The following is a 56,359-nucleotide window of genomic DNA, read 5'->3' on the forward strand; positions in this document are numbered from 1 at the left end:
ATGAACATAACTTCTTGCACCCCCATAACCAAAACAACACAATTCACACATAAACTAACAGCCCAATTTTAGAAAAACAACAATTGAATCATTACTTTAACATACTGTAAAGTATAAAAGAATAGAAGCAATTACCTTAGGAAATAATCAATAGAAGAAACAATCTCTTCGGTCCTTTAACAATGCGTAGGTCATTTGCACTTTGGTTTTGTTATAATTCTTAACTCAATTTGATGAAGAACCCTAAGTAATCTTTTGATTGGAGATAAACCACCTAATTGATCCTTTGATTGGAGACCAAACCACCTAAACTTTCTTATTAGAATTGATCGATCCCAAAATAGAATTACATCTTAGTTCTTTTATAAGCAACTAAATTAACAAAGTCTAATCAAAATAGAAGCATATTACTAACTAAAGTACTACTTAGTATAGGTTTCCTAACATTCCCTCGGCCTTCAACCACAGCTTGTCCTCAAGTTGGAAAATCTGGAAAACAAGCACGGAATTCAGTATACTCCTCCCATGTAGCCTCCTCTTTTGAGTGACCCTTCCATTGAATGAGTAGGTGAGTAATAGCACGATTATTCATCTTGAATACACCACGGTCCAATAGTCTGTCAGGTACCCAAGTGGTAGAATCATCAAGTGGTGGAAGATGTGAATCTGGTGTGATATGAATGCCTAACTTAATCTTTAAGGATGAGACATGGAAGACTGGATGGATTCGACAACCAGATGGAAGATCCAACGTGTATGCAACAGGACCAATGCATTCAAGAATTCTAAAAGGACCATAAAACCATGGTGAAAGCTTCGAAAAAGTTTGAGAAGTTGGTGTAACCTGACGGTAAGGTTGCAATCGGAGAAAGACCCAATCACCAACCACGAAAGAACGCTCTGTGCATTTCGAATCAGCATAAAACTTCATTCGACTTTGGGACTTTTGCAAATGATCTTTTAGATTTTTTAAAGTATGATCATGAGTATGTAATGCAATATCAATAGCATGGGCAGTTGTGGTATTAGGAAGATATGCGGACACTGAAGGCGGGGGACGACTATAAACAGCCTGAAAAGGAGTCATCCTTATAGCAGAGTGATAAGAAGTGTTATACCACCATTCAACCCATGGTAAACAATGTGTCCAAGTAAAAGGTTGGTCTCATGCAAAGCAACGCAGATAACATTCAAGAGTGCGATTGGTAACTTCGGTTTGGCCATTTGTCTGAGGGTGATAAGCAAAACTACGATAGAGTTGAGTGCCTTGTAAGGTGAAAAAGGCTTCCCAGAAATTGCTAATGAAAATTGGGTCTCTGTCACTCATTATAGAACGAGGCATCCCGTGCAATTTGACAATGTCACACACAAAAACTTCAGCAACAGTGGCAGCAGTATAAGGATGATAAATAGCGCTGAAATGAGCATATTTGGATAAATGATCCACCACAACAAAATCAAAGTTTTGCATTGAGAATTGGGCAATCCATCAATGAAATCCATAGATAAGTCCAACCAAACATCATCGGGAATAGGTAGTGGCTGAAGAAGACTTGGAAGAGCCATCGCTTCAGCTTTATTACGTTGACATGCATCACAATGTGCAATAAAATCCTTGACTGCAATTTTCATACCCGACCAATAAAAATTATGATGAAATCGTTTGTAAGTACACAAAAATCCAGAATGACCCCAAGCTGGAGTAGCATGAAATTCTTGTAAAAGTTTAGAACACTAAAGGGAATTAGGTACAACAACAATCCGTCCTTTATAACAAAGAACACCATTGGTATAAGTGTAATACTTGTCTGGAGTAGAACAATGTTGAAGACGGTTGATAATGGCATGGCGAGAATGGTGGTTATGACACTCACGAACAATGTCATCAATGTCGGTAAAAACTGGAGAAGAAATAATAGAGAGACTGCCATGTTCATGCAATCCAGAAAAGGCATCAGCAGCCTTGTTTTCTGACCCTTTGCGATAGATTATCTCATAATCATAGCCTATGAGTTTAGATAACCACTTTTGTTGCTCTAGAGACGAAAGTCGTTGTTCAAGAAAATATTTGAGACTTCGATGATCAGTAAAGATTTTGAAGTGTCGTCCTAGCAAATAAGGGCGCCAGTGCTGAACTGAGGATACAATGGCAAGCATCTCTTTGTCATAAACCGAAAGATTGAGATTCTTACCAGAAAGTGGCCTACTAAAATAAGTTAGAGGACGACCAACCTGCATGAGAACAGCTCCTAAACCCCCTCCTAAAGTATCATATTCAATATACAACGCATCGGAAAAATTAGGCAAAGCAAGCACGGGGATGGATGTCAAAGTTGCTTTGAGAAAAGTAAAAGCCTTAGTGGCTTCGTCAGTTCATACAAAAGAGTCTTTCTTGAGCAATTGGGTAAGTGGTTTAGCAAGTGTCCCATAGTCTTTGACAAATTTTCGATAGTAACCTGTTAAGCCTAAAAACCCACGCAGAGCCTTTAAAGAAGACGGTAAAGGCCAATAAGCAACACATTGAATCTTATCATTGTCGATGGCAACACCCTCAGTAGAAATAATATGCCTAGATAAGCAACTGAAGTGAGGTTGACCAAAAGAACACTTGGATTCCTTGACAAATAACTTGTGGCTCTGCAGGATACCAAGAACAACATAAAGATGTTGAATATGCTCGGATAGGGAAGAACTGTAAACTAGAATGTCGTCAAAGAAAACAAGGACAAATTTGTGCAAGTAGGGATGAAAAATATCATTCATCAAACTCTGGAACATAGCCAGTGCATTGGATAGGCCAAAAGGCATAACAAGAAATTCATAGTGACCACCATGAGTGTGAAATGCCATTTTAGGAATATTAAGTCCATGTACAAGAATTTGCCAAAACCCAGAACGAAGATCCAATTTAGTAAAAATTTTGGCACCATGCAATTCATCAAGTAACTCATCAACCACGGGAATTGGAAATCTGTCTTTAATCGTTTGTAGATTAAGGGCATGATAATCAATACACATGCGCCACGAGCCATCTTTTTTCCGAACCAACAAAACAGGAGATGAATATGGACTACAACTAGGGTGAATAAAACCAGCATCAAGTAGTTCGTTAACAGCGTGTTCAATCTTAGACTTTTGAACGTGTGGATAACGATAAGGCCGCACATTAACATTAACAGGGATGGAACCGGGCAATAGTGGAATATGATGATCATGACAACATTGCGGTGCAACCCAGTCGGTGAGCTACACAAATCCGTATAGTGAGAGAGAATTGTACCAATTGCCGACGGGATAGGAACTGTATAAGAATCGGATGGTAGAGATAGCTGAAAGAGGACACCATGATGCTCGCGTTCGATTAAACGATGCATTAAAGGACTGTCAAGAAGCATCAAAGAAGGAGAGTTATCTCCAACCAAAGTAAACTTGTGAGCATCTTTGGTAAACTTCATAATGAGATTAGTAAAATCCCAAGAAATCATCCCCAAGGAACTGAGCCATTGAACACCAAAAACCACATCACACCCACTCACAGCCAAAAGGAAAAAATCAACAAAGAAAGAACAACCTTGCAAAGTGATTAGAACATTATTACACTTGCCAGCACTAGTTAAAAATCCGCCGTCGGCAACCATAACACGAATAGAGTTATTATGTTCAATAGAGCAGCCACAATGTTTAACCAATGATGGGTGAACAAAATTGTGAGTAGAGCCAGAATCAATAAGAACAGTAATATGTCTATTTTTCAAAGTGCCAGTAATACGCATAGTTTGTGGCCGAGTTTGACCAGTAAGAGCATGTAAAGAAATCTCATAATTACACTCAATGGAATCATCAGTAGCCACATCAGCCACAAAAGGAGATTCATCAGCATCAATAAGCCAAACTTGATTAATCTTGCATTGATGTCCTGGCTTATAAAGTTCATCACAATTAAAACATAAGCCTTTAGAGCAGCGTTCCTGTAATTCAGCCTAAGAAAGACATTTAAAACCTGGAGGTGTTGTTTTTGATGAAGTGGATGCAGACTTCAAAGGTTGAAGGCGAGGAGGAGCACGGCGAATAGAAAATTCGCGGAGAGCAGCAAGTTCTTCCTCCTTGGCAAGAGCAAAGTCAAAAGCTTCGGTGAGCATTAAGGGCTGAAGTGTCCGCATACTAGCTCGAATGTCATCACGCAAACCATAAAAAAACATGCTAATCAGATGAGATTCGGGTAAACTAGGAACCAAATTAGACAATCGTTCATACTCTTGCTGAAACGTGCGAACAATACTTGTTTGGCAAAGTTTAGAAAGAGAGCCACCAGGGTCTAGATTTTTGCGATCCCCAAAACGAACACAAAGTGCATGAGAAAAATTCGACCAAGTCATAGGGCCAATAGAGTGTCACATCCACCGATACCAAGCCACCGCATCACCGGTTAAGTGAATGGAAGCAATTGGAACCAATTGAGTGGCAGGGAGGCCATGAACTTGTTGATATTGTTCCACGCGGAAAACCCAATCTTTCGGATTTTTACCGTCAAACTGAGGAAAATCGATCCGAAGTGTATGTCCTTGTAATTGAACACCTTGTACTTGAGTGACACCCTGAGGAAAAACAAAAGGAACTTGAGGAACTTCTTGGCGTAGTTCACCATCTTGACCAGTCGTTGGATTGGTAGGAATTGTGGTTGGTAGAATGGTAGGAATTTGAACGGTTGCTGGAGTGGTGAAAAGGGCCACAAGAGAGTTCACACTTTGGTTTAATTGAGTAAGTTGACTATTGTGTGTACCTATAGTATCAGTAATTGTCTTCTCCTCATTGCTTAGAGTATGCAAGCTGGTGTTGAATTCGGCATGTAGCTGATCCAATGTTCTTTCAATTGCATCAACACGTTCGTTAACCTCTTTAACAGAGTAACTTGCACCATTGTGTTGGAAGAGAGGGGAATTTGTACCCAAAAAAGAATAGCTATGATGTTATGATTCTTAACTCAATTTGATGAAGAACCCTAAGTAATCTTTTGATTGGAGATAAACCACCTAATTGATCCTTTGATTGGAGACCAAACCACCTAAACTTTCTTATTAGAATTAATCGATCCCAAAACAGAATTACATCTTAGTTCTTTTATAAGCAACTAAATTAACAAAGTCTAATACAAATAGAAGTCTATTACTAACTAAAGTACTACTTAGTATAGGTTTCCTAAATGGTTTTTTTTCACACTTCAATTAGGGTTTTTTTTTTAATTTTTATTATTATTATTATTATTATTATTATTATTATTTGGGTTTGGGTTGTAGATAGACGGTGGGTGTCACACCCCAAATTTCCAAAAAATTAAAATAGAGAATTTTTTTACAAGATATTAATATCTTAATTGCCACCCTATTCAATCGTCTGAAAACCCAGGGCGAAATGAAACCCTAATAACATATTATCAACCACAATATTAAAAATCTGATATCAAATTTAAAACCAAAGGGAACAATCCTTCAATCACATTATTAAACTACAAAGAAACTACCCAACTCTACTACATCTGTCTCAAAACAAAACCGTACACTTCAGAAAAACTTAAGCCAGAAAACTCCAAGAGCAAATCCAAATCACGTGTCCTCATCCACTGCACTCCATCATGGGTATATATAATATGGCATAATATATCGCCAATATTAATATTCATGTCACACCACTATATCAATTATATCATAATACATCACCAATATTAATTAACATTCATATCACACCACTATATCCATCATATCATAATATATCACTAATATTAACTAACATTCATATCACACCACCATATCCATCATATCACTCTAACCATATTCACATTCTTTCGTAAGAAATTATATGCATTATATCATAATATATCACCAATCATATCCAACAACTCGCTCATACGTAAAGCCAATATTTTTCTTTAAAACCACTCGTCTACATATGAGAACGAGGAAAAAGTCACAACCAGAGAGTACATTCATCCCTCGTGAGTATCAACTCACACAAACCACATAAACATTTCTTATAAGAAATCATAAACATCATATGAAATAACTCCATCACACGTAAAATCAATATTTTACTTTGCTTATTAATTATCTCATTGACTCATTTATTAAAAGACACAGCCCAACCTTTAGTTCCTACTCCACGATTTACACTACACACATTTGCCAAATCACACATATCTGTGTGCCTCACTCACACCGAGTACCACTACAAGACATATGTCCCAAGCGGGGATATCGCCTCCAAGAAACATATTTTCATCTTGTAAACTCGTAACTTGTGAGTCACAGCCATCTCTGGGCTTTCCATACACATACACAAATCCTCTTTTGGGCATAACAAAATATCAGGTCATTCATAGAACATTCAATGAATACCTTGGGTCATTCCCGCCACATTCAAGGAATGCCCATCATAACACTAACAGGTCATTCATGGTACATTCAATGAATACCTTAGGTCATTCCCGCCACATTCAAGAAATACCCATCATAACACTAACAGGTCATTCATGGCATATTCAATGAATATATTAGGTCATTCCCGCCACATTCAAGGAATACCCATCATAATACAAACAGGTCATTCATGGCACATTCAATGAATACCTTAGGTCATTCCCACCACATTCAAGGAATACAGCCCACCCGCAAGGTGAATGCCTTAGTTCCTCTCTAAGACAGCTTTTCACATGACATCATTAGTCATAAACATTTCCTTTCATTTCTTTTCATCAAAGAGGCGTGGAGAGATCTAAAGATGTGGGCGACACATTTAATTTTCACCGGACACTTTTATACCGGATTTTAACACTCAAGAGTTCTCATTTATTATAATATTTTTATTACAAACAAACATCGTCTCAAACAATAGAATCATTACTAAAGATTACAAACATAATAACTAATCAACTCATCTCATTATCAATTATATAAATCATAGATATCAAAAGATTCAATCAGGAATAACGTATTAGTTAAATGTCTCATGAATACATTTTAAACAACCACAATCACGTACACAATTAAGTACTAATATTGTATACATATAGTTATCACAATAACTAATAACTAATATATAATATATAATATAGTGGCTGTACTTTTGCTCAAAGCTGCCTACGTAACCAAATCTTTCAAGATTGGAATCAAGCATTCGTAGTTCTTATCAACCACATAGTCAAAATCAAAGAACAAGAAGAATTCATGTTTTAAGATTGCACACTTCATTTCTCTTCCATTCCTCAATTATATATATATTAAACACAAACTTTAATGTAGCATGTCACGTGAGATAACATAAATATATATTAGCATTTAGTGTATATGCAACAATTGTACTTGGAATATAATACAAATGTGAAATTAAACAATCAAGATTCAAGACACTCATATGTCTAAGTAAAATCATTTATCTCATTACAATAATAAAAATTAACTAGAGCTCCCCTAAAAAGAAAACATGGTAGGTTATCTAGTTAACTTGCCTAAACAATAACTTTTCCTATAGCCATCCAAATGATACCCCACTTGATTATTTGAAAACTATGATAGATATACTTACTTTTTCATGTAGAACTCGAAGTCCCAATGTCATTCTATCTCAGAGTAAAAATAGTTCAAAGTTGGTAAAAATCCAAATTTTTAGCAAACTAGATTTCTGACAGACTATCTTCTGAATGACACAACGCTTTCCACAGGTGTCCAAATGCATTGAGGCATTTTGCGTTGCAAATATAATACACAAAAATTACTTTCTTATGTTTTACAAAAATACTCAATCTCATTCTAAATCTTTGAAAACTAGGCTCGAACACAGTGCGCAAAAACTGATTTATGACGCACTGTTTTCTGCTAGTCAAACTTCCAAGAGTCTTTCTACGTGAACAAACTATTTTGAACAAACTCTAGAGAACAAACTGACGTGGCAAGCAGAGAGACCTTGATTACAGTACTTCTTGGAGCAATACACACGCACCCCTGCTTGATGAGTGCCACATCAGTTTGTTCAAGAGAGTTTGTTCAAAAGAGTTTGTTCATATAGAATTTTTGAACTTCCAAACACCATAATTAATTCTACAGACCTCGGAATGTAAAGAAGTCAATTGGAATAGAAAGCAGACTTCCAAATCTTACTTTTTCATGTTTTCATAAAAATCTAGTTCAAATTTTAACTAAATTAAAACTGGACTTAAACCCAGTGCGCAGAAACTGATTTCTGACGCACTATTTTCTGTCAACCAAACTTCTAGACATCATATCTACCACCACAGACCTCTGAATTCGATGAGGCCAATTGGGTTGGAAAGAAGATACATAAAACTCACTTTTTCATGTTTTGATGAGAGTTTGAATCTGACCCTAACTATGTGAAAACTCGATTCCAAACCAGACATAGACCGGATTTCTGCAGTCAGAAAATTCTGACATGCTAACTTCCGAACACCGTAACCATATCCACAGACTTCGAAATGCAACGAGGTCAATTGGGTTGGAAAGCAGACTTTCAGGCCTTACTTTTTTGTGTTTAGAGGAAAATCTAACTTAAACTCAAAGTATAAGAAAATCATCTCCAAAACAGGACATAAGTATAAGTGTTCCAGTTTTTAGTTTCACGAAATTAATATATGTATGAACCCAAACAATTAAATCAACTAAGCAATATTCATTGATTCAAATACCATCTCCACCTCAGTCCACGTTTCAGTACGACATTAACCATATATAGGTAAAGGCAAATGATATATGTAAACCCAAAATTTCAAATTTCAAAATTTACAGGAAATTGGTAGAATGATTACTCACGACTTCACCAGCGCCATTCTACCATATGGTGTGTCAAAATAAAAGAGACAACATTGAATAAATTCATGGAACGAGATAAAATGCATGTACATCAATAAATCATTTATACTCATGATCACATATCATTAATTGAAATAGTATTCGGTAAGGTTTGCACCTATAGCCATCTCATGCATAGCATTCATATCAATCATTACCACTTATACAATTCATTAATAGTTCCAATAGTAGCTATAGTCAAAGCCTTACAAAAGAAATCTAAACTTCTCACATATATAATGAAATACTTCAAAGCAACCAATAGCCTACAAAACACCCATGGCTACAACAACATACCCACGAATATCTAGATATAGTAGAAGTAAACCTTGAGTCTGTAACTCAGTACGCCATTTATCTCTTTTGATCAAATTAATAATTTTTCATCCCAAAATTCCAATTAATAAATTAAGTAAATAACTAAAAGAGGTTATTTGCTCATCAATCAAATAAGTTGTAAAGAAAAGATTTAGACAACTCACTATTTGTAAACCGGACACCTAGATTTTCGAAAGCGGAAGAATCAAAAAGACCGAAATCGACTGTCTCGACTGTCGCGCGAAGAAGATGGTCTTCCTCGTTCGAAACCTTTTCTTTTTACTCTCAAACAGCAACCACTCACTGGTGTTACTCTCTTTTTTTTTTTTTTTTTTTCCTGTGTAAAATAAACTCTACGTATGAATGAACTCCTTTTTTGTTTTAAAACCCCCCAAAAAATAGGAATGGGGTTTATCCTCTTTACCCTATCTCTTTCAAATCTTTATCCATTTTATTTTATATATTATTATTATTATTTATTGTACTAGGAAAATAGAAAAAAACGGGGTGTTATAATATACACACCTTAAATGAATCTCGTCCCGAGATTCTAGGAAATAATGTAGATCAACCAAGCAAACACTACGCCAAACAATAAATCTTCATAGACTCTAAAGTTAATGGATTATATCCCAACAACTAAGCTTCAAGAAATAATCTAAAACATGCCAGCAAAATTAATTAAACACGTTATTTATAGCTTGCATCCAAAGGTCATAGTAAACAAATATCAGAAATAAGATAAAAGTGTATACCCAAGTATACACACCTTAAAAGGAATATACATATACAATAATGTATAATCTTACATGTGGACATACGTAAATTAAAACCATGTAATGAGAAACACCACTTTATATGAAAATGCAGAATACCAAAATCCAAAACAGGAACAAACCAACTTGAAAACAACAAGAAATCTTAACACCACAAAAACACTGCTACTACCCATTACCATAATCTGAGGATCACCTAGACCTTCTCATTCTAGGCTAACCTAAGCTCCAATACCAAACTGTCACACCCCAAATTTCCAGAAAATTAAAATAGGAAATTTTTTTACAAGATATAAATATCTCAATTGCCACCCTATTCAATCGTCTGAAAACCAAGGGCGAAACAAAACCCTAATAACATATTATCAACCACGATATTAAAAATCTGAGATCAAATTTAAAACCAAAAACAACAATCCTTCAATCACATTATTAAACTATAAAGAAACTACTTGACTCTATTTCATCTGTCTCAAAACAAAACCGTACACTTCAGAAAAACTTAAGCCAGAAGATTCCAAGAGCAAATCCAAATCACGTGTCCTCATCCACTGCACTCCATCGTGGGTATATATAATTTGGCATAATATATCGTTAATATTAACATTCATGTCACACCACCATATCAATTATATCATAATATATCACCAATATTAATTAACATTCATATCACACCACCATATCCATCATATCATAATATATCACTAATATTAACTAACATTCATATCACACCACCATATCCATCATATCACTCTAACCATATTCACATTCCTTCGTAAGAAATTATATGCATCATATCATAATATATCACCAATCATATCCAACAACTCGCTCATACTTAAAGCCAATATTTTTTCTTAAAAATCACTTGTCTACATATGAGAACGAGGAAAAAGTCACAACCAGGGAGTACATTCATCTCTCGTGAGTATTAACTCAAACAAACCACATAAACATTTCTCATAAGAAATCATATACATCATATGCAATAACTCCATCACACGTAAAATCAATATTTTACTTTGCTTATTAATTATCTCATTGACTCATTTATTAAAAGACACAGCCCAACTTTTAGTTCCTACTCCACGATTTGCACTACACACATTTGCTAAATCACACATATTTGTGTGCCTCACTCACACCGAGTACCACTACAAGACATATGTCCCAAGCGGGGATATCGCCTCTAACAAACATATTTTCATCTTGTAAACTCGTAACTTGTGAGTCACAGCCATCTCTGGGCTCTCCATACACATACACAAAGCCTCTTTTGGGCATAACAAAATATCAGGTCATTTATGGCACATTCAATGAATACATTTGGTCATTCCCGCCACATTCAAGGAATACCCATCATTACACTAACAGGTCATTCATGACACATTCAATGAATACCTTAGGTCATTCCCGCCACATTCAAGGAATACTCATCATAACAATAATAGGTCATTTATGGCACATTCAATGAATATCTTAGGTCATTCCCGCCACATTCAAGGAATTTAGACCTACATTCCCGTACACTCAAGGAATACAGCCCACCCGCAAGACGAAAGCCTTAGTTTTTCTCTAAGGCGGCTTTTCACATGACATCATTAGACATAAATATTTCTTTTAATTTCTTTTCATCAAAGAAGCGTGGAGAGATCTAAATATATGGGCGACACATTAAATTTTCACTGGACACTTTTATACCGGATTTTAATAATCAAGAGTTCTCATTTATTATAATATTTTCATTACAATACAAACATCGTCTTAAACAATAGAATCATTACTAAAGATTACAAACACAATAACTAATCAACTTACCTCATTATCAATTATATAAATCATAGATATCAAAAGGTTCAATCAGGAATAACGTATTAGTTAAATGTCTCGTGAATACATTTTAAACAACCACAATCATGTACACAATTAAGTACTAACATTGTACACATATAGTTATCACAATAACTAATAACTAATAACTAATATATAATATAGTGACTGCACTTTTGCTTAAAGCTGCGTACGTATCCAAATCTTTCAAAATTGAAATCAAGCCTTCGTAGTTCTTATCAGCCACATATTCAAACTCAAAGAACAATAAGAATTCATGTTTTAAGGTTGCACACTTCATTTCCCTTTCATTCCTCAATTTTATATATATATATATATATATATTAAACACAAACTTTAATGTAACATGTCACGTGAGATAATATAAATCTATATTAACATTTAGTGTATATGCAACAATTGTACTTGGAATATAATACAAATGTGAAATTAAACAATCAAGATTCAAGACACTCGTATGTTTAAGTAAAATGATTTATCTCATTACAATAAGAAAAATTAACTAGAGCTCCCCTAAAAAGAAAACATGGTAGGTTATCTAGTTAACTTGTCAAAACAATAACTTTTCCTATAGCCATCCAAATGATACCACCCCACTTGATTATTTGAAAACTAGGATAGGTATACTTACTTTTTCATGTAGAGCTCGAAGTCCCAATATCATTCTATCTCAGAGTAAAAATAGTTCAAAGTTGGTAAAAATCCAAATTTTTAGCAAACTAGATTTCTGACGGACTATCTTCTGAATGACATAACGCTTTCCACAAGTATGCAAATGCATCGAGGCTTTCTGCATTGAAAATCTAACACACATAAATTACTTTCTTATGTTTTACAAAAATACTCAATCTCATTTTAAATGTTTGAAAACTAGGCTCGAATACAGTGCGCATAAACTGATTTCTGACGCCCTGTTTTCTGCCAGTCAAACTTCCAAATACCATAATTAATTCCACAGACCTTAGAATGCGATGAGGTCAATTGGAATAGAAAGCAGACATCCAAATATCACTTTTTCATGTTTTCATAAAAATCTAGTTCAAACTCTAACTAAATTAAAACTGGACTTGAACACAGTGCGTAGAAACTGATTTCTGACACACTGTTTTATGTCAACCAAACTTCCAGACATCATATCTACCACCACAAATCTCGGAATCTGACGAGACCAATTGGGTTGGAAAGAATACACAGAAAAATCACTTTTTCATGTTTTGATGAGATTTTTAATCTGACCCTAACCATGTGAAAACTCGATTCCAAACCAGACACAGACCGGATTTCTGCAGTCAGAAAAGTCTGACATGCTAACTTCCGAACAACGTAACCATATCCACAGACCTCGAAATGCAACGAGGTCAATTGGGTTGGAAAGCAGACTTTCAGACCTTATATATATATATATATATATATATATATATATATATATATATATATATATATATATGAACCCAAACAATTAAACCAACTAAGCAATATTCATTGATTCAAATACCATCTCCACCTCAGTCCACGTTTCAGTACGACATTAACCATATATAGGTAAAGGCAAATGATATATGTAAACCCAAAATTTCAAATTTCAAAATCCACAAGAAATTGGTAGAATGATTACTCACGACTTCACCAACGCCATTCTACCATATGGTGTGTCAAAACAAAAGAGACAACATTGAATAAATTCATGGAACGGGATAAAATGCATATACATCAGTAAATTATTTATACTCATGATCACATATCATTAATTGAAATAGTATTCGGTAAGGTTTGCACCTTTAGCCATCTCATGCATAGCATTCATATCAATCATTATCACTTATACAATTCATTAATAGTTTCAACAATAGCTATAGTCGAAGCCTTACAAAAGAAATCTAAACTTCTCACATATATAATAAAATACTTCAAAACAACCAATAGCCTACAGAACACCCATGGCTACAACAACATACCCACGAATATCTAGATATAGCAGAAGTAAACCTTGAGTCAGTAACTCAGTATGCCATTTATCTCTTTTGATCAAATTAATAATTTTTCATCCCAAAATTCCAATTAATAAATTAAGTAAATAACTAAACGAAGTTATATGCTCATCAATCAAATAAGTTGTAAATAAAAGATTTAGACTACTCACTGTTTGTAAACCGGACAACTAGATTTTCGAAAGCGGAAGAATCCGAAAGACCGAAGTCGACTGTCGCGCAAAGAATATGGTATTCCTCTTTTGAAACCTTTTATTTTTACTCTCAAACAGCAACCACTCACTGGTGTTACTTTCCTTTCCGTCTTTTTTTTTCTTCTTCTTTTCTTTTCTTCTTTGTGTAAAATAAACTATACATGTGAACTCCTTTTTGTTTTAAAACCCCCCGAAAAACAGGAATGGGGTTTATCCTCTTTACCCTATCTCTTTCAAATCTTTATCCCTTTTATTTTATCTATTATTATTATTATTATTATTATTATTATTATTATTATTATTATTATTATTATTATTATTTATTGTACTAGAAAAATAGAAAAAAAACGGGGTGTTATAGTGGGCCTAAGGTAGGATAGTAAGTTAGTAACACTACTATTTGTTTTTATCCAAAGTTTAGAGGGAAAGGGGGGCCAGGTTGGTCCATGAATAGATTCGCCCCTACATAATTGTATTGGTGCTTAACATATATAGCAATGGTATTATTTGGGAGACTGAAAAGCTGATGTGTCATTTTTTTTGGCAATGTGTTGATTATGCTCTTATACATTTGTCCCGATGAATTAATTGGTCGGACTCTACCATGCTGGTGTAAGATAATAAAGCTAGGTGCTTTGAAGGTTTTGATTTGGTATTAGTTTGGTGTGGATGTACATCAGACGCTCTATGTTTGCTGATGGCTAACAGAAGGAGAAGTTGTTGGGGTTTGTCTACATATATAGCTTGTTAGTTGGTTGTTGTAATCTTTGGTTCAGATCTTGAATACAAAAGAAATAAAATAAATAAATAAAAACAACTAAACTATAATTTTGGAAATTTGAATTATTAATTAGTTAGAAATTTGAATTATATTAGTTAGAAGTTTTATTGGTGCAAGTTTGGCAATGTATTGATGTCAAGTATGGCTAACCTATATCAAGAGACAATGAGTGTATGTAGTTTGTTTAATTAGTAGTTATTAAATTATTTCATCAAACAAGTTATCAATTATCTAAAATATTATTCTTAAATTCATAATAAAAATATATACTAATAATCTAAAATCCTAATTAATAAATCTTATTATGCGTTATTACCCTTTCCAGGCCACCTACCAATTGGAGATTAGAAGAATGATGAATTGATGGGATCCTGATCGGAAGATATATATATATAATAAAAAATTCAAAATTAGGTGAGGGTAACATTTTTTTTTTTACTTTGGAAACCTAGGTCAATTTGATGAGGAATGTTAGTTATGTAGCTAAATGTTCCGGTTTACCTTTTGAGATTTAGATGCCAATGCAAGCTCTAGAACTCTGATGTGAAGTTATTGTAAGAGCATCTTCAATGTAATAACTTGATTTAGAGTACGTACAAAATAACATCATCCACTTAAAAAATGATATTTGGAATATGAAAAATTATCTACACCAATGCATCACACTCTATAATATTGTTTAATATTAAAACTTATCAAATTGACACCATCATTGAATTTTAGAAATTATTCAAAAAAATAATTAAATTTGTTATTTGCATATGTGGCAAACATGGGTTGGATGGGTAGTATGAGCAACATGGGCAGTTGTATAAAGTGGCACTTCATAAGGCAAATCAAATTAAACTCTATATTTGACCACCAAAATAGAGTATAGTGAGTTGTCCACTTGATATAAAATATGGGTTGGTGTCGAACATTTGAATTACTTACTCAACACGCAAGATTATAAAGCACCATTGAAGATGCTCTAAGTCTGTAACATGTCTCGATAGAAAGGACAACCTTGGAATATGTAGATCATCTTATTATCTTTTACTATTTTAAAAATCCCGGGCTTGACCTACAATCACAACAATATTTTATATAACTCTTTTTCCATTTTTTTGGACAGTTTTATCCCTATTTAAAATTATTAAATTTCAGTAGTTGTTTTGTCAAAATATGGTAATATTTGTTGTATTGTACGAGTATAAAGGAAAATTGAAAAAAGACAATTGTTACTACACATTTCCTGCAAAAACGATTGTGGCATGGGCTCCATATCAAAAGATTTTGGCACTCTCACACGTGCATCTGCACTCTGCACGTGCATAATACTAGTGCATGACTGCAGGTAAAGGCATATTCTTGTTCCAATCAGCTAACGCTATGTTAATTTCATGGTGTACTAGTGGGCCGAGTGATTTTTTGCTCCCAACGATATTCCCTCTCCAATGGGCTCCAAGCCCAATCAAGAAGCAACACGTCTATAATATTTTGAAATCCAACTACAAATAACGTCTCTTTTCTTAGACTTACTAATTTGCCCTTGTCAAAATTTAAAGAGAAAATCTAAAATATTTGTTGAAAAAAAATAGGAAATGATATTTCAAACATGTTTTTTTCATCTTCTATGTCGACTCATGAATAGAGTGATTCCCCGTAAATTTCTTTTTTATTGGGGCTCAAATGATAATTATTGAATTTTTGGATTAAATAAAAGAGCTAAAGAAGAAATTGTTGACCAATATTTTAAGGGTAAAATCAAAAGTGTAAATCTAAAAAAATATATTGCTAGCTGAATCTCGGGTATAGTTGACAGGTGTTGCTTCTTGATTGGGCTTGGAGCCCTTGGAGCGAATGGCTGAGAAGTGAGAACCAAAAATCACTCTAGTGGGCCTTCCTACGCATTAACAAAACAAGCCATCTGAATCCTTGTTTGGGCCTGGAAGCTTCAAAAATCAATTGGGCCCACAATTAAAACCATATTGTGCCCAAGTAGGAGATAGTCAGATAGGTCAAGACTCAATGGTCGAGGTTAGTTTCAAAAACAAACTCAATTTGATAGCTGTTGGTAGGACGATGTCAAGCAAATGGCACAAATAACATATACATATTTTCATCGTACAGATTTGTGTCTAAGTGGACTCGAAAATCTTAAACTATGTGTCTATGTCCAAACTTTAAACTGGTGTGAAGGTGGCCAAGGTTCTAGCATCCACTCTTGAAAGTCTTGGATAAAGTTTTGCTGCAGCCGCAAACAGGCTGAATGTACCTCTTGGAGACCGTTTACCAGTTGAGCTACCCCTTGCTATTAGAAGTCCTAATATCAGTGATTCAGTGGTGGCTTTTAGGTTGGGGTCACTATTCCTAGGAAATCAACTAACGAGGAGAGGGTGCGCGATTGTTTATATACACAGACACACAGCACATCCAATAGGCAGGCAGACGAGGTGGTACTATTAGCAAATATATCATGGAGGCCTTGACACCCGCCACTAGAGAATTGTTTAGACAAATACATAGAAGTCGATCATTAACGTATTGAACTTGCCATCCCTTAGCTTTCAGTTCATATAATATGAAGTAAACTATCAATTTGAGATTGTTTTGTCATCAATGATTAGTTCTTTCATAATTTTACGTAACCAGCTCGATCTTTTCATGTTATTTTAAAGGTGTATGAAGAAAGTAATTTATACTGCCTGTCCTTCTCATTGCCCAATTCTTTCCTTCAGTGATACACCTAATGCTCTTACGTTTCTTCTTCAATCTTCCGTCCTTTCCTTTACTTCCATACTTTTTCTTCTCTGTTCTCCAACTTCCTTTTCCATAGCTAAGTTTTCAAGGTTAAGTATACGTTAATTCTATCTAAGATTTTCTATTTCTGATCAATAAACTGTAACGATATATCTGTTTCATTGTATACAGGTTAGAATTCAAAAGCCTAACATTCTAAAGTTAATAAGAGAGGATTGAAAATGTCATCACCAAGCAAAAGAAGAGATATGGATATCATGAAACTGTGATTTTCTGTAACATCTGTTTCGTTGTTGTATTTTACTATGTTTACTATTCTGTTATAATTCTATAATCTTTGATTGGATACTTTTTGGTGCCTGTAGGATGATGACAGACTATAAAGTTGAGACGATTAATGATTCGATTAGCGATTTTTCCGTAGAGTTCAATGGCCCTGCCAACAGTGAGTCTATCTCGAATTTCATCTTTTCTTTCTCGTTTATTCAAAATTTTCAAGTTCAGGGGGAGCATAATAAATCATAAAGCATGCGTCTAATTTCTAAATACTCTCCATTGCAATCTGACGCAGTATAAAACATTAATACCAAAACAGAAATGTTTACACCTTCTAACTCTTCTGTTCACGTTTAGTTCAATTATAATGCTCTGCATACAGGTCCATATAGCGAGGGAGTATGGCGAGTGAGGGTTGAACTGCCGGACGCTTACCCTTACAAATCTCCATCAATTTGCTTTGTCAACCGCATCTACCACCCTAACATCGACGAGATGTGAACACTTTACTCCCCTCTAAACTGTTTTACCTCTTTAGAATACTCAAATCACCTCCTATGTGTACACTGTAGGTCTGGATCGGTCTGCCTTGACGTTATCAAACAGACATGGAGCCCTATGTTTGGTAAATGCTTTCATAATACTTCACTATACAAACACATACAAATTAGGCAGCGTGATTGTTTTGACAGCAGCCTATAAAATATGCAGTATATGAACAATTTTTCCCCGTTATTTGTTTACTGCAGATCTTGTAAACATATTCGAAGTCTTTCTTCCTCAGCTCCTGCTATACCCAAATCCCTCAGATCCATTGAATGGTGAAGCTGCATTACTAATGATGAGGCAGCCAGAAGTTTATGAACAAAAGGTCAAAGGTAAAAACCAGTTTATTCTAACCTGCTAAAAATGTAGAAAATAGAAACATCTATGTAGATTGTTAGATACACTGGTTATGCACGGATAAAAGTAACACTGAAAAGTCGAGGCATAAGTTGAAGGCAACCTGAGAGGTTGTAAGCGTGGATGGTAGCAAAAGGCAAGGGGTATTTCGCAACAGAAGCAAACTCAATGAAAAAGAGTTAAAAACTTGATCGCATGACACACATTTCTAGACCAAAATTTCCTTGGCAACATGATGTAGTCACCCTCAAAGAGTAGTAGTCTATTATTAGGTCCTCACCATTGCTAAACTCACCCGTTTGCACTCTTCATCGCAATTTAACAGAATTGCATATATGCAAATGACGCACAATTATATTGTCAACAATCAGTTTCATTAACTGGTGAAGTTGGCGAGTCAATACTGCGACACAGACAGAACTTCAATCTGTTTCAACCACTAGTCCCATGACATTTACAAGAAACTCTTACTATTTGGTACCTATTGTACTACCTTCTTATGACACAGAGCATTGCACCAAGTATGCAAAGGCAAGTGACATACAAAGCGAACAAGAAGATGAATCAAGCAGTGGTGATGAAGAAGATTACAATGGGAGTGATGACGAAATGGAAATTGAAGACATCTGACATCTGACTCAATTAATGGATGCTGCACTATGTTAATGTAAATAACACTTGTAAACAATTGTTTCTATTTCCCTCCTACCAAAACAGTGTAGAGAAGTGTAAAATATTATCTCAATTCTCAGACAAGAAATTCTAACAGAATTGGATGGTCTACAGCTACTTGTTATACAGGTAGATGATAGAGAAAACAAAGAATCCTGCCATCTGCAATCAGAAAGGCAGTACTCAATTTAGAATTTTATCTTAATAGCATAGTACAAACAAACAGGAGGCCATGAGGGAAGGGGACGGGTACTTACTGTAGAAAATGACGCTCCATAATATGGAAAAGCTGCTGTTAAAAACCTCTCGTATTCATTGTGTCTGAAGGGCCGCACAGGAATCTGGAAAGTTCGAATATTTGAACAAAACAAGAATACCTCAGTGGTGAAAATTAATTAATGAAACTCGCAAAAGTCCTATACACCGTCTTCAACCCATACATATACTAGTCCTTATGACTGCCATAGAGGACAGTTAGGAAATCTAGCCCAGCTTGCGTATGAAGAATCCCTAGCGTCGATTTTATAAAGCGGTTTAAATATTTCTTATTCCTACAATCATACCCTGAGAACCAAAGATTTCGTTCAACATACCTGCTTTGCAAGAGACAAACTTGTGTAGCCAAGCTTATGGTACTCAACCTTGAATTGGAAGACACCATAAACATCCGGAACCTTGAATGATGTATAATATAGACCCTGCAAAGATAGGTGCATACGAAGATCAACTTTCATATAGACAAAGCTGGAAAACGTCCAAGTGAAACTAGGCTACAAACATCATACCTTCTTGTCAGTTGCTAAAGTTTTCAACACATAGGGGCTCATCATATAAAATTGGATTTGAACGTCATCAGAGACGTAAGGTTCCCAGCTTGTTCCAGACCACTCATAAATTTCGACAGAGTATTCCTTCAATCAAAATTCAAGTTGTAAGTACTTTTCTTTTGCAAATTTTGATATGTATTAAATGGTGGGCAGAAAAATTTACCAAGTCATCAGTGATCCTATACATTGAAGGTTCAACCGTTTCTCCAACTTTGTTGTGTCTAACATTAACCGCCTACAATGCCAAAGCACGTCTGTTATTTGGATCAATACTATATGATAACTAGACTAACTATAATCAGGTGTAATATTGAATTAGAACTTTAAGTAACTGATCATCAAAGCCTTTAACATCTCCTTTTTCTGGACAATGGACAGTATTCTTATCATTGACAGACAAACGTCAAAATAGAAAGTTATCCAACCAAAAACGGTTTTGATGCATCACCTTGAGATGGCCTCTTTCGTTGAAGACCCATCTACTGAGCTCAGTGGTGAACTGCTCATTCCCAGATCTCAGGTACCTGTCATCAAAAGTAGGTTTTCCCATCAATTCCTCGCTGCACAAAAATGACTTTCGACGGAATACCTTTCTTGGTTCCTCTTTTTTATGGAAACAGAGGTCTTTCTAGTGAATCAAGGGCTCACATGCATTAAGAGTATAAGCTAGAGACGTTATGGCTACCCAACTGATCAATACTGGACAGGTACTAAAACTAGTACATCGTGAATATAGGTTTACCTGCTTCAGTAATCGAATGGACAAAAAAAATCAAGAAATGAAGGTCTATATAACTATGTGAAAACTGTAATTCTAAACCAACAAAAAATAGAAAACAATCAGAAAGGCCTTCACCATGGAAATGTTGGTTGAAGTGTTTTTAAAACTCTATGTAGAAAAGTTTTTATTTGTTTGAACATAAAATATCTCTACTTTTACTTGTAAAATCTATGAAGAAAAGTTTTCAAAACAAAAGGTATGACGTGTTGTGCAGTTTGGAAATGAGAACAAACTACAAAGGGGAGGATAGTTCAGCTTGGAAGTACACATCTCAATCAGCCAAAAGTTAGATGATAATACCCACTCGGCTTCACAAATGGATTAGCACCCAAGCTACCCTAGAAGGCATTTGCAATATTCATCTGTGACATGGAACTATGAATTCTAAAGAGAGAACCACAATGCCCACTACATAACGCACAAACTAGCTGCTTCTTGTAAACAGAGTCTCCGGAATCCAGAAAAAAAGCTCTCTCCTCCAACCACTTACTTTCCCAACTTGACATTGTTGTCGGAATTTCAGTTTTTGGAGCACACAAATCTCGTTGACTCAAGATTTTGGCCATTAGATTAACTTTATGATAGGCCCTTCTAGGCAAACTATTTGGAGGTCCAGTGTAGATGCATTCTTTGGAAGTATATTTGGAGTCAAATGCATACAAGAGTTAAGCAATCTATCTAAAGATCTATACAGGCACAATGCTTTGAGAGTAGAGGGATGGTCACCAAATTCGAATGAAGATAAAATTTAAATTAGGGACAGTAGGTGGCTAAGGCAATAACTCTGTTAAATTTTAAAAATTTCTTTCATTCTAAAAGAGGGCAAGAGGCACTCATTACTGTAAGTGGGATGATAGCTACACCCAACAGTTTACTCTTCCAAGCAGTAAAAAACTGTAACTCTAAACCCACGAAAAATAGAAAACAAAACAAAAACATATGTGAAGATCCACTTACTTAGTTGAGCTCCCAGCCTTCTGCACACCTGATTTGAACAATCTGAATCACAAGATGAAAAAATTAATAAGGGAAATGGAACAAGCAAAGGTTACACTCTGAAACTGATTGTATCACATATAGACATACCTGTTGCTAAATAAATCTAGTGAACCAGATATCAATATACGAGCATTATTTCTTGCCTGCAATATTTTGAAATCATCAGGGCTGAAGAGTCTAAAGAAAGTACAGAGAGAGACATTTTTTATGCACAAGTTAAAAGAAAACTCTTCAAAAAATAATTTCTGAATATACCACCTATATGAAATATGAAATATGGAAGTTCTGTGCAATGAAATATGAACTTACGCTATCGCTTTGATCCGTCTAAAGCCTATGTTGTCGGGCAAGACGAGGCACAAGGTTTCGGAAGCCTTTGCTACCCTCGACAGCGTAGTCTAAACAACAATTATCCACAACAAACATAGCCGTTGACGGATCTGCCTAACCAATTTGTACAACCAACATTATATGCAGTAACAGGGGAGACTGCAATCAGTTTAGAGATAGGTAGCCTCATTCCACTCAGGTAGCACAATAAGCATACAAACACAATCCCCATGCAAGACAAAACAGAAAAGTACAAAGCAAGGGGCAGACACCTTAACAAGCACGTGGAGCACTTAAGAGCCCGTACAGTGCACCTACGTAAGGTGCTTGCACGTCATTTTGCGAAGAGATCATCGAAAACCAAATGCAACATAACCTTGCAATTTGCGAAGTGCCATTTCCCATCACAAATTTTGCAATGTCAAATGCAAATCGGCTGTTTTGAGGAAAGTATTTTTTTTTTTTCATGTTAGTATGGCATTGGCGACAAAACTGTGCCACTCGTGACTGCAACGGTCATCTTTCAGAAAAACAATGCAATGCAATGCAGCATATCCCTATGTGAAAGTACTTGCATATCTATCAGTATGGCACTGACGGTAGGAACCGTGTTGTTCATGCGTACAATTGTTAAATTGCCAGAATGTTTATCCTAAAAGTTACATACTGAATTCATTTATTATGTATGTAAAGTCGGTAAAACCTTTGGGTGATGATACCAGAGGTCTGGGGCTCGAACCCTGCCAGCATCAAAGAGTTACTGATCTCATTTAAAACAGGCTTGCCAACCAAAAAAAAAAAAAATCATACCATACCATACACATTTTCAATCTCTCAGTCTCTCCCGATCTCTATTCTTCTTCTACACGATATAGCCAATTGAAGGAAAATCCAGCAGAACGAAAAAAAATTACAATCAGCGGAAACGAGCATCATTGCAACGCGTGAACCATTTTAAGCACACCCTGATGACTTAGTTCGGTGTTTGGGACCATGAGTGTATGAAAGTTTTAATATATGTGTAGGATCCAAGCATAGACTCAAGGAGTAATATCCCGCCTTGAACAAATTCAGTAGCTTACTTTCTACTATTGATAGATTGCAAAATCTGAGAAACTTTTCAAGATCGGGCAAATTCTTTGCAAAGAGCACGTTCATGTAAGGAGGTTCATTCACTTCTGATCATCATTGGGGTAAAATAGGGGGACGCCTAATGCGTGTGCACCCTTGGGCTTGACTTGACCATGACTCAATGTCCACATCAGACTGACTAATTTACACATCAGACTGATGTAAAGAGGTTCATTCACTTCCAATCATTGTTGGGCTAAAATAAGGGGACGCCTAATGCATGTGCACCCTTGGGCTTGACTTGACTCAATGTCCACATCAGACTGACTAATTTTCCTCATGTGTAAGGCTGAGAAAATCACAGTAAAAATTCCTCGTGATCAACAAAACCATGTGAGCACAAGCACAAAACTACCAATATGATTATCTCTATCCATATATGATTACAATGGATGGAGCCCATTGTCCACTTAACTATGAGAGGTAATGTGTTATGGGCACCCATGTGTTATATAGAAATCTAACGAAAAAAAGGAGGAAAAAAAAATCATGTGAGGTATAATTATCTCTATTTCCTTATCTTACCATATAAGATTGTTGTGGATGGAGCCCATTGTCCACTTAACTATAGAAGATAGGTAAGTAGGTTCATGTACAATTTTACCAAAAAAAAAAAGCTATCTACTCACTACAAAATTACAAACAATGAATGTAAGGAAAGTGCCCATAGTAACCAAAACAACGGATCTTCTTAATCCCAATTATAACCAGAAGGGGTGCCACATTTTTATCCGAAATTCCAATTTTTCCAAAACCTAATCCGACATTTTTCCGAATTTGACACTGATATTTGTGTGCCAATATCCAAATTTTCCACAGAATTAATCAGGTCGGAATTGGAATCGGATGAGTTTTCATTATCTGATTCAATCCGATTTCCGATTTTTCATGATATCATGTGGACTTATAAATTGCAACATATACACATTGACTCTAAGTTTTTAACCTTCCATTTCATATATTAACACTAAATCATAACCCCTCTTGTTAAGCTTGTCCATCGTGAATTCTGTGAAAAGTGGAGTGTGGCAATCCAACAAATGAAAGCTCTATCGGAAGGAATGGAGGAAATCCACACCTTGTGGTGCACTGTCAGTTGATTCATCACCACATGAGGGTAAGTCCAAACAATGCTTGACTAATTTTCTCATATGTAAGCTGGGAAAATCACCACAAAAATTATTCGTAGTCAAAAAAACATCCAAGGACTAGTGCAAAACTAACAACGTGGTTATTTATATTCCCCTATCCTACCCCCTTTATTGGCTAGGTGTAACTTGTGCATACTTATTAGCAAATTTGATAAGAGTGTATTGAATACAACCGCTTTATAACTAAAAGAATGTATTCCATGTGTTTCATTAGCATATTGCTTAACAAATAACAAATTGTTTATACTCTTCCAATCCAAACCTTCTACCTTGAGATAGCACATTCAGGAAAAATACTTATTTAACGTTCTTGTACTTTCTCACACATAAACCAATTAATATTATATGAATAGTTGACATTATCCGACTGACCTAGGGAGGTATCTTGCGCTAGGTGGGGTAAATAAGAGTCCTGTTTGCCGTCTCATGTCCGCCTGCTCTCATTTTCATCTCAAATTACAGTGGCAATCTCCTCCCAGTTTTTCTTCATTTCAATTTACGCGTATCTCACTTAATCAATCTCCTCTCCACTAATCTCTTCCTTCTTCTCCCAAAACAACCTTATTTATGTTTTCGTATAATTTTATCTCCATTAATAATATTACCACGATGCCTAGCAATCGATTCTCGTCGCTGAACGCCGGAGTGCAATCCTTGAATTAGGTTCTTTCTTTCTCGTGTGTTCTGTGTTTCCACAATTTCCTTTGACTTTTTAGTTTTCCAGCTCTACTCTAATAACTGAAATTCCTTCTCCATGTAACTCCTATTGTTTTATTTTATTATTTTTTTTTTCTTTCAGGTTTTTCTTCTCTTACAACTGTAATTGATTTTTCCAATCTTTGCAGCAAAGCAAGACGTCCATCCATTGTGACAGATTGTGCATTCCTAAACGACCAACATTATTTTGGTCTGTATTTCCCTTTCTATTTGCAATTTCTGGGTGTTTCTGTGTTGATATGAAGAAAGTTTATTTAAAAAAATGGGTAGAAAGAATCTCGACTCGTAGATATTCTATGTTAGGGATTAACATCCTACTACACATCACGCAAAACTTGAGCAACCTTCGACGCTTCAAATTGAATATCAAATCAAATGAATACGACAACCTCTAGGGGTTGTTTAGTGAACTCGCATATTCAGGATCATAATATTGTACACTGATAATACTTTGTGTTGAACAGTAAACAATATGAAGAGGAAGTTTACTAGCACTGAAAAAAGAAAGTGGATATGAAGAACTTGAAATCATCCATCAGTCGAAAGAGACATTGACAGTTTCATAGTTAGTCAAGTAATGGAATTACTATTCTATTAGACAATGCAACACAGAACAGATAATGTTGAGATCTAAAATTAAAGAATCACAGACCCATTTTACACTTTGAACTAATTCATCCATAGTTTCTGTTAAGTTGTAGTGAGTTATGACGCAACGTGTTGTGTTAAAATTAGAAACTTGCTCTGCTATGAATGGTTTTAAACTCTTTTCAGCAGCAGCAATATAGTTCTGCTCCGTCATGGCATTTGATCATGAGCATGGTAATGGTAAGTATTAAGTTGTATCCCTAATCAATTGACAGTCACAAATCTTTGGACCATTTGTGCCATACGTAAATACCCTATCGTTACAGGTGGACTTTACTAGAGGTATCAAATTGCAATTGATATAGACCAAGTTTAATGAATTATTTCAGGTGATAATTATCATAGCCTTAGCTGATAATGCACTCTCAGACATATCAATTATTCGAGTAACAAATTAAGTTTGTCGATGGACCATAGTAGACTGCATACCAGAGCCAAGTTCAACATTCACCACACAAGCCACACAAAGAGGGGAAATTGTCAGATAGTGTACTGGTAGTTCCCAACTCCATTGACTTTCAAGTTTCTTAGAATCTTGAGGTAATAGAAACTTGAAGGTCTTTCAGTTAATAGTCACAAAACCACGAGCCGATAAATGGCATTCATAAAAAGGTTGGTGAAAAGATAATCACAGTTTTCAAAATATAACGCAGATTCAGAAGATAAATGTTGACAATTCAAACAATCAAAAAACATTGTATATATGAACCATAGAGAGATATGTACCTGCACAACTGAAACCAAAGAAATTCTAGATCCCGTGAGTGATGGAGGACTAGACAATTTGCTCTCTGGATTAGCAGAATATGCCCAAGGAGAAGCAGATAGAACTTTCAAAACCTACAAAAAAAAAAACCACATAAGAAATCAAAGCAAACAAAAGACTAGTTAAAAAAAACACTCGGTAATGACATCTTACTTGGCTATTGACAGGATTCAATGCATGACCAATCCCTTTAAATAATACAGGCGCCTCGATTTTTTCCTTCCCCAAAATGACATCAGAGTCAATAAAATCATCACTAGCAATCAACATATGATCTCCATCCGCAAAACTCCCGTGATCAATCACCACCGCCCCGGAATCCTCATCGAAATCCACACCACATTCAGTAGCAATCTCTTTAACCAAATCAGACGCTGACTCATCAACCGCAAGAATCAAATTCCTACCGGAATCAACAAACCCCAAAACAGAATTCAAATCTAGAGACCCACCAAATTTCTGAACAGTTGGAGAGAATAAAATTAAGCCGTCGTATAAATACTCTCCGTGTTGAGATAATTTGAGATTAGAATCAGTGGCGAGATGGAAATCGAGGTGGTAGTTACGGTTTTTGAGGGAGGTGAAGTATAGGGAGTGGGAGGATTTTAGGGAAAAGTCGTCTAGGAGGATTAGGACTTTTTTGGGAGAGAATGATTGGGTTAAGAATGGGAGGAGGATTAGGATTAGGAAAATAATTGAGAGGTGGTTAGACATTTTTTCTTTTTCTTTTTTTCGGTTTTAGGAAATGGTGGAGAGAAATGGATTGAAGGTTTTTTCGTTTATTAGATCACAGTGATGTGAGTCTATTGAGTATTGACTATTTCACTCTATGCTGCGTTTAATATCTGGCCGGATTGGGCCGGGCTAATACTTGAAATGCTAAGCCCAAACCCAGCCCTTAGTTCACGGAAAAATACTGCTGGTATCACCTCCAAATTTTCTTCCAAAACTTGGAATTTCATGAATAACCAACTCTAGGTGGAAGCAAATCCGGTAGTATCACCTGTCTAGCCGCATCTGTAGAAGTAAATCTGTGATTTCAGATGCGGATGCAGTGCGACAGTGGTAATGTCGTGCGCCACTACTAATGTCACCTCAATTTTTTTTTTTTGACTTTGACTAACACACCACGCCATTACTAATGTCGCACGCCATTCATACTATAGCGCAACACTATCACTATCGCGTGCTTCAACGAGAAAAAAAATGGACAAAAAATGGCCAGAATTCTACATCCATATATCTACACTCATTCCTTTTTTCATTTTACATGCACTCAACCCAAATATCCTAATCAAACAACTTAACCATTTCACATTAGTCTTCAACAAACAACATACACACATTGCCAAAAAATGGATCATGAAGTGTATGAGTTTTTTCTCCTTCAATCTTCATCTTTGTCTTCATCTTCATCTTCATCATCGTCTTCTTCTTCATCTTCTCCGGCGGAAGACTCGGTAGATAGTTGTAAAGGTGATAGTTCGGCGTACCTTACATGTGTAGAAAATTTAGAGAGAATGATGTTGTGACTGAGTTCGAATGATCGAACTGCCTACGTGTCCAGTTCTCCAGAGAACTATAATCAAGTCAGTTCGTAGTTCGTATTAGAATTTGGTGATCGAATGATCGATGGCGAATGGAGAAGATGGAGAGTGGAGAAGAAGCATCGAATCCTTCTCCCTTGTTTGAGAGTGGAAAGAAAATATATAGAATTCTCTCCCTCCTTTGGTGCTCCATTGGTTAATGACATTTAGTATTGCATTAATGCACGTATTAATGTTCATTTTGTAACCATTTGATAACTAATGACTCTTGAGATGACCAATTGTAATGATCCACTAAGTTAGTCTCAAGATATTATCAATGGTATTGACACGTGTCGCAAATATATTGATGACAATATATGTCCCTCACACAGCCCCCTCTCGTTAGGTCGTGCTTTCTTAAGAACGATCTAACGAGAGAAATAGTTTGACACGTGTCCAAGTGGAACAGTTGTGTTTTGGTTTTATATTTGTCTCGTCTCTTGGAAATGTCTAAATGGATTATTGCTCGAGAGAGCATTGGAGCTCGTGTGAGCGTTCTACTCTAGTGAGTATTTCACACTTAGTTGGTCCTAGAAGTATAAGTCCTCAACTTAGTGAAAATTTTAGCTCGAGAGAGCATTTTTGAGCTCGTGAGAGCATTCAGCTCCAGTAAGCATTCTGCTCGAGTGAGCATAGGTCAAGGGGCCACTTAGCGCTTATGTAAGTGTTTTGCTCGAGTGAGCGTAGGTCGAGGGACCTTTTATCGCTTATGTAAGTGTTCTGCTCCAGTAGGTCAAGGGACTTTTTAGCACTTATGGAAACGTTCTGCTCGAGTGAGCGTAGGTCAAGGGACCTTTTATCGCTTATGTAAGCATTCTACTCCAGTAGGTCAAAGGACATTTTAGCGCTTACGGAAGCGTTCTGCTCGAGTGAGCGTAGGTCAAGAGACCTTTTATCGCTTATGTAAACGATCTACTCCAGTAGGTAAAGGGACCTTTTAGCGCTTATATATAAAAGCGTTATGCTCGAGTGAGCGTAGGTCAAGGGACCTTTTGTGCTTAAGTAAGCATTATGCACTAAGTCAGCCCTAGAAGTATAGGTCTCCAACTAGTGAGAAGTGGTGACGCTATGTAGTGTTTGAGCTCGAGTGAGCGTTATACCCAGGTGGGCGTCGTGACCCAAGTGAGTCTGTCTGCTCTAGTGAGCATCCTGATTTGGAGATCGCAGTTGATAGCTAGCCTTGAATTGGCGTGACTGTAGCTAGCCCCAGTTTTGGAGCTTGATTGACTTGTTTAGATGACAATGACTAGCCCCAGTTCGGAGATGGCTATAGCTAGCCCCCAGCTTGATTGATCTGCACTAGATCGAACTAATGCCAAAAGGGAATTAGAACAAACTAAATAGTAATTTCGAAAAAATCGAGCCTTGAGCTCAAATTAAAGGCTGGGTTGTATATGCGCAGATGGTTGTAGCTAACCTGGCTCGGAGTGTAATCGACCTGTTATAGATCGAGCTGTACACATAGAATTTAGTAGTATAATCGAATCAAGGTCGATAATTTAACAGAACTCTTAAATTTAGACATCAATTGGACTTTGCATAGTACGGGGTGTAAGTAACACGCGAATGGGTGCTCTTCTGGAGCTTGTGGTTCCCTTACTGTAACTTGCCGTTACATTTGAGCCCCTGGAACAGATTTAGCTGATTCATCAATCGCGTCCTTTACAAGTTTTTGAAGTTCAAATGACCTTCCCATATACAACGAGCAACTTTTGCTCTTATCCCTGCTGTAAGACATCATATATTACAGTTTATTGAAACAAGAAATCGAAACCAGTCGCTCGGTGTGTGTCTGAAGCAAGTAGGACGTCTTGGTCCACTACCTATATACAAAGTTGATGACAACAATTTTTGATCGAGCAAGTTTGACTGTAAGAAATTAATTGTAATAGCTATGTTCCAATAGTCATGAGAAGTAAAATTTATTGTAACGTCTAAGGTTAATCACATACAGGATGTATAAATTTTGGCATGCAATAACTCCAAAGTATATAACTGATAACGTCATGGAATGCTCCTTCAATTCCTGCGAAAGACTGGTAACGATTCCCCAATTGTTCAAAACATCGTTGACAGCCAGCAGTAAGGGAACAAACATGCAAACCCATTATGTTCATTCAAGGAATGAGGTCGAGTAAGGAATGAGGATCAAGTAAGAAATGAGGTCGCTCAAATGCTCAAGGCCATGAGACTTGATGTCGTTGTATCTATTAGGTCCTAACTAAAAGCAAGGAATCCAATAACTTTCATGTGATGAACATATGGAGGTCGGACTTTTATCGAACTAACAAAGAACGCATGTGATGTTGACTTCTAAGCAATTGGCCATTGGCCAATCTTGAAACTCATAGCCATTGTAAACATGCAAGTCTGATGAGGTGTTTGTTGGAGTTATCCCTCACATGAGGAGAGAAACCGACGAAGCGGGCAAACTCGACATCCGAAGTCGAGGCCGCCGCTGAGCTCCAATAACATAGAGGCGACCTTCCAAAGTGTAGCCAGCCCTCGGTGTCAGTCTTGTAGCGACTTCGCCAGAGTGGCAGCGCCAGCGCTGCCAGTCTATTTTCGTGGGCCCTTGCTACAAGATTACGCGAATTTGGTTTTGGAGATAAAACCAAAATCAAGGTTTTGGAAAACCTAACCTATGAGAACCGGACAAGTCGGAAGGATTGGAATCCGGACTAAAACAAAAGAGAACCTTTACGAGAGATACAACCCCAGAAAGAGATAAGAGTGATCTAGTAAGGTGAGAGAGAAAGAAGAGAGATTGTAATCTTCCTTCCCATTTTATTAAGAACTGGCTCTTGTGGAAGTAGGCATCATTGGCCGAACCACGGTAAATCTTTGTGTTGTGGTTTGTTGTTTAACTGCTTTACATTATTATATGTTGTTGATAGTTGTTTAGCGAGTTGGGCATGTTAGTATAAGTAGTTTGTGATATTTAGAATTCATCTGGAGTTGAAGTGTGTTCATACAAGTTATCTGTGTAGTGGGGGAACCGATTGGTATTGGTGTAATCCCCAACAAGTGGTATCAGAGCCTTGGTTAGAATAGCCTAGGGTGTTATCCGAATCTTGGTCGAGGAAGGTGTTTTTGTGAAATTCACGAGAGAAGATTTGAGGTTAAATAACTTGTAGAGATGGACCATTCCGTGAACACTCGTATGATGAGTCTGAATAGGAAGAACTACACCATCTGGAAAGCCAAGATGGAAGACTTGCTTTATTGCAAGGACTTGGCACTTCCCATTGAGAATGAGGGAGTAAAACCAGAAAAGACTGATGAGGCTGAGTGGAAAAAGCTTGACAGTAAAGCTATTGGGTACATTCGACAATGGATAGACGACAGTGTCTTTCACCATGTGGCCCAAGAGACTACGACCTTCGGGCCTATGGAAGAAACTCGAAGACCTTTATGAGAGGAAGTCGGGTGGAAACAAAGTGCTAGTCGTTAAGAAGTTTGCAGACACGAAGTACCAAGAAGGTTCTTCAATGTCTGAGCATCTTAATGAAGTACAGAATATCATCAATCAGATGCATTTGATGAAGATCAATTTGGGAGGCGAAGTTGAGGCTTTGTTTCTATTAGGCTCTCTACCCGAAAGTTGGGAGACATTAGCGGTTTCTCTACATGGAGCGACCCAAGGATGGAATTGTTACCATGGAGATGGCTACCACGTCTTTGTTGAATGAGGAGACTAGAAGGAGTGCAAGAAGCGCTCTTCTAACTCGAGAGGTCCTTTTCACGAGAAACGGGGAGAGGTCGAAGCGAGAAAACCATCTCGTTCTAGGTGATGATGAAGTAAATCTAGGGGTGAAGCTAGAACTCCTAAAGGCGAGAGAGGCAATGTTACTATTGTGCCACCAAAGGCCACCGGATATGAGTCGCAAACAACGAAGAGGGATGAGAAGAATAACCGTGTACATGAAGACATGGTGCGAGGAAAAAACACAAAGAGGAGATACTACCGCACTAGTCGGCGACCTAGTGGGAATTGTGTCGGATTGTGGTGTGTCTTTGTCTTAGTACCTCATGTCGGGGATCTGAGTGGGTGATAGATACAGGAGCATCCTATCACGTCACACCGCACAGGGGATTCTTCACTACCTACAGCTGTGGTGAATATGGTGAAGTGAGGATGGGTAACAGTGGAGTCTCGAAGATTATAGGCATTGGAGATGTTCATATAGAAACCAATGTCGGCTACACCTTGACACTCAAGGATGTAAGACATGTCCCTGACATACGGTTAAGCCTAATTTCGGCTGGGAAATTAGATGACGATGGCTTTGTAAACTCGTTTGGTAACGGGGTATGGAAACTGACCAGAGGTTCCATTGTAGCAGCCAGAGGAAAGAAAACTTGCTCTCTTTACAAAACACAGGCTAGTTTGTGTAAAGCAGAAGCGAATGCGGCAGAAGAAGAAGCTTCATCTGAACTGTGGCACAAAGATCGCGGTCACATGGGCATAAAAGGGATGGAAGTTCTTGCTAAGCAAAAGGCCATGCCGGACATTAAAGGTACACATTTAAATACATGTACTCATTGTTTGGTAGGAAAGCAAACGGGGGTGTCTTTCCAAAGATTCCGTCTCACGAAAGGACACCGTCCCTTGAACTAGTGCACACTGCAGACTTATGTGGTCCTATGAGAGTGAAGTCCCACCGGGGAGCCGTACTTCTTGACATTCATTGATGATCGTCAAGAAAGATATGGGTCTATAGTCTGAAGACCAAGGATGAAGTACTTGGCGTGTTTGAGAAATTCCACAGCATGGTGGAAAGAGAGACTGGGAAGTTGTTGAAGTGTATTCGCTCAGATAATGGGGGTGAGTACATTGGGCCATTTGAAGAGTATTGCCAGAGTCATGGGATTCGTCATGAGCAGACCGTTCCCAAGACACCGCAACAGAATGGAATAGCAGAGAGAATGAACCGTACCATTGTAGAGAGGATAAGATGCATGCTATCTCACTCTAAGCTACCTAGAAGCTACTGGGTAGAAGCAATGCGTACAGCCGTGCATGTGATCAACCTGTCACCAGCAAAGCCTCTGAATAGTGATTATCCAGAGAGAGTATGGTCAGGCAGAGATGTTGATTATGGATACTTGAGGGTATTTGGGTGCAGGGCATTTGTGCATATTCCGAAGGATGAGAGATTCAAGCTTGATGACAAAGCCAAGCAGTGCATTTTTCTGGGTTATGGAGATGAAAAGTTTGGTTACAAACTCTATGATCCGATTAACAAGAAGGTAATCCGAAGTCGAGATGTTGTGTTCCTGGAAGACCAAACCATAGCAGACTTTGAGGAGGGTGAGAAGCTACAAGCTTTCACCAATGATCTTGTTGATTCAGAACCAGAAGTTCCTACTGTGGAACGTGCAGAAGGCATTGAGAATGCAGAGAACCATGAGTTTGAAGCTCATGATGAGAATCCTATTGCTCATGATGGGATAGAACCTATTGGTATAGAAGATGCAGATGAGATGCATGAACCACCACCAGAGCAAGCAGAAGTGTATCCTCCCCGAGGCACCCGCCAGATGGGGCAAGGAGGTCCGACGGAAGGAGAATAGCTTCAACGGTATCCACCACATAATGCGCGCTACTATCGGATGGTGGAGAACCTATGTACTATCAAGAGGCACTTGAAGGTACAGACAAAGAAAAGTGGTTGAAGGCCATGCATGACGAGATGGATTCTTTGCATAAGAATCACACTTATGAGTTAGTTGAGAAACCCACAGGGAGAAAAGTTCTCAAGAATAAGTGGATATACAAAGTCAAGCATGAGGAGAACAATCCTCACCCAAGGCACAAAGCTCGCCTTGTTGTGAAGGGATTCGGTCAAAGGAAAGGGATTGACTTTGATGAGATTTTCTCTCCTGTAGTGAAGATGACTTCTATCCGGGTGGTATTGGGTATGGCCGCAAGTATGAACCTAGAGGTTGAGCAACTAGATGTTAAGACAGCTTTTCTTCATGGAGACCTTGAAGAAGATGTCTACATGGACCGACCCGAGGGGTTTGAGGTCAAAGGCAAGGAGCACCTAGTATGCAAGCCGATAAAGAGCTTGTATGGGTTGAAAGCAAGCACCGAGACGGTGGTACATAAAGTTTGACTCCTTTATGGTGAAGCAAGGATACAAGAAGTCTTCTTCCGATCATTGTCGCGTTTGTTCGAGAGATTTCGGATGGAGATTTCATTGTCTTTATTCTTTGTATGTGGATGATATGTTGATAGTTGGCCCAAACATCAACAAGATATCCAATTTGAAGAAAGACTTGAGTAAGTCCTTTGAGATGAAGGATTTGGGTCAAGCAAAGCAGATACTTGGGATCGCGGATCACTCGTGACGAGAAAGAGTGGAAAGTTGTGGCTTTTCAAGAAAGCTACATTGAGAAAGGTGTTGAAGAGATTCAACATGGATCAAGCTGAAACCCGGTCGGTTGTCCGCTTGGTGGCGGTTCCGCATGACCAAAGAGATGTGTCCTAAGGGTGAGCATGAGCAGAGTCGGATGGAAAAGATTCCTTATGCATCCGCGATGGGCGTTTGATGTATGCCATGGTGTGTACTAGACCGGATATTGCTTTCGCCGTTGGGGTGGTAAGCAGATTTCTGTCAAATCCGGGTAAAGAACATTGGGAAGGTGCTAAGTGGATATTGAGATATCTCAAAGGCACTTCCAAATCATGTTTGTGCTTTGGTGGAAGTAAGCCCTTACTTGAAGGCTACGATCGATGAACATGGCAGGTGATGTTGACTCGATGAAGTCCACCTCCGGTTATCTGGTTACTTTTGCAGGGGGAGCAGTTTCTTGGCAATCTAAGTTGCAAAAGTGTGTTGCTCTCTCCACTACAGAAGCCGAGTATATTGCAGCCACTGAGTGTTGCAAAGAGTTGCTATGGATGAAGAGGTTCTTCGACGAACTAGGGCTAAAGCAGAAACAGTTTGTAGTTCTATGTGACAGTCAGAGCGCCATCCACTTGAGCAAGAATCCGAGTTTTCATTCTAGATCCAAGCACATACATGTGCGTTATCATTGGATTAGAGAAGTACTCGAAGACAAGCATTTGTGTATCGAGAAGATCCATACCGACAAGAACGGGTCGGATATGATGACCAAAGTCTTACCGAAAGGTAAGTTTGATGTTTGTCGCGGCTATTGCCGGAATGGCGACACCTCCTCTATTGATTTGGAAATTGCATGGAGGTAGCCCCTCACCGCTCGAGGGGGAGATTGTTGGAGTTATCCCTCACATGAGGAGAGAAACCGAGTCGACGTAAACGGCAAACTCGACATCCGAAGTCGAGGCCGCCAGGCCGAAGAAAGCGCCAGCTCGAGCTCCGATAACATAGGGACGACCAGCTCAAAGTGAAGCGCCAGCGCTCGTGTCAGTCTTCAGTAGCGACTTCGCTCAGAGTGGCAGCGCCAGCCAGTCTATTTTCGTGGGCCCTTGCTCACGGTACCCGCGAATTTGGTTTTGGAGATAAAACCAAAATCAAGGTTTTGGAAAACCTAACCTAATGAGAACTGCACAAGTCGGAAGGATTGGAATCCGGACTAAAACAAAGAGAACCTTCTGAGAGATACAACCTCAGAAAGAGATAAGAGTGATCTAGTAAGGTGAGAGACTGAAAGGAGAGATTGTAATCTTCCTTCCCATTTTATTAAGAACTGGCTCTTGTGGAAGTAGGCATCACTGGCCGAACCACGGTAAATCTTTGTGTTGTGGTTTGTTGTTTAACTGCTTTACATTATTATATGTTGTTGATAGTTGTTTAGCGAGTTGGGCATGTTAGTATAAGTAGTTTGTGATATTTAGAATTCATCTGGAGTTGAAGTGTGTTCATACAAGTTATCTATGTAGTGGGGGAACCGATTGGTATTGGTGTAATCCCCAACAGTGTTTACAATATAGATAAGTAGGTGAGCTGTTTGAATGACCACAAACAATTTATGCATGTGCATGAATCTTGTGAGGTGTGAGCCTACCGTGAAGAATCCATTGAACAATATATGGAACGGTGGTGGTAATTGTATGGAAGAGAATTAAATTTCTTGGAACAGTAACAATAAAAAAAAAAAAGATAATTGAAAAACTCATCTTTCATGTACGGTATTACTTCATGGCGAGCTAACTTTTCTGATTGATTGATCATCCACGATTTCATTCCGAACACCAATCACCACGCTCTACAGAATGACACATATACCACGGTCAATAAGAACGTTTATACCACGGTTCTTCCAAAAACCGTGGGAAATACTTATATACCACGGCGGAAATTTCTTTGGTCATTGGTTTACCAGTATATGCCACAGTTACATGAAAACCGTGGGATAAGTTGGGCCATATACCATGGTTAGTTTTTTTTTTCAGCATGAGAGTACTCCACATCCCCACTACCTTAAACATAAACAGTGGTATATAAATTTTTCACTTTCTACCGTGATTTATGACTTTATGCCAAATAGTCAAATACGCGAAAAAAAAAATACACAGTACGAAACTCATTCAAATTGGATTCCCGCTATTCTCTCGGTCTCTCCCCACAACTTCTACAGTTCTACGACTCTTAGGATTCCCGCAACAGTGAGAAAACCCACCGTCACTACATACGTCTGTGGTCTTCCTCTCTCTCGTTCAAATTGTGTTAGAGAGAGAGAGAGAGAGAGAGAGAGAGAGAGAGAGAGAGAGAGAGAGAGAGAGAGAGAGAGAGAGAGAGAGAGAGAGAGAGAGAGAGAGCTGCACAAACAGAAACTACACGTTCAGATCATTTTGCAACCGTTCACTAGTACAAAAAAGGGCTTTTGTGACTGTTATGTTTGAAACCGTCACAAATAGCAGAAAAGGGTTTTTGTGACTGTTTTAAAATGTTTTTGATGATGTGCGTTTTCAAAATAGTCACAAATGTTATTTTTCTAAAGAACGTGCATAGTGACCCAGGCCACAATTTGTCACTGTTTGTATAGACCAGAAATTACTAGTGGTGGTATTTCTCATTTTCTCATCATTGTTACAAGGGTAGTGAAGTTATTTTGCCAAAAAAAAATAGAGTAGGCCGTGAAAATCAGTTTCTTTATCTAAAGTCTAAACGGACCACTCTCTCACAGTTCTCATCTTCTTCATTCAAAACTCAAAAGACAAAGCTTTCTCTTCTCTATCTTCACTTCCACTTCGTTAAAAAAAGTTCTCCCTCTTTCCTGCTATTACGGGTTTGAATTATCAGTATCTATCAAAGTCGATTGTGATTTGAGCTTTGAATATCGGGGTGGGGCTTCAAATTTCGGTGGTAATTGAACTCATGCTCTTCATCAGGGCTAGATGTTGAAGAATAATCAACCCGATGTCCCGATACGTCTTACAGTTTAATTTCATCTCCTTCATTTGTTCTGTTCCTGGATCTCCCATCCATCTTCACATATCTTCTTATCGATCCTCTCCTCTTTGTTTTCTCATTTTTTGTAACTTCTTCTTTCAAAACACTCAAACTCGAATTGAAGCGACTATTCAGAAGAAAGACACACGAGAAATACCGCGAGGAAAACATATTCGAAGGTAATTTCCTATTTCTTGTTGATTTGCTGCACAAAGTTTACTCCTTTAGCAACAGGCACGATTACAAATTGTTATACTATTTGGGCCATTCAAACAATAGTTCCTGAGTTGAGTATAATCAAATGTAATATACAATTATAATTGGGTGTGTATGTGTTTTAAGTGGAAGGGTATTTTGATACATTGTTCTCTGATTTTTATCTATACTCCTTTGTAGCTAATGGGTTTATGTGTATTAAATATTTGATCAAATGCTCACATGTGGTTTTGGTATACGTTTTTCAGTTCAAGTAGACCCACCATTCTATATATGTTGCTATTCAGATTTACTGATCACTATTGTCAATAGATGTACTGGCTATAGTGTGTACCCCTATAAGGAATCAAAATTAAGTCAGATTTACACAAGTCTTCACTTAATTAATATCCATTAATCTGTTAGTGTGAACTGCGGAAACCCCAATCCAAATTTGTCATCCTTCAAGTCTTCACTCTTCCAAAATATTATTCACTTCAATATTTGTCACACAGTTTGGCATCAGGTCAGCCTTTTTCCTGCTTTGAGTGTATTGATTCTCTTATTTTTATTTTTTTCATTGATTTCGTAATGTAGCATTCTTTGCATGTTGGAGGCCAAACATTATGTCAATTTGAAACTCCATCCGCTTTCGAAACTTGAGTCCGCTACCCAAAACTCCATCATTTCATTTCGGGTCTTGTTACTTACTCGTAATTTGGAAGCCTCAAGCATTCTCTAATGTCCGGACCTTATTACTTTGCATACATCTCAGATATGCGAGGCACACCTTATGTGTAAGAGTGTTTTAAAATTTGAGGTATGTTTTTCTTTCTCAAGGTTAATTTGAAATGTTTTTTTTTTTTTTACTTATTTATTTGTTGCATTTGCTTCTAAAGCTCAACTGCATTACTTGTTGACAGAACCTGTGTTGAGAAAGAAGATAAAGAAGTCGTAAAATGTGGAACTGAAATTATCTCAGGATCGGATAGAGAAGGTTAGTCATTATTAACACTGATCTCATCTTTTCACTCCAAACAATTGTGGTCATGATACTTGTTCAATATGTCCACTTATTAACACTTGTCTGTTTATTAACCTTACTTGTTGAGGGTCAACATTTAGCATGTTAGTTTTAAAAAGAGAGATAACCTAACACTACATTATGACATGCAATGTTTGATTAGAGTCTTCCAATTAATCCCCCTTCCCCTCCTCTTCCTAACTTTTCTCTCTCGCTTTGTGGGGTGTTGCATACATGGTGTCTATGGGTGTGCACATGGGGTGTTGCATCTCGCGACTTTCAGAGTCACCACCGCAACTACCGTTTATCGTCACCTTGGCTTATGGCTCATTAACCATGACCACTTGCTGCTTTGTTGAAGCCTCACGCCCTACTAAGTATGGTAGCAATCCCCGCCCGAGAGTCCCTCGTTCTATGGCTCACACCGGAATAAGGTTTTTTCCCGATCTTAATTTGAGTTTTGATTTCTCATATATGATAACCGAACCTTTTATTCAGTAGTGAGCAGAGGTTTCATCATGGTCGGTTCCCTCCGCACGCCATTACGGGAAGATTCCTTTCATCTTTTCGAAAATGGAGGCTCATTACTTTAAAACGGGCTAAACCGACAAACCTACCTCTCCTTCTATCGACCTTGGATGATTCGGATGATGAGGAATCCGAATCTGCTGAAACAGCTTGTTGTTTGCCTCTGACTTGCCCGTCATCGCTTGTCCGACTAGTATCTTCCGGTCTTGTACATAAAGCACCTACACGCTTTGCTTTGCAATCCTTGGCGTAGTGACCAATCTTGTTGCACTTGTAACAACGCCTTTCCTTGCCACCCTTTGCTTGGGCGACGGCTGCTATGCTTCTCGCTGAACTTTTTCTTCTCACTAGACCACTTCGTGTTGCTCTTTTATACCGCTTCCGACGATACTTTGAACGCGTCGATAGCTCTTCGAAGGCTTACATTCCTTTTCCGGGCTCAATACCGAACGCGCCAACGGATGTTCTTCCGAAGAAAGAGCTTTCTTCTCGGCATTCTCTACCTTCTTCTTGCGGTAACGCTCTATCGATAGCTGATCTGCCGCCAAAAAGAGCTCACCAAATGTCGTTAGGTCAAGATCATCTTCTTTTAGCCCGCCGACCAAATCTCCTAGGCCATTCGGCAATCCTGCGATAAACTTCTCCTTCCGTGCTTTCGGTTTGCGGTCGGGCATGTAGAAGACGCGTTCTAGGAAAACGTCTTTGTACCACTTATACTCATCAAGGCTTTTGATCCTTAGGCTCATCGGGGCGCACGATGCTTCTTCTCATCACTTTCTAGTGGACCGTTGAAGTGTGTCCGAATTGTAGCGAGTAAATTATATCTACCGGATTCGGGATTAGTTTGTCCTCCGAAGTCTCGGCGGGTTGACCAGGAGATAGATCAATCCTACTGAAGCTTCAATCTCGCCTTGGCTTCCTTTGGTAGATGATCCCACCGGTTTCTCAGCATCGACCGACAAATCCGCCCGATTGATAAGTCGATATGCGTTTCAGCTTCATTCTTCCCGTGAAGATAGGCATTTGAGGCTGCGATCATCATGCCTAACATCCTGTTAATCTGTTCGGGATGAAGGCCATCAATGCTCGAGGATAGATAGACTTATCATTAAATCCATCATGAGCCTTGATTGGATCTCCAAATGCAAGATCGATCGGCGGTCTTTCAAAGTACTTCTTTGCCATGCCGATATGCCGATAATCTTCATTACTACTTGTCGACGTATCTTCGCATTAATCGATTCTTCTTCGGACAAGAATTCACATGTCTTCATTGTGCTAATCGTCGATCGGGCTCAATCTCATCTTCTGCCCCTTCTTCATTGTGTGTGCTCCTACAGAGTCGATCGCACCAATCTGTCGTGGAGGAGTACGGGATACCCGTTACAATCGAACTCCAGCCGGATCGCGCTTCTCTTTGGCTGGAAAAATTTGTCTCCTCCTTGACTTTGGACGTCTGGCACTATTCTTCACTACCTCTCTACTTTCATAATCTCCGGAGGGGTTCACGGGCTATTTCTTGAAGCTTTAACTTTGTCAAAGGCTTTCTTTAACGATCTGCGCTACTTTTGCCGCACTTCATCGCTGCAGATCTCTTCTTCAACACGCTTTGATCTGCTGCAATGCAAATCTTCTTTTATTGTTTCTTTCACTCGTTGCAGCTCTTCATGGACTGTTTACGTATCTTGACGCAAATCGTCATTAATTGTCGCACCAATATGATGGTTTATAGCCTTTTTGGCTATGTTGGTCCAATTCAATTGCTTGTAGAAATTGGATCGGCCCACGGAGATCGACTGGTAGTAGACATAGAGGAGCAATGATCGTATCTTTGTTCCCTTCATAGTAGATTGGCTCGAACGGAGGAAACGCTGAGGAGATCTCGTGATAGTCTTTTTCTCATAGTCTTCCATATAGTATAGATTCTCTTGCCATAGAAATAATCCAAGAACGGTTGCTTGGAGCCCGCCTTTCGTTCTTCAATCCATTTGTTCGGATCAAGATCCTCTCGTTCTTCATTGTAATCTGGAGCCACCGTTGTCTTCGAGGATCGTTGAGATCTGAGATAGTGTTCTCGCATCCAACTCTCTCTTCAAGTCTTCGGGAATCTTTGGCATTTTCCTTTGTAGCTCTTTTTTCTCATCTACAGGTTGGACTCGAAGTTATCATAGAGATAGACTGGAGTGGGTGACCATTCTTCCTTGGTCTTCTCGCCGCCTATACGCTTCGAGAGAGTCAGCCGTACTACTCTGTCGTCAAAACTCTTGATGTGATCGGAGTTGTTGCTGGCTTGCGGCGTGAGCACCTTGGGCCGATTTTCATTGAACTTAAATGCCCAATCAATAGGTATCAAGACTGAACTTGGCTTCACCTTCTGTGGCGTAAGAACTCGCCCTTCGACATCTTCTTGCAGGAAATACCCATGGAAGGATTTTGGAGCCTTAGGTATTCCATTAAGCTTGTCTCCGACTCGATAGCACAGCTTCCATTGAATTCTACTTGGTCGCTTGGAGGTGCTGATCGGTATGGACTTCAAACTGGTGCTACCTGGCCGTTAGGTGGTGGAAGCGATGGTCAGATTTTCTCATATAAACAATACTAATTAAACTGCGATTCCTAGCGGATGGCGCAATGGCGATTGGATATGCAATTGTGGTTTCCACAACTATTCCTCTCGTGGAGAGGTAATATTTTCCACATAAACGTATTAGAATTCTAAACAACACTTGTTCATCTTATTCCAAGTTGTACCAAATTCCACAAGGTGCTCTCTTCAGATTTATATTTTCTTATACCATCTTGTTATTTTGGCCAGTGTAAAAAATGCAATGCTTCTTTACCGTCGGTACAACCTCTTCCATGGTGAACACAAATTATCAGGAATGTTTCCAAGTAAGTGCAATACATCCCATTCTTTTTTCGTCTCTTATTTTTTTTAATGATATTTCTAGTTTTATATCACAAAACTGTTGTGTAGATATACCGAACGAAACCACTATACTTCCAATATACAATTCTCTCATGGAATTTATTTATATTGTTTTTTCATGTTGTAAAGGTCATGGGACAAAGCGATTAGCATCGAGGAATTTTGTGGTGAATGGGAAAACAAGAGGTTGAATGCGGGAGATATAAACAATCATTTTCTCTGGTATGTAGTGTACAAGATAATCATTTACCAATGCACGTTAAAAACTATATATTGTGGAATTAGATTGTTTCTCTTGCATACTTTATTTTACGGAAGTATAAACAAATCAACGACCTTCATACCGGGGCTATGAGCATATTGGCCCCGCAATGATCGGACATCTGGACCTTACCCATACCAAGAATGGAAGCTCCATAACACCTTGGAACTCACAAGGTCAAGTGCAGTTACCACAGCTCACACCAGTGCCTACACTTCTTGGAAAAGGGTAATACTGGTTTTCTGTTTCCTTGTTTTTGGCTTTTCACTCATTTTTTACCAATCAACACAGTAAAAGAAACAAACATCTAGGAATCTCTTTTTTCACTTTTTATTTTCTGGGACCAATTTATTGGACATGCTATCCAAAGAGTAATTATAAAGATTTTAACTCGATCAATACTTTAACTTTTAAGTTTGTGGGAGCCACAGAAAGTTATGCTCATCTATCTTATTGCTTTTATATCTAATTGCATTAAGTTTATTCAAATTCAATGGCTGTAGTAAAAGGTGGTGACATCATTAGTAGAATGGATATGACTCGTGAGTCTGGTGGAGGCTCTCGGGAGCAATCATGAACTTCAATCGCCCAAATAAGCCATCACGGAAGGCTACTATATGTCTTGGTTTATGTTTTAGGGATAAATGCTATATTTTCGGATGGTTCTCTTCACGGAAAGGTGGGCTTAGGTTATTTGAAATTGTTGTTAGTTTGTCACTTGCTTATATGAGAACTTCTCACCTTTTAGTACTGTAAAGGAGTCACTAGCTCACTGCTCTAAACTCCGCCAATGAAACTTTTTGGCTTTATGTTAACTTGAATTACCAATTATAAACACCACAGTTCCACAAACAACACCATAATTAAGGAGAAGAAAATCAATCAAATGTGAAGGAATAAGTACACACGAGTCCTGAGAAGTTAGCTGTAGAGGATCTAAATGTTGTCAATAATCAATAGTCTTACCACATTACTGATAGCTAAATCTCTTGCTTGATTATTACATGTGCGGCAGAACTGGCTCAAAAATAATCGTTCAATCATTTGAATTACCTAGGCTCCAGTGTTGCAGTGCATGAAACAATTTCCATTATGCAGCCTTCCCAATTTGTTAAAGTTTTACACAATTGTATTGTGTATATAGAAGAAGTGTGATAGGTATTTTACATTTAATTTCTAAATCTGTGTCTAGGCATGTATATTTCAAAATTTTGATTTTGTGATGCATCTTTTCTCTGTGTTAGAGCAAAGTAATGGCGTGATGGAGATTGGATGTGCACAAACTGCAGCAACCACAACTATGCATCACGGTCGCAGTGCAATAGGTATGTGTTCGTTCTTCTCTATTTGTCCTCTGGGTCTCTACAACTAAGTTACTTTGTCATCTCTCCATGACTCCATGATTATCTGAGGTTTTGTCAAGGGAAAATGTCTGCCTCTAGCAAAGTTGAATGTTACGTGTTGTTCTCTCAAACTCATAGACGAATCTCTACTAACTTATATATGATATGTAAGGCTGCGTTTGGTAAGCTGAGGACAAAACTTATGGTCCTTTGCCGCTCTGTGTTTCTGAAAAAAGGAAAACCCCCTGCTTCTAAGTTTTCTTAAAATGCTCCAATAAGCGTACACAAATTTCATGCCACGTGGTGAAAATATATACTTCTCCATCATGATAAACTCGCCATGAATATGGCGGATGAAGTTATGGTGGCGTAAAAATACTGCTGACTGAAAAAAATACATTGAGATTTTCCGAAGAAATCTTTACTTTTCCAATCAAAGTCAAGCTAAACTTCTGGTTCAGTATCAACCTCTGGATTTACCATCAATATCACATCATGTTCGTGATTGTGCCTGACTGAGCCATAGTTTGGTATGTTTTGCGCTTTCTAAGTTTGTGTTCTTTTCGAAATATTTATTTCTAAATCTTTTTGGTTCCTTCCCAGTTCCCTCTAGATTACAATTACAATTTAGAATTAGGTAGTAGCTGATTGTTTAATGCATTCCACTCTGCAGGTGTAAGACTGAGAAAGATGTTGTCAATCAATCTGTTAGTGTTGTGCTTTGACTCATCCAGATAATAAATTTAGAACTGAAAGAGACATACACGCAAGATGAACTTGACGGTGTTCGACTCGATATTATTTAGTTCATCTAGGAAAATGGGGTGTTTCAGTCGGAAGCGAATGAGGATGAGTTTTAGCTATGTTCGGACCCTTCCAGTTTAATTTATGAGTCTTACTTTTTTAATTTATGCATGAAAAGGAATTTGAAGTTTGTTTTCTTAGTGCACTCAAAAAATTAATGGAAGTTTTTTTTTATTATTATTATCTTTTTTTGCAATGTTTGATAGTTTATTGTACATTTTGGAATTTGTTGGGAAGATGGAAATGTTGTATGTAGACAGGCTGTGTAAATTTTGTTATGCAGGTTCGGTTTTTAAGTGGAAGACTGTTGCTAGCATTATTATTATTCTATATATATATATATATATATATATATATATATATATATATATATATATATATATATACCACGGTTTGGCATAAACCGTAGTGTTTAGTATAACTATATACCACGGTATTATAACACATACACTAATATAAACCACGGTTTCAATAGCTTATATGCCACGGTTCTGTTGACAATCGTGGTATATAATGGGCATACAAACCACGGTTCTTTGAAAAACCGTGGTATCCGTTAAACATATTTACCACAGTTTTGCTATTATTATATACCACACCACCTATTGTCACGGTTGTATAACAGTGGTAAATATATTTATACCACACTTAAAAACAGTGGTATAAGTGTCATTCTGTAGTAGTGCACGTGGTCTTAGAAATTGAAATTTATAGAAATATTGATTAGAGCAATAGAACTTTGAGTAGATGAATTTCCAAGTAATTCGATCCACATACGGCGCCAATGTAAAGATAATAATTGGACGTACCTTACATGTGTAGGAAATTTAGGGAGAATGATGTTGTGACTGAGTTCGAATGATTGAACTGCCTACATATCCAGTTCTCCAGAGAACTGGAATCAAGTCAGTTCGTAGTTCGTATTAGAATTTGGTGATCGAATGATTAATGGTGAATGGAGAAGAAGCATCGAATCCTTCTCCCTTGTTTGAGAGTGGAAAGGAAATATATAGAATTCTCTCCCTCTGCCCTTTTGGTGTTCCATTGGTTAATGACATTTAGTATTGCATTAATGCACGTATTAATGTTCATTTTGTAACCATTTGGTAACTCATGACTCTTGAGATGATTAATTGTAACGATCCACTAAGTTAGTCTCAAGATATGATCAATGGTATTGACACATGTCGCAAATATATTGATGACAATATATGTCCCTCACAATAGTCTTGATGAGGAATTTGTTAACGTCATTCCCTTTATAAAGCACAGTTTGGTTGTACTTGCACAAGCACAAGTACATGCTTCGAAGGCACCATATGGTGGTTCAAAGAAGGGTTGAAAAGTAAAACATATAAACTATGCTTTGACTTTGACTTTGGAAATCTTGAAGGCCAACCACTTCGTCGATCATCCTATTTTTCCGAAAGAGGATTTCAAATGGCGCTTTCGTATGAAAAAATATTTATTCCTTCCCATCTTCAATGATATTCAGACTCATTTTAAGTATTTTCAGCCTAATTTAACAATGCTGGTAAACCTAAGATAGATCATTTGATCAAGGTGGCTGTAACTTTGTGTATTTTTGGTTATGGCGGTACAGTGGCTAATCAAATTGACGATCAATTATACATTTTTAAGCAATCCGGAAACCAGGCGTTGAAGCATTTCTGTGATACAATTATCAAATTGTACGGTTAAGTCTACTTGCGAAAGCCAAACATTGCAGGTACAGAACGATTACTTGCACATTCTACCAAACGTGGATGGCCGGGTATGTTGGGAAGCATTGATTGCATGCATTGGGAATGACATAATTGTTCAACTGGATAGCAAGGTGCTTACAATGGTCATTTTGGAAAATCATCTGTTATTCTCGAAGCTGTTGCAACCGAAGACCTGTGGATACAACATTCTTTCTTTGAGATGGCAGGGTCACACAATGACATCAACGTGTTGGACAACTCGCCGGTATTTGAGCACGTGATCAATGATACTTCCACACCTATTTATTTTGATGTAAATCATCATAGCTACAATATGGGTTATTATTTAGCTAATGGTATCTATCCTAACTATGCGACAATTATACAAATAATTTCAAAACCTAATGCTCTAAAGATGAAGTGGTTCGCAATGATGTAGGAAACTGCAAAGAAAGATATTGAAAGAGTTTTTAGGGTTTTGCAATGTAAATTTAGGATTTTAGCAAAAGCTTGCAAATTATTGCATTTGGAGACAATGGGTACTGTTATCAGAGCATGTATCATATTGCACAATATGATAATTGGAGCTAAGAATAAAAATTATAAAATGAGGAGGTACATTCCTGATCCAAAAGGGCAACCACAGATCCCACCTACTCGGGAACACTACATTGAGGGGACTCTATGAGTTCAATCAAAGACTATGTATGATAGACTTAAAAGGGACCTTGTCGAGCATCTATGGAACATTAGGGGTGATCGATGTTGATTGTTGTAATTTAATTTAATTTCGTAAATGCATGTTTCTTCTTAATCATCAATAAACAATATTAATCAATTTTTATTTTATTATATATATATTAATTTAAACTAACATATATTTATAGAAAATAAAAGTTCAATTCATTCATATTAAAATAAACATATTACGTTACATAGTCATAGAAAATAAAATGATTAACCATTCTTAACATTTTCCATTACAGCACTCAACTACTTACATTCTCTACACACTAAACACTTCAATAGATCAAGACCTTTTCCTTCAAGGTTAGCGAACTTTTTCAGCTCTTTAACGCCATCACAACCATTTGGGCATGGTATCTATGCATATGGGCAATACCTATACCAATGATAATCCTCGCCACAACATGTGCATATCAACAAACTGTCTTTATATATATATATATATATATTCCATACCAGGGCATATCATATATGCATTTCAAAAATCTTACTTCTTCACCATCTTCGCTACGTCTTCTATATATGAGCATATAACATTGGCAATGTGGTGCTTTAGGACACCTTGCATTCAGATACTTGCATGATAATGCAAGGTGTTTCCTTGGTTGAGATGCAAATTTGACACCTCTCTTGATCGAGTGTATCAAAATAACACGATTGTTGAGTTGATTTGCCAACGTCGGTATGTTGGCTAGTTTTTTGTAGTGATGAAGAAGAAACCATGGTAAAATAAAATGGTTGTGGAGATAGTTTTGGAGTGTGGGGTGAGAATGAAGAAATTTGTGAAATCTGCGTCTTTTTACTCGATAGCACGCGACATTGATAATGGCGTGCGACAGTACCAATGGCGCACATGGTAGACTATATATACAAATTTGTGTCCAATGTTTGCGACCACCTAGAGTTTGTCAAAATTTGAGGATACTTTCTTCAAATTTCGCCTTCAAACTTGCAAATGATACTACCACCACCTAGAGATGCTCAAAGCATATATCTATAAATTTTTATTCCCAATAAATCTGTATTTCTAACCTTATTTCTGCTATTTCGCCAATAATTGGTTTTCTGTCTTGTTCATGCTATGAAACAAAATGTAGTAAAAATGAAAAACAAATTGTATTTAATTTGTACGTGTGAGTGAAGTTACACCTATATTGCTAAAAAAAGACCAAAAAATTGAACTGAATATAATCATATAACACATTTAGTTCTCAAAAAAGTTAGGGCTTATTATATGGCCGGGCCTATTTATTTCACAATTAATGGGATTTTAATTTGGGTTTTCTCTTTTCTTTTTGTTTAATTTTTTTTTTATTTTGATATCATGCCTTAGTCCATGGAAAACCGTTGTTAAATGTTTTGGGTTGGACCCTTAAGTCAAGCTCCTGACGCATGTCCTAAGTTATGAAGTGGACATGATGACATGCAAATAATGGATGTCTTCCGTCCTCGATGTAATGAATGTGAAGATACCAAATACCAATCCTTACATGGGTTATGGTCTCATGTTGCTGAGAAACGAACACCCAAGTGCAATAATATGTCCAAAACCTAAATGTTACGAGGTGTACTGTTTCTCAATGAGGTTGTTGCAAAATATCAAGTATCCCTCACTAGTCATGGAAAACAACATAAGTCAAAGTACTTTCTCAACAAAAAAAGATGTAGGTGTTGTAGATGGTCATTGTATTTTCTTTCTCAACTCTTATTTCTTATTTTTCTTGTTTTGCTACATTTTAAAGGATTGGGATAACATGCCGGAGAACAAGGTATACTTTTGTATTTACTAATATATATATATATATTATTTTCACTTGGGACCTTAATATTTAGTGCTTTGTTTTTTTGTTTTCGATTTGAAAATATTGATTTTATTTAATATTACATGATTTCTTTCACAATGATCAATTACTTAACCTAAATGTATAAGCATGAGAACCTTTACAATTGCGAGCTATATATGTCTTTTCCTTTTTCGAAGAAATTGAAAAATAATGTTCAAGAACAACACTGAAGAGTTCAACATGAAAAATTAAAGCTCAAAACAAATAGGGAAACAATTAGAAGATAAAGTATATATGTATATGTTTGCAAACTTACAATATTTACTTTCCTTAATTCCTTCATGAACCTCCCGTCTGCTACAATATTGTATCGTGAAAGCTTCACTTTTCCAAAAATCTCTATATATATTGAATTTTAAAATCTCTATATATATTGAATTCAAACTTACAATATTGAATTTTAAAATCTCTATTTAAAAGCAAAACTTGTTCAATTTTTAATCAAGTATGCAATTAATCCATTAGATCAACCATCATTCCTTCCATGAACCCTATATATATATATATATATATATATAGTTAAATTTAATTTAACTATATAGTTTTCTATCACTAATTATTGGTGATAGAAAACTAATTTTTGTAGTATATATATATTACAAAAAGAAAGTGTAATGAGTTTTAAATTAAATTAGTTGATAATCTTAAGGTTTTTTCTATATCACCAATAATTAGTTTTCTATCTTGTTAATGTTATGACACAAAATGTACTGAAAATGAAAAACAAAACAAATTGTATTTAGTTTGTAGGTAATTAGCTACTACAAACAAGGTGTGAGTGAAATTACACCTCGTATTGCTAAAAAAAACAAAAAAAAAAGAGTTGAATATAATCATAGAACACATTTAGTTCTCAAAAAAAATTAGGACTTATTATCGGGCTAGGCTTTGGGTTTGGTATACAAACCTAAACCCTTAATATGTAAACTAGGGCCGGCCTAGCCGACCTAAGTGTTAATGTCAGGCCAGATTTTTCCAAGCTTGGGCCATTTTTAAAATTGCCACCTCTACTCAAAAGTCTAATCGTTGTTGTTCCATGATTTTGAGATCTTGCTATGTTATTTGGGTCAAGCTATTTGGGTTAGGCAATAAAGAATGGGACTTGATTTTCTAAAAAACATTGGGCCCGGCCAACCCATCAAAGATTCATAGTTAATACCGTCGAGGCACACTGTAGATTTAGCAAATACCTTTCACCATGCGAGATGATGAACTACACTTTCTAATTCCTATTAGGGTTTATGTAGGGTTTTTGATTTTTTTGCTTCCCATAAAGAGCTGGTTTCCTTCTTGACCACCGACTAAAAACAAAACAAAAACAAAATGGAAACAGATACGACTTCCAAAAATACCAACTTAGTTCCAAACTCCACGACAAAAAAATACCAACACAGTCTCTGGTTATGTTTATTTCACAATTGCATTGAGCTTGGGTTTTCTAATTTTTTATTTCGATAGGCCAGACATTTAGTCTGTAGACTAGATTTTGGACCAAGGCATACGCCTCGAACTCTACTAGATATTCTGTGTACTGAAAAAGTCTGCGTGCTAAAAAAGGCTTTACAAATTCTTTCTATGAGCAGCCACTGCACAAAGAGATCGAATTGAGATGGCCTTTTAAACTCTAGCTTGTATAATAGTAAACTCTAGCTTGTATAATAGTTTATTAGATTGTCGGTGATTTAGCAATCTTCAACTCTAGGAATCTTCAATTCCCGGCTTAATAATAACAAATCACAAAATCATCTTTCAAATCACTAAAAACTTGTATCTTGCACCACAACGAAACCTATAAACTTTTAATTAATCAACTCAATATTGGATATGAGAATAGGTTAAGGCATGAGTTCTTTAAACTAAGATGTACTATACTATTAAAACTTTCAGGGTCTAACTCTTGAGATTAATACACGGAGGAGAAATTGTTAGAAAAATGAATTTGCACAAATCCATTAAAATATGAATGAGTAGTTTGTCTCCCAAGTTACCCCACTTGAGATGAAATGGGTTTTTCTTGAAACAGTACGTAAAGTGAGAAAAACCTTTTCAAAATGATGCACTTGTTCGAAACAGTGCATTATGCCGGAAAGGTGCGACCTTTCGAATGTGCAGATTGGTTCAAACAATTGCATTATGCCGAAAAGGTGTGACCTTTCGAAATAGGCACTGGTTCGAAACAGTGTTTTATGCCGAAATGATGTGTCTTTTTGAAACATGTGACTTTTCAAAGAGTTGCTTACTTTTTTCCAAGAGTCACTGTGTTGTTTCAAAGAAGCACCACTCACCTATAAATAGTGGATGAATTTGGAGAGAAAGACACACCAGATCACACAGAGTTCTGATCTTTCTCTTCTCCCCCTGTTCTTAGTCAAATACTATGTTGTGTTCGCTGATTCTATAGAATTGAAGTGCTAGCTTTCTATAGAAGGAAATATGCTCTATCTTGGAAGACAGTTTTCCATCAACCTTCAAACACCGTGAGGGGGAAAATCTATCTTAAGGACATAGTGTATCTACACTAGGCTCGGATTTAACTAAGAAGTACAAGACACGTACAAGACAAAAGGTTTAAATAGTTTGGTAATTGGTAAAGAGTAAGTACAATTAAGTTGTATATTCCTAACAACTTAAGACAGATTTCTTTTTCTTCTTCCTCTTTACCGAACATAATTTGTTTATGTTTTTTTTTTTTTTTTTCTTTTTTGGTTTAAGGGAATAACAAAGTGTAGTTGTATTTCAAAATATGGCAACACCACCAGTTACTCTTTTTATTCCGCATCGCTCCTATCTTTGTTTCTCATTACATTTCCTCATGGGGAGAAGCCTGAAAAGTTCAATGGAACTGATTTCAAGCACTGGCAACAGAAAATGCTCTTATATCTGACCACCCTGAACTTAGCAAGGTTTCTATGGGATAAGGCTCCTGATGTAAGCCCTGATGAAACCGACAAGGAGAAGGTTTTGGCCAAGGATGCTTGGTTTCATGCTGATTTCTTATGTAGAAATTATGTCCTTAGTGGGTTGGCTGACTCATTATACAATGTGTATAGTGTGTTCAAGACTGCTAAGGAACTTTGGGATTCGTTGGACAAGAAATACAAGAGTGAAAATGCTGGAATGATGAAATTCATAGTTGGCAGATTTCTTGATTTCAAAATGACTAATAGTAAGACCGTCATAAGCCAAGTCTAAGAACTTCAAGTAATCCTCCATGATGTCATTGCTGAAGGAATGACCCTAGGAGAATCTTTCTAAGTGGCTACTATGATTGAGAAATTACCACCATCTTGGAAGGATTTAAAGAACTATCTTAGCATAAACGCAAATATATGAATCTTGAAGAACTGATTGTCCATCTAAGGATAGAGGAAGATAACCGCCTATCTGAGAAGAAGGGCAAGGATCCCATGGTGGCAAAGGCCAATGTTGTGGAAGGATCAAGTGCTAAAGGAAAGAGGAAGCACCAAGACAAAGCTCAAGGTGAAGAGATTAGTACGCCTACTAAGTTCAAGGGCAAGTGTTATAACTGTGGGAAGGCTGGACATAAGGCAAGTGAATGTCGCAAGCCAAAGAAGTACAAAAAGCAAAAAACTGAAGCAAATGTGACAATGGACACGCTTTCGGATAATGTTAATGACATGAACCTATCTGATGTGATTTCTGAATGTCTCATGATTGGAAATGAAAGAGAATGGTGGGTGGATACTAGTGCTACTTGCTACATATGCTCCAACAAGTCGATGTTCACCACTTATCATGCTGTGGAAAAGGAAGAACAACTCTTTATGGGAAACTCTTCTACGTCCAAGGTTGAAGGCAAAGGAAAGGTGGTGATGAGGTTGACTTCTAGGAAGGAACTAACTCTGAATGAGGTGCTCTATGTGCCTGACATTCGCAAGAACTTGGTTTCTAGGTCGCTGCTGAGCAAGAATGGCTTTAAGTTAGTCTTTGTTTCTGATAAATTTGTACTAACTAAGAATGATGTATTCGTGGGAAAGGGCTATCTTCAGGATGGGCTCTTTAAGATATCTTATTTTACTATTGCGCCAAAGAGCGCCAATAAAGTTGAATCTTTTGTTTACTTGATTGAGTCTTCACATGTATGGCATGGTAGATTAGGACATGTTAATTATGATACTTTGCGTAGATTAATTAATTTAGACTATATACCAAAGATAAAAATAGATCCACACCATAAATGTGAAACTTGTGTAGAATCCAAATTGACCAGATCATCCTTTCATTCCATTGAAAGAAGTACTGAACCTCTAGACTTAATGCATACAGATATATGTGATCTTAAGCACATGCAAACTAGAGGTGGTAAAAAGTATTTCATTACTTTTATTGACGATAGCACTAGATATAGTTATGTTTACTTGTTGAGAAGTAAAGATGAGGCAATTGAAGTGTTCAAACACTATAAAAATGAAGTTGAAAATAAACTAAGCAAAAAAATTAAGGCTATAAGGAGTGATAGAGGAGGTGAATATGAATCACCTTTTGAAGGTTTCTGTTCTGAACATGAAATCATTCATCAAACTACAGCTCCTTATTCACCTCAATCAAATGGTATTGCAGAACGCAAAAACCGAACTCTAAAAGAGATGATGAATGCTATGTTGTTAAGTTATGGTTTACCCCAGAATTTGTGGGGGGAAGCTTTGCTTTCTGCCAATTACATTCTCAACAAGATTCCTAACAAGAAGACGCTTAAAACACCATACGAATTATGGAAAGGTCACCAGACTTCCTACGAATTCGTAAAAGTGTGGGGGTGTCTTGCTAAAGTGGAAGTCCCTAAACCTAAGAAGGTGAAGATATGACCCAAGACTATTGATTGTGTATTCATTGGATATGCTAACAATAGTAGTGTATATAGTTTTCTCGTTCATAAATCAGAGATTCAAGATATACATGTTAATACGATTATTGAGTCAAGAAATGCTTCATTCTTTGAAAACACGTTTCCGTATAACATATGTATAGAGCCAAATTCAATAAGAGAACTTTAAACGCTACAACTAGTAACCATCCTACACAAAGCAAAATTGAGGAGGAACCTAGACATAGCAAAAGGTCAAGGACGTCAACGTCTTTTGGACCTGATTTTCTAACATACTTGTTGGAAAATAATCCTCAAATGTTCAAGGAGGTAATGTCATCTCCAGAAGCTACTTGTTGGAAAGAAGCAATAAATAGCGAGATTGAATTGATAATGCAAAATCATACATGGGAATTGGTGGATTTACTATCAGGTTCCAAGACTTTGGGATATAAGTGGATATTCACAAAGAAATTTAAGACTGATGGATCAATCGACAAGTATAAAGCTAGACTTGTGGTTAAAGACTTTAGACAAAAGGAAGGCTGGATTGGATTATTTTGACACTTATTCTCCAGTTACAAGAATAACTTCCATCAGGATGCTAATAGCAATAGCATCAATACATGGATTTGAGATACATCAAATGGATGTAAAGACGGCATTCTTGAATGGTGAGTTAGATGAAGAAATATACATGGAACAACCCGAAGGGTTTATTGCTCTTGGACAAGAAAGGAAAGTTTGCAAGCTTGTTAAATCCTTATATGGATTAAAGCAAGCACCTAAGCAATGGCATGAGAAATTTGACAATAGAATATTGTCAAATGGTTTTAAAATAAACGAGTGTGACAAGTGTGTCTATGTCAAAAGTACTCAAAAGGGATGTGTCATTGTTTGTCTCTATGTAGACGATATGCTAATTTTGGGTAGTAACATGGATGTCATAAAATCTACCAAACAAATGTTGTCTAATAAATTTGACATGAAAGATTTAGGTGTCGCTGATGTTATCCTAGGAATTAAGATCTCTAGGACGGAGGATGGACTTGTTCTATCACAATCTCATTACATTGAGACGATTCTTGAAAAGTTCAAGAAATATAACATCACACCAAAAAGGTCACCAGTTGACGTAAATCTTCATTTAGCCAAAAATACTGGAGATAGCATATCTCAATTCGCATATTCTCATATACTTGGCAGTTTAATGTATGTCATGAACTGTACAAGGCCTGACATAGCATACTATGTGAGCAAGCTAAGTCAATATACGAGTAATCCTGGCAGAGATCATTGGACTGCCATACTGAAAGTTTTGGGATACTTAAAGTATACTCAGAATTTTGGCCTGCACTATACAAGATATCCAGCCGTTCCAGAAGGGTACTGCGATGCTAATTGGATATCTGACACTAAAGACTCAAAGTTCACAAGTGGATATGTCTTTACACTTGGAAGTGCAGCTGTTTCTTGGAAATCCTCAAAACAAACGTGCATAGCGAGGTCCACTATGGAATCAGAATTCATTGCATTGGACAAGGCTGGAGAAGAAGCAGAGTGGCTTCGAAATTTCTTAGAGGATATTTCAAACTGGGCTAAACCTGTGCCAGCAGTGTGTATACACTGTGATAGCTAATTTGCTATTGGTAGAGCACATAGTAGCATGTATAACGGGAAGTCTCGACACATACGTCGTAGACATAACACCGTTAGACAATTGCTCTCAAATGGAGTTATCTCAATCGACTATGTAAGGTCAAAAGATAACATTGTGGATCCGCTTACAAAAGGTTTAACAAGAGAGCAAGTGGAAAGATTATCAAAGGGAATGGGCTTAAAGCCTTTGAGATAATCAACCAAGAGTCCTCATAATGGAAAAACCAACCTAGTTGACTGGAGATCCCAAGTTCTAGGTTCAAAGGGTCAACTAAATTATGTCTGTGACTCAGTTAGCACTGGAGAGTAATAATATACTCTAACCCATTCCTATATAAGACAGTGCATATCTGCCGTGAGACCCAGGATAAGTCAAGCTTTTAATGATTTATTATATCTTGGAAAGTTATGTTATCCAAGTGGAGTATTGCAGGATACTCTTTATAGAAATCACCTATGTGAGTGTGCAGTGGGGCCACTTCTATGAGAATTTTAAGGCAAATGTCTCAAAAGCACTCTCTGAAACTAAGAAGTGTTCAAGGCCAAAATGAACACAAACGTGAGAACCAATAGTATTCGAGTAGGTACTGCGTGAAGATGATTGTCTAGGTTTATACAAACGGCTGACAGTTCAAGGACATTAATTGAAGTCTACTGATCGTCCAATTAAATCCGATCATCTTTCACTAAGGCAAGTTCAAGGCCTCCCATGCTACTTGACCTGATGTGGTATCTTTTCATTTGTAAAAGAACAGAAATCCGATGTTTATGATAGAAGAAGCCAAATTTTCATTCATGTAGAGGATTGTTAG

The 56,359-nt window shown here is 37.2% G+C and overlaps 2 protein-coding genes and 1 long non-coding RNA gene across 5 annotated transcripts; 2 read left to right on the forward strand and 1 right to left on the reverse strand.

Annotated features, from left to right (window-relative positions):
- The first annotated feature begins 17,183 nt into the window (after positions 1–17,183).
- LOC147514564 (ubiquitin-conjugating enzyme E2 5-like) lies at positions 17,184–19,469 on the forward strand. Of its 3 annotated transcripts, XM_086584011.1 has the most exons (8): positions 17,487–17,505; positions 17,548–17,594; positions 17,677–17,770; positions 17,871–17,950; positions 18,164–18,278; positions 18,354–18,406; positions 18,531–18,659; positions 19,193–19,469. In XM_086584011.1, exons 3-8 carry the CDS (start codon positions 17,727–17,729, stop codon positions 19,312–19,314), a joined length of 543 nt encoding a protein of 180 aa, XP_086440137.1. In that variant the 5' UTR covers positions 17,487–17,505; positions 17,548–17,594; positions 17,677–17,726; the 3' UTR covers positions 19,315–19,469. The 3 variants fall into 3 exon arrangements, with proteins under 3 accessions (XP_086440148.1, XP_086440131.1, XP_086440137.1); XM_086584022.1 differs by having other exon boundaries at positions 17,184–17,599; positions 17,682–17,770; XM_086584005.1 differs by having other exon boundaries at positions 17,461–17,594.
- LOC147514565 (dolichyl-diphosphooligosaccharide--protein glycosyltransferase 48 kDa subunit-like) lies at positions 19,319–27,516 on the reverse strand. The gene is made up of 10 exons (XM_086583997.1): positions 26,860–27,516; positions 26,667–26,780; positions 22,051–22,106; positions 21,922–21,963; positions 20,632–20,707; positions 20,347–20,418; positions 20,142–20,267; positions 19,950–20,054; positions 19,614–19,697; positions 19,319–19,518 (listed from the first exon to the last, which is right to left on the reverse strand). The coding sequence occupies exons 1-10, from the start codon at positions 27,418–27,420 to the stop codon at positions 19,471–19,473; spliced, it is 1,284 nt and encodes a 427-aa protein (XP_086440123.1). The 5' UTR covers positions 27,421–27,516; the 3' UTR covers positions 19,319–19,470.
- A 15,245-nt stretch (positions 27,517–42,761) lies between these two features.
- Positions 42,762–44,853, forward strand: LOC147514566 (uncharacterized). Its single transcript, XR_015213237.1, has 3 exons — positions 42,762–42,847; positions 43,864–43,944; positions 44,636–44,853. It is a non-coding gene; the product is annotated as an uncharacterized LOC147514566 (long non-coding RNA).
- The last annotated feature ends 11,506 nt before the right edge of the window (positions 44,854–56,359 follow it).

Source organism: Coptis chinensis, chromosome 2 (genome assembly GCF_015680905.1).
Source record: "Coptis chinensis isolate HL-2020 chromosome 2, ASM1568090v1, whole genome shotgun sequence".
Lineage (NCBI taxonomy): Eukaryota > Viridiplantae > Streptophyta > Magnoliopsida > Ranunculales > Ranunculaceae > Coptis > Coptis chinensis.

What these genes read in the sequence shown, in the direction of transcription:
- LOC147514565 (XM_086583997.1), bottom strand. Translation starts at nt 27,420, where the DNA reads ATGTCTAACCACCTCTCAATTATTTTCCTAATCCTAATCCTCCTCCCA. An exon ending in AAGGCTGGGAGCTCAACTAA is followed by an intron (nt 20,708 to 21,921) that starts GTAAGTGGATCT and finishes TTTTGATGACAG; the next exon opens with GTACCTGAGATCTGGGAATG. An exon ending in ATGGAGCGTCATTTTCTACA is followed by an intron (nt 19,519 to 19,613) that starts GTAAGTACCCGT and finishes TTCTGATTGCAG; the next exon opens with ATGGCAGGATTCTTTGTTTT.
- LOC147514564 (XM_086584022.1), top strand. Translation starts at nt 17,727, where the DNA reads ATGTCATCACCAAGCAAAAGAAGAGATATGGATATCATGAAACT. An exon ending in GACATGGAGCCCTATGTTTG is followed by an intron (nt 18,407 to 18,530) that starts GTAAATGCTTTC and finishes TGTTTACTGCAG; the next exon opens with ATCTTGTAAACATATTCGAA. An exon ending in TTATGAACAAAAGGTCAAAG is followed by an intron (nt 18,660 to 19,192) that starts GTAAAAACCAGT and finishes CTTATGACACAG; the next exon opens with AGCATTGCACCAAGTATGCA.